Source organism: Dryas octopetala, chromosome 4, assembly GCF_963921425.1.
Source record: "Dryas octopetala chromosome 4, drDryOcto1.1, whole genome shotgun sequence".
Classification (NCBI taxonomy): Eukaryota; Viridiplantae; Streptophyta; class Magnoliopsida; order Rosales; family Rosaceae; genus Dryas; species Dryas octopetala.
In genome coordinates, this window is record NC_141369.1 from 7,743,533 (window position 1) to 7,814,488 (window position 70,956).

The 70,956-nt window shown below is 35.9% G+C and overlaps 7 protein-coding genes across 9 annotated transcripts in view; 3 read left to right on the forward strand and 4 right to left on the reverse strand.

Annotated features, from left to right (window-relative positions):
• Positions 1–3,748: 3,748 nt before the first annotated feature.
• On the reverse strand, positions 3,749–9,133 carry LOC147286451 (disease resistance protein Roq1-like). Its single transcript, XM_086240771.1, has 7 exons — positions 8,613–9,133; positions 6,915–8,010; positions 6,480–6,791; positions 5,553–6,362; positions 4,846–5,437; positions 4,292–4,351; positions 3,749–4,008 (listed from the first exon to the last, which is right to left on the reverse strand). The coding sequence occupies exons 1-7, from the start codon at positions 9,131–9,133 to the stop codon at positions 3,749–3,751; spliced, it is 3,651 nt and encodes a 1,216-aa protein (XP_086096897.1).
• An 8,206-nt stretch (positions 9,134–17,339) lies between these two features.
• Positions 17,340–20,265, forward strand: LOC147286452 (SNF7 family protein). The gene is made up of 7 exons (XM_086241752.1): positions 17,340–17,713; positions 17,833–18,009; positions 18,106–18,291; positions 18,657–18,787; positions 19,287–19,455; positions 19,559–19,688; positions 19,806–20,265. Exons 1-7 carry the CDS (start codon positions 17,459–17,461, stop codon positions 20,087–20,089), a joined length of 1,332 nt encoding a protein of 443 aa, XP_086097878.1. The 5' UTR covers positions 17,340–17,458; the 3' UTR covers positions 20,090–20,265.
• Positions 20,266–30,924: 10,659 nt separating this feature from the next.
• LOC147286453 (uncharacterized) lies at positions 30,925–32,908 on the forward strand. The gene is made up of 2 exons (XM_086242766.1): positions 30,925–32,234; positions 32,359–32,908. Exons 1-2 carry the CDS (start codon positions 31,196–31,198, stop codon positions 32,442–32,444), a joined length of 1,125 nt encoding a protein of 374 aa, XP_086098892.1. The 5' UTR covers positions 30,925–31,195; the 3' UTR covers positions 32,445–32,908.
• A 322-nt stretch (positions 32,909–33,230) lies between these two features.
• LOC147286454 (pectin acetylesterase 3-like) lies at positions 33,231–39,841 on the reverse strand. Of its 2 annotated transcripts, none has more exons than XM_086242764.1 (13): positions 39,468–39,841; positions 39,172–39,254; positions 38,231–38,360; positions 38,022–38,095; positions 37,450–37,536; positions 37,247–37,371; positions 37,094–37,154; positions 36,542–36,595; positions 36,366–36,443; positions 35,852–35,957; positions 35,518–35,663; positions 34,783–34,886; positions 33,231–33,631 (listed from the first exon to the last, which is right to left on the reverse strand). In XM_086242764.1, the coding sequence occupies exons 1-13, from the start codon at positions 39,694–39,696 to the stop codon at positions 33,502–33,504; spliced, it is 1,407 nt and encodes a 468-aa protein (XP_086098890.1). In that variant the 5' UTR covers positions 39,697–39,841; the 3' UTR covers positions 33,231–33,501. The 2 variants fall into 2 exon arrangements, with proteins under 2 accessions (XP_086098890.1, XP_086098891.1); XM_086242765.1 differs by lacking the exon at positions 33,231–33,631 and adding an exon at positions 34,330–34,435 and having other exon boundaries at positions 39,468–39,840.
• Positions 39,842–49,901: 10,060 nt separating this feature from the next.
• Positions 49,902–56,222, reverse strand: ABC1 (ABC transporter 1). The gene is made up of 8 exons (XM_086240312.1): positions 55,697–56,222; positions 55,377–55,605; positions 55,116–55,268; positions 54,774–54,932; positions 53,662–53,821; positions 53,388–53,497; positions 50,973–51,089; positions 49,902–50,597 (listed from the first exon to the last, which is right to left on the reverse strand). Exons 1-8 carry the CDS (start codon positions 56,176–56,178, stop codon positions 50,193–50,195), a joined length of 1,815 nt encoding a protein of 604 aa, XP_086096438.1. The 5' UTR covers positions 56,179–56,222; the 3' UTR covers positions 49,902–50,192.
• A 10,487-nt stretch (positions 56,223–66,709) lies between these two features.
• On the forward strand, positions 66,710–68,939 carry LOC147286456 (Haloacid dehalogenase-like hydrolase (HAD) superfamily protein). 2 transcript variants are annotated; one of them, XM_086240386.1, is made up of 8 exons: positions 66,710–66,762; positions 67,080–67,145; positions 67,326–67,391; positions 67,496–67,593; positions 67,671–67,796; positions 67,884–68,177; positions 68,322–68,387; positions 68,572–68,939. In XM_086240386.1, the coding sequence occupies exons 2-8, from the start codon at positions 67,094–67,096 to the stop codon at positions 68,725–68,727; spliced, it is 858 nt and encodes a 285-aa protein (XP_086096512.1). In that variant the 5' UTR covers positions 66,710–66,762; positions 67,080–67,093; the 3' UTR covers positions 68,728–68,939. The 2 variants fall into 2 exon arrangements, with proteins under 2 accessions (XP_086096512.1, XP_086096511.1); XM_086240385.1 differs by lacking the exon at positions 66,710–66,762 and adding an exon at positions 66,957–66,988.
• Positions 68,940–69,024: 85 nt separating this feature from the next.
• ROC4 (rotamase CYP 4) overlaps positions 69,025–70,956 on the reverse strand; it is a 2,299-nt gene continuing 367 nt past the window's right edge. The window contains exons 2-7 of the mRNA XM_086240388.1: positions 70,858–70,956; positions 70,534–70,678; positions 70,316–70,404; positions 70,159–70,213; positions 69,902–69,987; positions 69,025–69,309 (exon numbers count right to left, since the gene is read on the reverse strand). The exon at positions 70,858–70,956 is cut by the window's right edge and continues 48 nt beyond it. Coding sequence (XP_086096514.1) covers positions 69,154–69,309; positions 69,902–69,987; positions 70,159–70,213; positions 70,316–70,404; positions 70,534–70,678; positions 70,858–70,956 — 630 coding nt within the window. The 3' untranslated portion in view covers positions 69,025–69,153. The remainder of the gene's footprint in view (positions 69,310–69,901; positions 69,988–70,158; positions 70,214–70,315; positions 70,405–70,533; positions 70,679–70,857) is intronic.

Genomic DNA, 70,956 nt, shown 5'->3' on the forward strand with positions numbered 1-70,956 from the left:
ACCTTCAACAATCTTCAACAATACACACTTCAACCTTCAAAACCTTCAACAATCTTCAACAATACACACTTCAAGAACCCAAGAAATCACAATTTTTTTAAGATTTTTTTTTTTTTTCAAAAAACACACAACTATCTTCAAAGAAAGTAGCAAAAACTTCACGAGCTATTGCCAAACTTCAAGAAACTCAAATCCAACTAACCTCGAATTAATCTCAGTAACAAAACTCCAAAAATTTACTCAGTCAACAGTAAAGGAACTAGAAGAGACACAATACCAACATCCACTGCTTCGATTTGTGCTTCAATGGCAGTCTTGAGAACTGAACAGAGGAACTCATCGCGAAATCTCCAAAAACCTCCATTGTGATCGATATCACAGACTAGAAGCTTGAAGAATACAAATTCTGTACTAAAGAGAATGAATCAAGAATCAAGTCTTGCTCTGATACCATGATCACAGTATCTTCAAGAATCAAGAAAGAAAAAGAGAGAGAGAGATCTTGAAGAGGAAATTGTGTTTATCATTAAGAACTGATCGTATTACAAGAATAAGGAAGCTAAGAACATTTATACTAAAAACAACTGCAACCCACTAAAGCCATCTAGCTAACAAGCTTGCTAACAAAATTCTAACAATTCTAATAGATGCTCTAACTAAAGCCACACGTTATATAGCCACATGTCATACACTGATAGGTCGACTTCAAATAACCAATTCTCCAACCATTAAGCTACTGACAGCTGGACAGTCAACACTATCATCATTTATTACAAGAAATAATTAAATTCTAATGCCTCATGCCATCAATAAGAAATTGTAGGAGTCTTATTGAAATAACTTATCAAAATTATAATGTTCTTGTTTTTGTTTGGTCAAACAAAATTATAAGGTTCAAGTTCATTTTTGCACATGAACTATAGGGCCTATTTCAAATGGCTCCATGTACTATCAAATATTTCAAATGAACCCATAAACTAAATGAAAGTATACAAAATAGCCCATTTGTTAAATATTAAACGGATAATTTTGTCATTTCATCAATTAACAATATTTAATTATTATATAAATAACCAAATTAATATAACTAAAATAATTATAAAAAAAAAACCCACCCCAGCTCTTTCCCCCACCCTGCCACCTTGCCCCTCCCTCCCCCGCCAGTGCACCCAGCCCCTCCCTCCCCCGCCACCCAGCCCATTCCACCACCCAGCTCGTTCCCCCACGTTGCCCCTCCACCCCTGCCACCCAACCTCTCTCTCTCTCTCCCGCGACAACCCCAGCCACTTCCCCCACCCCTACGCCAGCCACAACCCCAACCTCTACCGCCACTTCCAATCCTACTACGACGCACTCGACCTCACCGCCTCAAATGATGTCGTCGCCGTCGCTCAGCTCCTCGACCTCGACTGGCGCACTCCTCTCGAGAAGCCCTTCCTCTGGCTCGGCGACCTCCACCCCTACGTCTTCACCAACCTCCTCCGCTCCTTCCTCGACCAAAACGACACATCGGACTCTGAAAACGACGACGATAGCGTCGGCATGGAATGTGCGGAAATGGTGGGGTTGCTGTCAGCAGTAGGAGGGTGGTGAAGTGGGGGGATGGTGGGGTTGGGGTGAGGGGGTGGTGCAAGGTGGGTGGGGGGAGTGGCAGGGATGGGGGTAGGTGGAGTGGTGGGGAGGGGGGAGGGGGGAGGGGGGAAGGAGGGGCTGGGTTGGCGGGGTGGATAGGGCTAGGTGGCGGGGGAAACCGAGTATGAAATCTACGATGGCTGACTGGCTGAGGAAAGCGGGTCAGACCTTGGCGTGGGCTCGACTTCAAGGAGGATTTGGGTTCGCGGGTCGGGGTTTCTGGAAGGGCTGGGTGGTGGGGGAGGGAGGGGTTGGGTGCACTGGCGGGGAAGGGAGGGGCAAGGTGCTGGGGGTGGGGGAACGAGTTGGGGTTGTCGCCATGGCCATGCCAGCGCCGACTTGGGTGGCGAGGGTGGGGGAACGGGCTGGGATTGTCACCATGGCCATGCCGGCGCCGACTTGGGTGGCGGGGGTGGGTTTTTTTTATAATTATTTTAGTTATATTAATTTGGTTATTTAAATAATAATTAAATATTATTAATTGATAAAATAACAAAATTACCCCTCTAATATTTGACAGATCGATGGATTATTTTGTATAATTTCGTTTAGTTTATGGATTCATTTGAAACATTTGATAGTACATGAAACCATTTGAAATAGACCCTATAATTCATGTTCAAAAATGAACTTGAACCAAATTATAATGTCCAGACAGGGGAAATAGCATGACAAAATTATGTAAATATTCGCAAAGAAATAAAACAGAGGAAGCCTTGTTTGTGAATGAGATATCATATCTCTAAGCTATAAAAGTAGTAAATGGCCAGTTAGGCAACATGGATAATTTTGTAACTGCATATTAAAACACTGATCTCCTATTCTTCAAAGAATTTGAATCAAGCATCAGAAAAAGGGAAGGAGTAGCTAGTTGGAATATTGAAATGAATAATTACCCATCTGTTTGATTTTGTAAGACCATCCCTGCTAGATCCGCAATTTGTGTAAGTGCTGCCCTCCATCTCTTGACCTTGTGTTTCACCGATTGATTTCTCTCATGTCTTCCAAATGCTTTTGCAACACTTCCTGTCTGCTTCCTCAGATGAAATGGATCAAGTCATAGGGTGGTTGGCTTAGTATATATTAACTTTTTAATAAGTTAATTTTAAAGTATTTTTGTGTATATACCATCATATTTGCAAATCACCAACTATAAGTTGGCATCACCAAGATCAACTTCAATTAGTATTGCACGCTTGAGGTGTGAAAGCATAAAAAAAATATAATTTTAATAAAAACGTAACAATTTGCAATAGAAATCAATACCCAATTATCGAAAAAAGAAAAGAACAGTTGTTTTTTTGGCAAATATCGAAAGAACAGTTGACTTAATATAAAAAAGAGAAAAAGGGTAACAAGATATAGCTCAATTAAGTTCAAAATAACAAGATACTGGATTCTTCAGTAATATAGAGATTACACATTTTTTGACAATCTCATACAACATTTTCAAGTACTAAAAGAAAATAAAAGGAAATAAACTAAAGTTTTTTTTTTTTTTTTTTTATTTAGGGGAAGGGGGAATTAAATTTGAGTGCAAAGAGGCAAACTCTACCGTTCTTTTAACTAGGATGCCCACTAACTGCAAAATAAAACTGAAGTTGCTGATTAGAAAATATACACTAAGTTAATAAAGCTGATCATATTCATACGTTGGATTGAGATCCAAACTAGAGCCATGTCCTAGTACTGATGAGACTCACCAGTCGCCAATAAAATAATGACAATTCACCTTTTTCTTTTATGTTTTACCAAAGTAACTTCTCAGGTTTCTTTTAACATTTGTATGCACGTTTTTGTGAAATGTTGCTGTTCAATATATTGATAAAGCGATTGAGTTATGGATCCCAAGCTTATCTATTTCAAACTGAGCAATATAAAAATCCAAATATATGAGAATTGTATATCAAACAAACAACACAGCAAAGATCCATAAAATCTAATTAGGAAACAGCCAAATAGCATGCCATACAATGAAGATCCACTCAAGATTTTAAGCCACAGTCTGACAACCACATGATAATTAACATAATATAAACATGTCTCTAAAGTCTAAACAAATATTGAAACGCATGTCTCTAGCAATGCCTACCAACAACCAAATAATCACAAACAATCATTTTAGGCTTTTAATCCACTTTATTTTCCTTGCATTAGACATGATCATAAATATCCTCCTCCAATCTGGAATAAGAAATTTCTCACAAGCTCTAAAATAGGCAGCATCATCAACATCCTCCACAGCCTCCAATATTTCCATACAATCTTCAATGGAGCCCAATTCTCTCAAAGGAGATGATACTTCCTCGTTCTTTTTGTGTTCAACTTTTGCCAATGAAGCTTCGGTCTTAACACTAGCTTTTGTCAAGGCTTCAACTGCATTACCCATCAACCACCGAAATCAACAAAACAAACTTGTGGTGCTATTTTATGAGAGTAAATTTGCTCACCACCTACTTTGGGTGGTGAGTATCACAACTACTTTATATGTGTTACATCTGTCATGTATAGTAATAATAGTTAACTATGGTGAACTTTTTAGAATTAATGTATTACAATAATATTATTATGAGAGAGAAAATAGATTTAAGAATTAAAAAAAATAGGAAACCCATCAATTATTTGAAATAAAATCAAATATTGAGACATTTGAACACACCTGTTTTCTCATCAGTTATAGTTTCAATCGTGCCGTCACCCAGTTGCCTTTCTTCTTTGTCTATAAAGCATACAAAATATATATTCCAGAAAATTAGTTCCTACACATCAGAGAAACATTCTTGAAAATAATCAAAGTAGATCGATTTAGAAATGTTTTTCATGGAGTGTCAATCCATCAATAGGCCAAATCAACAGCACGAACGTTGTGATGCTAATTAATCAACAATGTCATTTCATTATAGTTGGAATAAAATCAAATATTGGGACATTTGAACATTCATGTTATTTCATCATTTATTATTTCAATCCCATCACCCTGTTTCCCGATCTCCTTTGTCTATACAACATACAAATATCAGAAAATTAATTCCCACATACATATCAGAGAAAAATTTTCAATATCAATGTGGATTGATTTGGAAGTGTTTTTCATGGAGTGTCAATCCATCAACCACCTAAATGAACAATACAAAATTGTGATGCTAATTTATCAATTAACGATGTCATTATAGTTGGAATAAAATCAAAAGGGACACCATTTGAACAACACACCTGTTATTTCGTCAGAGTACTTCATGAGGTATTTGAACCAATCCATCTTACCAACATCCATCAGTACAGTTGACCAGCAGATATAGTATACCCGGAATATTTCTGACGACATCTCCCCATAAAAAGGAATATATGTGGTATTGTTGTGTTGGTCATCTTGCTCGTATACAAGCTGGATGCCACACTCCTTTACCTGATGCTCAGATCTCGTGAAAACTGAAACAGTCACTTCATCGCCAACTACCAGTTGATTCCTATAGTTGTTCCAATGACTTAACCATATCATGTCTTGTCCATTGCCTGGAAGGCCGAAGAACAATGGGCCATACCACCACTTCAGACACTTGCTCTTGTTACTTACTGTTGCCATTATTGGTTGAGGAAAACTATCTTTGATTTCATCGTTGCTGCTACGACAATCAATATTGGATTGGCCATAAACAGTGAAGACGTTCAAGCCTCGGATCCTTTGATTAGGAAGTGAAGTCACAGTAAAAGATATTGAGGACCCTCTACTGCTTTTATAGCTAAATTGGCTTGGAACATCATTCCCAGGAAGAAAAGTGCTGATCATACCAAGTTCATGAAGTACCTATATATATACCATTCAAATTAAAATGTTACTTATTAAGTGCATAATATATGTGTGTGACTCTGTGTGTGTGTGTGTGTGTGTGTGTGAGAGAGAGAGAGAGGAAAATTGAAACCTGGATGGGAAGCGTCCTCCTCTTCCAAAAAACTGAGGCATCGCCTGTGCCTATCATAATGGTGTCCGAGGGTTGGAAGTTTATGGAGCCAAAAAGTTGGGTAATTTCTACCTCAATACTTTCAATGGATTCTAACTTGAACCAGCCCTCAATTTCGACTAGGTTGCAGTTGTTGCTCCAAAGGATGCCTTGAAGTCCGCACCCTTTCCTTGCGTTTAAATTACCTGTTACTTTTTCCAATAATGTTGATCTGGTTAAATCCAATATCTGTGTACTTGGTATCCCAACAAGCGATTTGAGCTCCGTACAGTCTCTAACAGTGAGCGCCTTGAGGCTTGTAACACCTCTGATGAAATCTGGTAGGCAAGTAATAGCATTTGAGCTTAGATTTACTCTTTGCAATGCTGATAGGGCAAAATCCTTGGGAAAATTATCATCAGAAAGGCTGCACTTTTCAAGACTTAAAATCACCAAACAGTGTGGTAAACATGAAGCCCAATCGATTTTTGGATTTTTACTTGGCAATAATGCGACCTCCCCATTGTCCGTGAATAATTGATATATTGGAATTCCGTCTGCTTGAAACGTTTTCAAAGATTTCATATTCTTGGGAAGTTTTCTAATATTGTTGCAATCCTCAATATTTAAATGAACAAGTCTCTCTAGGCTTCCAATGGATTCATGGACATCAACCAAGTTTACGCAATCCTTAAGAATCAAACTCTCTAGATTAGGGATGTATGAAAAGTCAGGGGTTTCGGTAAGGTCATGGGAATGACTGAGATTTAGAGTCTTCAATGATGGAAGATACTAATAAAATAAAGAAAAATGAAACAAGGTAGCGAGTCAATTATAATAAAAGTGTAATGAATGAAAACCTAAAAAACATTAAAGCAAAGTATACTTGAAAGCTATTGTGTAGCATACCTTCGTCTCCCTCCAGATCTGTTTCAAGCTACTATAACACATTTCAAGAACAACTAGGCTTTCCAACGGAAAATCATTGGGTAAAGAATCAAAAGAAAATTTATTCCAGCACAACCATCTTAACTCTGCAGGAAATTTTGCATATGATCCATTGAATTGTACATGACTAAGCATGAGCAGTCTTAGCTTGTGCATCCTTGTAAACACATCTATTTCAAAAATCACTTCATGTGAATTTCTTGGACGAGTGTATGCAGGATCCATTTGGACCATTTCCATGTTCATGATAAGACCTTCAATTGTTTGCGTACCCTAATAAGAAAAAGAAATTTGGGTAAGTTAACCAACCTTACATATGAAAAAAAACAAAAACACCTAATCCACTATACATTCTCCTTATATAATTAAGAGGAGCATATTTCATATATTTCTTACCTTGTTTTTTGTCAATACTTTGAAAGAATCATTATGATGCCATAATCTGCTACGTTCCTCGGGCTCCCTTGATTCTAGGAGAACAATTCCTCTTCCCATGTCCCGAATCATGTGATGCATATGTACTTTGTTATCTTCCGTAATTGTAACCAAACATCTCTCAATGAGGTTTTGAATTCCGACAATTGTGTAGAAACCACAACTATCTAGTATTCTAACAATATCATCTTTGTCCATTCCAATAAAGAAACATGCAATATGGAGGAATAGATTTTGATCATGGCCATCTTGCAAAGAGTCATAACTTATTCTTAGTGTATTCATGAGTTCACCATTAGGAATAACCTGCAATTTGTTCAATGCACTTTCCCAAATAACTATACTTTGCCCTGATAGAGAAGAACCCAAAACTTTCAGAGCTAATGGAAGTCCTCCGCAAAGGTGTACTAAACTTTTTGAATATTCCATGTAGTCTTCATTGGGAGAGTCTTGTCCAAAAGCGTACCAACTAAACAGCTTTAGTGATTCATTGTAACCAAAAGTGTCAATAGTATGCACCTTAGTAAGTCGATGGCAAGCTTTTAACAACCTCGCATTGTTAGTTGTTATTATGACTTTACTTCTTGGATATAACTCACCTTGCATCCTGAATACTACATCTAATTGGTCCACATGATCCACATCATCGAAAACAAGAAAAACTCTTTTAGAGCTAATAGCATCTTCAATCTTCTTTATACCCCTACTAACAGTGTGTATTTTCACTTTTCTCGTGTTCAAAACATCATAAAGGAGTTGTTTTTGCATTTGAATTAAGCCATTGCTTGTCCTTGAACTTTCTCTAATGTTTTCAAGAAAACTGCTTCCTTGAAATCTTTTAAAGTTTAAATTATATAGAAACTTTGCAATGGTTGTTTTCCCAACTCCACGCATCCCATAAAGGACAATTACTTCAGTTGATCTATCTTGCAACCATGAATTAATGTTTTGAACTCGAGAATGAATATCAATCATGTGAGGAGCAACACTTAATGGCGTGCGACTTAATTTACCTTCAATCACTTTAACAATTTTCTCGATAAATTTTGACTCGTGCCTAAAAAATTGCAATAAAAGTGAATCAAATCAAAGTTGTCACCATATTTGACTTGAAATAATTAAATTATAAAGCCTCATGCCATCAAAAGAAATATATTGCATGTAGTAGTCTCATGGAAATAACATGACAAATTAAATATATTATAATGTTCAGTATTGAAAATAACTTCATAAAATTATAATATTCAAACAATCGAAATAACAAGACAAAATTATGATTTTTTTTGAAATGTAGATTTATTAATAAATTGTTCAAAAATTATGTTGAAAACACATAAAAAGGAGAAAATATTAGCACAAAATCTATAAAAATGTGTTTGTTAATGAGAAATCTATTCTATAAAAATAGTACATGACCACTCATGCAGGGACAATTCATCACTTCCGGCCTAGTAAGACATTGATCCTATCCATCCCTTACAAAAAAGAATTTTTTTATATTTTTTTATTTGTTTATTTTTTTATAAATCCCAAAGGATGATCGATAAGTATATTTCGATTTATGATAGTTATTTGAATGTTCTCTAATAAAAAGTATTTTATTTATTTTTTTGGTCAGAAAGTGGAGTACTAGTTGGAAATAATGAAATTTATAGTTACCCATCTGCTTGATTTTGTAAGACCATCCCTGCTAGATCTGCAACTTCTCCCAATGCTTTCCTCCATCCCTCCACCTTGTGTTTCACTGATGGCTTATTCTCGAGGCTAGCAAATGCGTTTGCAACGCTTCCTGTCTGGTTCCTCACCTCAGATGGATCAACGTCGTAGAAGACCGGTAAAACTACGTGGTCGGAGGTTCTCTTGCGTTCGAGGAGCATCACCAGCTCGTCAAGGCACCATCCGGAAGATGCGTAGTCTTTTGAAAAAACAATGATAGAACTTCGCGACTCCTCGATGGCTTTCCGGAATCTCGGTTTGACATCTTCTCCTCTTTCAAGTTCATCGTTGTCCCGGAACGTGCGAAGGCCTGCGTTGACAAAGGCTGTATAGAGATGGTCAGTAAAAGTCTTGCGAGTGTCTTCGCCCCTGAAGCTCAAGAACACGTGATAACTAAATGGAGGACGACGAGTTTCAAAAGAGGAGGAGGATGAGGCAGTTTGAGCTGGTCGAGCAAGAGCCATATATATCCAAATTCAACAACAAACAAACTGTGCTGGGAATTAAGATCGATGGATGATCGATGATGAAGATATCAATTCACTTCTTGCAGCTGGTGTCTGTCATGAGTTGAAAAAGTGAATGGCCTCCCTTATCCTCCACCGAGTAGGAGTTATTCGGTTGAGAGTTTGGTTCATGGTGCGTTGACGCTGTTGACGCTGTGCTTCTACCTAATCCACAAGCTCAGCATTTACAGGGAGCTTTCTTCTCCTACAGAAATAATAGAATACTGCTACACTCATTAAATAAAGCAAAGTGGCCGGACTAAGTAAAGCAAAACAAAATGGACTCAGTAGTTGAACATGATAATATGAGATCACATTAATCTAGGCAACTTGCTAGTTGTTTATAACCATGATATCACATTAATCTAAGCAACTTGCTACTTTGCTAGTTGTTTATAGCAAGATGCAAAAGCTACGTTTCAACTGACTTTTTTACTATTGTTTATAGCACCATGGTACTGGACTTAAATTTCCAACATAGAAAATATAAATAAAAGTTTTGGAAGTACTGAAAATCCCACACAAGAGTTCCAACATTGCTTCAATAGTACTGTGTATGTAATATCAATACTTTATTCATCTAATATACCGACCAGCCATTGAATGAGAACCCAGGTTATAGATTTCAGAAACGGAATACCTGGTTAGGCCGGTCACACGTGTCACTCAGCCATTGAATGATATAACCATGTAATGTCAATAATTTATTTATCTAATACTTTAATCAATCATGTTCACGATGTAATTTTGCAGCTGATAGCATTGTTTGGACCATTCTCTGGATATGGGTTATCATGTTATTGAGAGTCTGCCTACGTGTATTACAGACAGACTAGATGAAGATAGAATCGGCCTTTGAGGCCCAGTATGGTTGTGAGTTAATTTCTTTTCATACTGGGCTTAGGGCTTGTTATGAATTATAGAAAATTTAAGGGTTTATGGAGGGACCCATGATCTCAATAAACAATAAAACTAACAGATGAGATTTTGACCTCTAACGTTAAACACATTATTTACTTAATTCTCTCTTTTCTTTATTAATTTGGTTATACCTTTAAATAGGTGATAATTACAACAACAATGAGAGAAAAGTGGAAAACATGCTAACAATTAAGCCTCTAAGACTTATTTAAACAAAAAATAAACAGTTTAAATAAAAATTAAAACAAACATAACAGGCCATTAATTCTTGTGTTCTATCTGTAGCGTGAAGGATAAAATCATTTCAATACAATTTGATCAATGCGTGAAGGCATAACTCTATTGAAAAACAAACAATAAAACCAACTAAAGATTTCTCCGGTTATTCGAAGACAAAGAATATTCATGGAGGGCTCGTGGACTGTCGCTGCTTCTTTCGGAGAGAGAGTAGAGCGAGTGACCAGAGGTAGAGAAAGAAAGAAGATATATAGTGGCCATGATGAGCACCTTCCAACCTCTACGACTGCGGTTATTGCTGCTCCTCTGTTCTGCAATTGTGCCGTCACCCTGTTCTTCTTCTTTGTCTATAAAACATACAAAATATATATTCCATAAAATTAATTCATACATAAATATCATAGAAAATTTCTTGAAACCAAAGTGTATCGATATAGAAGTGTTTTTCATGGAGTGTCAATCCATCAACGGCCTAAATCAACAAAATAAACTTATGATACTAAGAATTGAAGTTCGGTGAAGTTTGAAAAAATTTGAAAAAATTTTTGGAAAAAATTAGTTGTTTTGGGTACCCTATTTTGAGTTAATTATCTTGAGTTTTAGAACTCCGATTTGAATCATCCTTATATGGTTATAAAAAAAAAGATACATAACTTTAAAACAAATATATATTTGTTAAATTTAAATAAAATTTGATAGAATAAAAAGTAGGTGAAATTTGTGAAAATAAATCTAGACCGCATTTATTGGGTGACCGGATTTTAGTCCTTGCCTTCGAACCAAGTGCTTTTTTTCTCCATTTTCAATGTTTCACTCACCTTATTCAACTAGGGGTAGGGCAAGCTTAGTGGCAAAAGAGGGGCTCTCAAACAGCCTCTGTGCAGCAAATTGAGGGTTTTGGTGTCACTGAATCATGGACATTTTTCTTATTGAATAAGTGAATAATTAATGGATCAAAATAAAATTTAAAAAAAATTATAAATTAAAATTGAACTATTTATAAAATAAATAGACTAAATTTGTAATTTTTTCTAATAAAAAATATGCTAATTATATCGAATTCATTAAGTAGCTACGAATGTGGGTTAATTTCTCCCCTTATTGGTCTTAGGCCCCAATTCCAATAATGTTTTTAAAAAAGAGAAAACAACTAGGTGTATTTGTCTTGGAAGATGGTGCATACAAACATGCTCCTTTGGTAAGACAAATGCTGTAATATGGAGTTTTTGAAGACTTTGTAGTTTTTCGGTGATAGATATCACATTTTTCATACCATATTTGCATCACTTTTCTAACAAGTGCGACATGAAAATGCACTACATTTAACATTATTGTTCGATTGTAGTTAATATTTATCTTATAGGCTAAAGTTCAAGTATTTTCCTGCTAATTTAGCTTTCTTTGTATAAAAAAATATATAAAATAGTTTTTTCTTAAAGCATATGGAACTTAATGAAAGACCATATATTGCACGTTTCTAAAATTTTGAATGAAGTTGAAAACAATTTTTCATTAAGGGGACAAAGTATAATACGGACTATTAATTGTTCAGGGGTATTGCTAAATTTTTCCCCAACTCAAATAATAATTAGGGTTAATTACAATTTAGTACCTCAACTTTACCTCCTATTTCAAGTTAGTACCTCAAGTTTAAAAAGTTTCAATTTCATACATCAACTTCCATTTTGTCACAATTTCATACCTCCGTTACTACTACCGTTAAGAAGTCCGTTATCCGCCTACGTGGCGCTGACGTGGCGCACGCTGACCCAATCACTAAGTGTTGACTTGATTTTTAATAATTTCCATGTGGCAGAATAATAATAAAAAAAGAATAAAATATTTAAAAATTAATTAAAATATAAAAAATTGAATTAAAAAAAACACAACCCTCATCCCCTCCCCCAGCCCGACCCACCCCCTTCCCCCTCCCCCTCCCCCTCCCCCTCCCTGCAACCCATCCCCTCACCACAACCCAACCCTGCCGGTAACCTCTTTCTCTCTCTCTCTCTCTCTCTCTCTCCTCATCCTCCTTGGCCGCGATGACGATATGTTGTCTCTCTCCCCCGATGCCGCTACCATGTTCGAGATCTTCCTCCCGAACCATCGCCAGTCGTTCCCTTTGTTCGGCGGCAGCGTCACCTCGAGTCAGAGACGGCGGCGTAGTGGTCCACTGCCTCTGCGAAACTCTAGAGAAACACCAGGTGGTTGTGGTCGGCTTCTCGTTTCGCCACCGTGACGATCGTCCAGCATCATCCAGCAGAAATTGAGAAAAAAAAAAAAAAAATACCCATCTCGCCCAGCAACCCAAAATAAAATGGAAAAACCCCATGATCTAGATCTTGAATAAAACGAAGAACACTGCATCGGTAACCAAGATCAACCCCAAAACCATTCTCTTATCATTTTTGCCCATTTATGTCTTTTTCTTCATTTTTTGAGGGGTTTCTTCAATTTAATGTAATTTTTTTATCTTTTATCAAAAATTGTTATTTTTGTTGGATGAATTTTGATGGGTTTGAATTGTTTGGGTGTACTGCCAATTTGGAAGCTTGGAAGCACAGAGGGGGAGGGGCTGGGTTGTGGGGAGGGGATGGGTTGCAGGGGAGGGGTTGGGTTGCGGGGAGGGGAGGGGAGGGGAGGGGATGGGTTGCAGGGAGGGGAGGGGAGGGGAGGGGATGGGTTGCAGGGAGGGGGAGGGGGAGGGGTGGGTCGGGCTGGGGGGAGGGGATGGGGGTTGTGTTTTTGACCAAAAAAAATGGGGGTTGTTTTTTAATTCAATTTTTTATATTTTAATTAATTTTTAAATATTTTATTCTTTTTTTATTATTATTCTGCCACATGGAAATTATTAAAAATCAAGTCAACACTTAGTGATTGGGTCAGCGTGCGCCACGTCAGCGCCACGTAGGCGGATAACGGACTTCCTAACTGTAGTAGTAACGGAGGTATGAAATTGTGACAAAATGGAAGTTGATGTATGAAATTGAAACTTTTTAAACTTGAGGTACTAACTTGAAATAGGAGGTAAAATTGAGGTACTAAATTGTAATTAACCCTAATAATTAACATGGTTTACTGTGCTCAGTGGTACTCTTCTTTCCACACAAGATTAGGCATTCTTTTAAAATCAAGCGACGGTGGCTTTTCAACATTTATTTAGTTTCTAATCCTTAATATATGACTTTTAAAACTGATCATGCTTTAATTAGTACTTAATTCCAACGTAGAAAATATAGATAAAAGCTTTTGAAGTACTGAGATTCCAGTTAATTGTGTTATATTTGTAGCCTGAAGGATAAAAAAAATTTCAATACTCTGATCAATGAAGGAAGGCAACTCTATCGAAAAATTAATCAACAAACAATAAAACCAGCCATAGATTTTCGGACACATACGTACAACAAATTCATGGAGGGCTGGTGGCCTGTCGCTGCTTCTTTGGCTGAAAGAGAGAAGTGCGAGAAACAAGAGGAAGAGAAAGAAGGAAGACAGTGGCCATGATGAGCACCTTCCAACCTCCACCACCGCCATTATTGCTGGCCCTCTGTTCTGCAATTGTGCCGTCACCCTGTTGCCCTTCTTCTTTATCTATAAAACATACAAAATATATATTCAAGAAAATTAATTCCTACATATATATCAGAGAAAATTTCTTGAAATTAATGAAAGTTGATCGATTTAGAAGTGTTTTTCATGGAGTGTCAATCCATCAACAGCCTGAATCAACAAAATAAACTTGTGATGCTAGATGTCTTGGTGTTTTATATTTCATTTTTTGAAGAAAAAAAAAAACAGTACGTTTAAATAAGTAGCATTTCCAAAATCAAATGGTACACTTGAACAACAAACCTGCTATTTCATCAAAGTCTCGAATGAGTCCACGCAGAATTTCCATTAATTCATTTCGATGCCGGCAGAGGAAGTATATTCCTGGAAGAATCTCAAAAGGTGACAAATCACCACCAATGACATATGGATATAAAGGATTACTTGTGGTGTCATCGCTGCTGTGTTGGGTACTCATCATATTCTCTTCTTGCTTGTACACAAGCTTGAGGCCACACTCCTTTACCTGAAGCTCAGATGTTGTGAATACTGAAACAGTCACTTCATCGCCAACTTCCAATAATTGATCCCCAAACTTCCAATGACTTAACCATATTATGTCTTTTCCATCACCCGGAACACCGTAAAATCTTGGGCCATAGATCCGCTTCAGAACACTACTACAATAATGCTAATAGACGACACCAGCTACACAACGGTTTTTTTAAAACTGTTGTGTAGTTTTAACGGATAACGGTTTTTAAAAAATTGTTATATTTATGCATGAAATCCAATAGTTTTGAGAGGGGTAGATTTTTTGGTTTTGCCTACACAATGGTTTTAAGTTGCCACCATTGTGTAAGCGAAAGAAAATGAAGAAAGAGCATATCGATGGGTGGCTTATATCTCAGAGGGTCGGGCTTGTGAGGTCGCTTGGAGGTCAGGTGGGTGCACTTGGAGTAGATGATGGCTTATCTCTCAGATCTCTTTTGGTTTTGGTAATAAACATTGCTGGATTTATGACTTAAGGGTGGGAACAATGAACATTACTGTAGAACGATTTTTTCATTTTCTTTCGCTTACACAATGGTCGCAACTTAAAACCATTGTGTAGGCAAAACCAAAAAATCTACCCCTCTCAAAACCATTGTTTAAACTAGTAGATTTTATTTAAGGATGGTCGAAAACAAGTTTCTCATGTATATATACTTGGATTTAATTTTAAAACAAGAAATCAAGCCAAAACTAGAGGTGGGAATGGGTCAGTTTTACCAGCCATTACAGGCCAACCAACCCATTATCGGCCAATCAATAATTCTACCAACAACAGACCCACCAAGTCGGACCGATAATACCAATCGACCCATCAAAGTTGGTTCGGATGTTAGTTTTGAAATTGATCAAATGTTAGTCTAATAATTCCAACCGACCCACCTATATCGGCCTTATTGGCAACTGACTCGCAACCGACCCACAATGAGTGGGTCGGTTGTTGGTTATCAAAATTGCCTTATTGGCCTTGTCGGGTCAGGTCAGTTGTTTGGCCGATATGCAACCGACTCAGTCCCACTCCTAGCCAAAACTATGACTTCAAATCCTAAAAATCATTTTGAGCCTCGATTTCTATATCAAATGAGCAAGAAATTAAAATTAAAATTTGTTTTACAAAGTCCATAGTTTTTAATCTTTCAGCAACATTTTTCCTTAAGGAAACATATTTTTCAAATTGAAAATTTTGGTTTTATTGACAAATTTAAACCGAGTACAAAGGGTGGGCAAAATCGGTTCAAACCCCACCTAACCAACCCAACCAAATTGGGTTGGATTGGTCCGATTTCTGTCACCCAAAAAATGGAGGTCGGTTTATAACCCAACTAACCCGACCGCCAATGGGTTGGTTAACGGGTTGGGCTCTCAAATAACCGATCAAACCGACTAGCCCGACCTAAAAAAAATTATATATTTAAATATAGGGTGCTGCTATTCGGACCCAACTTTTTTATTAGTAACCCCAACACTTTAATAAAAATATAATTTCCAATTCTATCTTAATATGAATTGACCTTTAAGGACTTAACCATTTACTTAAAAAAAATAAAATTAACTTGAATCTATACCCAACATTTTTCAATACCCAACATCAATTATCCACTTACATCTCCACTCAAATCTCTATCAAAACCCTAAACACATTATAACACTCTCCATATTGCTGAAAACAAGTTTAAAATTGATGAATGGACGGTTAAAATGCGGTTTGGGAGTCTTTAAATGAAGTATTATCATCATTCCTTTGAGTTTTAATAGACTAAATGCTTATTTTCAAATTAAATTTAAAATCGCAACATGTTCGATACACCAAAGCCGAACATGGTATAAGTCGTTCGACAATAACGCACCGAACATAATGTTGTCCATTCGGCCACAGACTACCGAACACCTCTAGGAAATTAAAAAAAAAAAAAAGGTGTTCAGTGGTTACCAACCGAACATCCTTCTACCCGTTTGGTTGTACACCACTGAACATCCTTCCACCCGTTTGGTTGTGTGCCGCCAAACAAAATTTGAAATTTTTTTTTCAAAACCCTCCCCTTTGTTTTCAAGTTCGACGTTAAACAACTAGGATTCAAACTATTGCAACCCAAAAATAAATTATTTGATGTAGAGGGCAATGGGTGGTGGTGATGGTGTTGGGTGCATTGTTAGGTATAAAGAGTAGGAATATATTGAGTTTGTTTGTTATGTTTTAGTAAGGGTATTTTTGAAAAAAATGTTAGGTGTACTAATAAATTTTTAAAATTGAAGGTGGATATAAAGAGTGTGTTGGGGGTACTGATAAAAAAGTTGGGTTTGAATAGCGGCACCCTTAAATATAGACTTGGCAACACATTTTTGGTTAGTTTTAGACTTATTGTGGTCCTTACTTGGTATCAAATATACGTGACATATGCATAATGAGGTGATAAATCTAAACGTTACTTGTTATTGGGCTTTAAACTTGACTTTGGGCCTAAATCTACATTTCTTTTTTGCCAAACTCAAACTATTCAAACCGACCAAATTAAACCGACTTTAATTGGTTCGGTTTTTTCACTTTAATGGGTTTGATTTGATTTGAAAATCCACCTAACCGAATGCATTTATTTGATCTAGAAATAATGTTATACTTACCACATTCTTATACCACATATTTATACTATCTTACGTGTCATTATTTTACTGGATAAAATTTTTTTTTTTTTTTCATTTTTGTTTTTATTTTTTAGTAATCAATATATGAATATCATATAAGTTGTTACATAAGGTTGTATGAAATTATAGTATAAAAATATAAGATTTCTATCACCGGTGACTGTGGTTTGAACCCAAAAACAAACTAAACCGTGCCCACTCTACCGGATACCAAATATGATAAAGAAATTGTAGTTTACCCATTCTTTTACATGAATCATTAAAGACCAAATTGAAGTGAGTTAGCAACTTAGCATTCATTCGTCTATTCTATAATTCAGTTTTGTTCTAATTTTGAATTTTGAGAAGGAAGTCGTTGAGGACTTCAGAAGCAGAAAGATCAAAATGGAAAACAATGAGAGAGTGAGGGAGTTGATAAGGAAAGAAGTGGGTGATTGGGATGATGAAGTGTTTTGCAGAGCCCGATTCAAGGCGCTGAGTGGGCAGAGATCCGATTGGGAACCCATTTACCTCTTCTGGAGACATTTGATTCTCAGGATCGCTCGCCAACTGGGTCTCTTCATCATCAACCCCTCTCAGCTGAAGAACCAGTGGTTCAATCGAGGAGGCCTCACCCCTCTATGCCTCGACCATGTCTTGGTAACTGCTCACTGCTAACTGCTAACTGCTAAGACCCACTTCTTCTTTGTCGTTTCTTTTCAATTTTCATCTTCAAGTTCAAGTCTTTTCTGCAATTTCTTGATTTATTCTTGTTTCAGTTTGTCATGTATAATGAGTGTGAGATTGTGCCGGCTATGGACCTTGTGGACCCCACTGCAGGGCGTCTCTCCCAGTTCTTCACAAGACTCACCAGCTCCATCCTCAGCCTCACATCAACCACCACTCCCCAACTTCTAATGTCCCAAGATCGTCTCATTCTCACCCCACTTCTCAAGGCATGTTCTTTTTTCATGTGGGTAGTAATTAATTTCTCATTTTCTGTCCCAGAACCCATCTTGGTAATATATATGCTCCTTTTTGGGTATGTATAGGATAAAGCTGTTGAAGTTGTCAAGCTTTTATCTGAGTGTCATTGGACTTCTTCGTGCATTGTCACCATGAAGAGGTTCCAGGACATATGTGGAGGAGGACCCTATGAAGCTTCCGCAGTCTTGTCTCACTTGTCAGCACAAGGGAAGGCACACTATCTCTCACTTTCCAAGGGAGACTTCATAGAGGTACTTGTTATGCTTCTGTCTTTTTTTTTTTTACTTCTAATTCTGCTTACCATTCTTCATAATCATACAGTTACACAATATATATTGTTTTGTTCCATTTTTAAAATGGGGGTGGCCTTGAAATATTTGGTCTTGTGTATTAAGTTCATGGGAGATATGGGAATAAACTTCAAATGAGGTAGCAAATAAACTACATGAATAATCTACTGCAATAATATTTCTAGATGACCATGTAAGTTTAGATGTTGAACTTACTTTTTTGCAGTACCCATGTGTCCCATTAATCTCAAGATGTGTTTTACTTTTTTTTTTCTTTTTTTTTTTTATTCTTTTGTTTTTCATTTTTTGATTGTTTTGTTTTTCAGGGTGTGAAAGTTTCCCTTTCAGCATCTTCTGTTCCTAGTATTTCAAGTCTAGATTGCGATGTTTTGCACTTGATTTGGACAGTAGAAAAGCTTCAACAACAACTTAATGTGATTGATCAACGTTGTGAAATGTAACTATTTCTCGCTCTAAATACTTACTGCCTTATATGCTGGAATTTCTTGGTTGAGAATCAAAGACCATAGTTTCATTGATCTCTATACTCTGTTCTCAATCAATGTTAGAGGATGACGTCTATGGTAGTTCAAAACATTGTTAAGGAAATTGGCTTATGTGAACGGTTACTGAGATGCACAACTCTGCTGTACCATGACTATAATATAGTTATCATGGAATTTAATTGTTTGTCATTACTGTAGCTTATCATTGCTTGACTTAGTTGAAATATCTGGCTTGCGCCAGCTGCTTGGAAAGTTTAGTCGACATTGTTAACCATGGACAACCAGAAGGGATTGGTTGGTCATAGATATGCTGTGTGTAGGACTATTAGAAAGCTACATTATTGTCCTATATGCTCTCCTGATTAAGAGCTGTGTTCTTATGTGGATAAGGGATGCCTAAGTCTTTAAACAAGTGTTTGTCTCATGGGGTTCAGTGTATTTCATATGCAGGTCAAGAAAATCAGCATTAGCTTGTTTGAATTCGAGAAACAAGAGAGTGGCACTGAGGCATGCAAGGGAATTAAAGTTGGCAAATGAGAGTAGAGAAAAATGTGCAACACTCTTGAATAGAGTGGAGGAAGTCCTTGACGTTATTGCAAATGCTGAATCCACAAAGAAGGTAATTTTAGGAGTGAAGAGAATCTTCAAGATTAGCTTCTAAATAAAGGAAGCAGTCTTTATCTGCCGAAATAGTAAGTCGATCTATCTTGGCTTGTTGGCAGGTTTCTGAAGCCATCCAAATTGGAGCTCAAGCAATAAAGGAAAATAGGATTAGTGTGGATGAAGTTCAACATAGCTTACAAGAAATTGAGGAGAGCATTGATATACAAAAGCAATTAGAAACTGCTCTTGGTAATTTCTTATTCTTGAGTTAAATTTAAGTTCTGTTTGATTGTGGGGATGCTGGATTTATTATGCAGGCATGCTTTTTATTATTGTATCCAATTTGGGCATCTTTGGCTTTTGCAGAATCAACTCCATCATATGGAGTTATTGAGGATGAAGATATTGAAGAGGAGTTAAATAAATTGGAGCTGGAAACTGGACGTGAAAACCTTCAAGAACCAATCATGAAAATTGAGGTTAACAGTGCAGAAGAAACAGAGGCTTCGAATTCTGCTGAATCATTGATAGACTCTTTATCAAATCTCAAGCTTGTGGAAGATCGTCCAGCAAGGATGCCAGCAGTTCAGGGTGCTGCTGTAACAGTAAGAAACAACAGAAAAGAAAATCTCGAGCTTGAAACTGCCTAACATTTCCTAGATACCAGAATCATGTTTATGATGATTTTGCTCATGTGGTGAATATAGTCAAGTCACATTACTAGTTTCTGTATAGTTTTGTACATAGGAATAACCCTTGTAAGTTGTAACCATTGTCAAAAACATCGAAGCTATGAATAACTGGGTTAATTTGTTGATTGAAAAGTTGAGTATAAAATTTAAAATTCAAAATTCAAAATTCAAACACTCGAAAAATTGAGAATTGAATTTAAAATTTTAATGTATAAAATTTAAAGAGAAAAAAAAAAAAGGAATAAGAAGAAAAAAAAAGGAGAAGAGAGAAGAGAGAATAAGAAGGAATAAGGTAATATGTTGGGCTTTGTGTCCTCTACAGTTGAACAAAACACTAAGACCTCATTAACAAGCGTGTGTTGTGGGAGAAGAGTCGTGGTAAAGTGGTGGAAGATTATTGCAGGAAGAGGCATATAAACTGAAATTTGCATATATAGATGAGTTGTGTTAGATCGTTATTTCATATGATAAGCCCAAGGAGCCTCTACGATTCTAGATAGTTAGCCCAAGTTTGATGAATCGTTTGAAAGGAAAGAGCCTATCTAGAGCCTTCTAAAAGGTCCACAAAGACCCTTCAAGTATGATGCCCTGTTTTCATGCTGTGCTCTTACTAGAATTCTCCCTCATTTCATAAGAGTAAAATCTGATTTTTTGTATTATAGAGGCTGTTTGGTTGGTAACTCGGTAACATATGGATACCACCTCCCATAGCCTTTTCTTTTAGTTGTAGAAATTTACGCTGCGTTTGGATGAAGAAATTTGAAAACCTGAGATTTAAAGTCATAGAATTTGTAATGTTTATTGTTTGAATCTAGTAAATATGATAAGACATTTAAATGCAATGTGAGTAGTGCTGGTGATGGTGGCAGCAACGATGATATAAGTGAGGATGATGGTAGTGGCAACAATGGTACAATGGTGGGGGTCGTGGTGGTAGTGGTAGCAATCACATTGATGGAGGCAACGAGGGTGGTGGTAGCATTGTTGGCAGGGGCGGATCTAGGGTGGGGTCAATGGGGTCAATTGAACCCATAAACCCAGAAATCTCCCCCTAGATGGAAAATCTTGACCCCATGGTTCATGGCTGCTGCTTGAAGTTACAGGGGCAAAAAATGGTGGACGGTGTTTGTGAAAATGTTTGAAAGAGACAAGGAGAAGAAGAAGAGAGTGGATCAAGTGTCTAGGAGGTGTGATTTGTTTTTTTTTGTTTTTTTTTTTTTTAACTTAGAGACTTACCAAAACGACGTCGTTTTGGCAGTTTATTTATAAAAAAAAAATTAAAAGACTTAACATTCAGACAACACATATGTCCACAATCCCTTTCTGCCTTTCACATTGAGAAAGAACATGGCCCTAAACCCAAACCCAATTCGACTCTAGTCTCACCCAAACTCAATTCAACTCTCATGCATATGGTGAAGCTCGTTGTCATAGAAGGTGTTGCCACCGTTGACTCTCACACACTCGACTTGAATCTTGACCCCATAAACAATGATTCTTAGATTCGCCACTAATTGTTCGGGTGTGGGAGTAGCGTCAATGGTGGTGGCAACAACAATGGTGTTAGTGAAATGGTTGTGGTGGACTACTGGGCATGATTTTTTTAAAACTTCTTTGTCTTAGAATTTTGAAAATAACACTTCTTTAGATAGAAACTCAAAATTGAAACTTATAATTTCTAAATTCCACAATTTTTTTAAACATAATTTCAAGATTTCAGTGTTAATAATACATGTTTATATATATGGTGTATTGGCCTAAGGCCATTGTCCCTCATCGGAACTTAACTAAAGGGAAGGGGAGGGCGGAGGATCCTTTCTTCCTTGTATAAGGATTAAGGGCCGATTCTCATTCTACAAAGGATCCATCTACTATGACTTTCTCTACATGTAAAATGTAATCTTTCTATATAGTGATTGTGATTTTACGGTTTTATATCTCTTGTTGACCAAATTTTGACATCAACAATATCAAACAAAGAAATGAGAAATTGACATTTTTTAAAGGGTTAATTCCAGCAGAGCAGTGGTCCCTCAACTATTCCACGAGTGAGTGACACTTTGTTACTTCAACTATTTTTTTAATTTCTAGAGTTTTCGAACTTTTCTACGAGTGATACTTTGATTCTTTTCGTCAAAACCGTCAAATATTATGTCAATATTTAAGAGTTTTTTTTTTTTTTTTTTTTTTTTCCAGCAGTGGTCCCTTAACTATTCCATGAGTGACACTTTGGTCCTTCAACTAAGTTTTTTAAATTTCTAGGTTCCTCAAACTTTTTCATTTGTCTCACTTTGATTCATTACGTCACTTTTGTTAGTGTTTCGTTTGAATTGCTGACATAGCAATTGTGGGTCCCACAATAACTGCTTACATGGATAAAAGTATAATAAAAAAATTTTAACTTTAAAAGGTAATATTAAAATCCAATGATATAACAAAAATAAAACAAAATAGATCCAACAACCCCACCCTATTCTACCACACCCTCCCCTCCCACCCCCAACAATTGGAATTCTAGAAATAAAAAACCAAAACCAACTTATGAAAGTCACAACGATATAATCAAGGGAGAGAGCGAGAGAGAGAGAGAGAGAGAGAGAGAGAGAGAGAGAGAGAGATAGAGAGGAGGAGGAGGATGGAGAGGGAGGGTTCGTCAGTGGTGGAGCCAACGTCAGAATGTGGGTGGTTGGTGGGAGGGAGATAGGTAGGATGGTTGTGTTTTTAAACAGAATACTAAAAAAAGGAACGGAAATGGACCAAAGTGAGACAAATGAAAAGATTTGAGGATCTTAAAAATTAGAAAATTAGTTGAAGGCCCAAAGTGTTACTTGTGGAATAGTTAAGGGACCATGGCTAGAACAAAACCCTTAAATATTGACAGAATATTTAACGGTTTTGATAGAATGGATCAAAGTATCACTCGTGAAAAAGTTTGATGACCCTAGAAATTAAAAAAAAAAATAGTTAGAGGACCAAAGTATCACTCATGAAATAATTGAGTGACCACTGCTGAAATTAATTTCCTCATTTGGACTTATTGTTAACGAAACGAACCTAATAGAATTGTGTGTAGATCTAGTAATGTGTCGTATTTTAGCAATGTTTGTGGATAAATCTACATGGATTCAATGGCCAATCACAGACCAACACGTGGCACACCAGGTTCCATTTTTGCTCTGACTTTTCAATGGTCAACTTGGTCAGACACAACCATCTGTGTCATCATCTCAGCTTAGCAATACCAACAACATGTACATCTGAGATCGGCTCTTACCTCCGGGTTACCCATGTCCGATCCAAACTGACATTGGGATCCACCAGAAATTTGAGAGATCATCTTTTTCAGACACCATCAGTTCGGCTCGGATCTGGAGATCATCTTTCTCCACTCACATCTCAACCATTAAACATTCTATTAGAACCTGGAACATTACTTCCAAAGTCTTCAGCTTGGATCGGCTCGATCGGCCAGACGAGATCATGATTGTACAGCTCGGATCGGCTCGGCCAGACGAGATGACGATTGTACAACTCACCTTGGCTCGGCTAGGCTCGGCTCGGCTCGGGCCAGATCATCATTTTGTTGATCAAACTAGACAAGATGATCATTGTACATCAGACATTTACAAAGTCATATATTCAGCTCGGTTCGAATGTTCTAATCCACCGCCTCAAAGATCCTACGTGACATCTTGACCAGTCAACGGTTGACATGGTCAGCCACCCCAATCGTCTTATCACTTTGGCTTGGTCAACCAATCATGATCGAACTTGCTTTGACAATCTTGTCACTACCGGATCATCTCGACCATTGGTTCGGCTCGACCCGGCCCAATGACCGATCATGATCGGACTTGCTTTGACAATCTTGTCACCACCGGATCATCTCGACCATTGGTTCGGCTCGGCCCGACCCAATGACCGATCATGATCGGACTTGCTTTAACAATCTTGTCACCATCGAATCACCTCGACCATTGGTTCGGCTCGGCCCGGCCTAATGACCGATCATGATCAGACTTGCTTTGATAATCTTGTCATCACCAAATTATCTCGACCATTTGGTTCGGCTCGGCCCAATGCCCTACTCTTCCAATTTGGCACATCTTACTGCCTCATACATAGAAGATTCACAGATGACATGTGTTTGGCTCGGCCTAGGAACTACCTCCTGTCGATCCGAACCAATCAACACCGTTTTTCTACACTTGGAGAAATCCATCATGAAGTGGACACCAGGTTCGGCTCGGCCTTTGGTGATCATCCCCTCAAATTCTAGTCACAGCCGGTTTTCACTTGAAGGAATCACTACACTATCTACCTGATTGGCTCGGCCGTCTTGTCCATGTCCGATCTGATCACACATGGATTTCACATCTACACATAAGGACATATGTGTTCAGATCGGCTCGGCCTCCCACTGCCATTCTAAGATCACATTGGGACGAACCGCTATACTCAAGTGCAACTGACATGACTTTTTGACAAATGGGACATCCCAGCTCATAACCATGATTATGAAGGCATCCCACTTGTTCTTTCATACTTGCATTCAATGCAACATTGAATGCAAATATAAGGGCAGCTGTGCATGCTACTGTTCATGACTAAATGCGTGGCCTTTTCTCAGCCGTTCATCCTCATGCAGGTAACTTAACCTTCACCACTTCCTTTGTCTATATAAACCCACTTATATGCACAAAGGAAAGGGTTCATATTTTTATTCACAAAAAAGCCTATCAAAATACACAGCCAGCTGAGAATAACACAGAAGATCTTGCATTGTTCTTCCCTATTCTTCCAAGTTCATCACTTATTCTTCCTGGTTTTTTACCCAAACACCTTCAAATACACATCACTGACTTCATCATCGGAGCGTATTTGGCTGGTACCACACCGGTCCTTCTTCTTTGATCTTGTGTTCGTGCAGGAAGATCTCAAAGTCAACGTCCACGTCATCATCCAACAAGGCTTTCAATCAACCAGATCATCCACTTTAAGTTGTTGCATCTCTCTTACGAAAATTTGCATCAACAAGCACGTTTTTGTTGTACGAAATAGTCCTAAACACAAAATTGCCTAAACCATGTTACAAAAAAAACATCGAAGAAATAAATTATAGCTTAAAGCTTAAGAGAAAAAAAAAATCAATAATGTGTTACTATTGTGTTTCGCAAATATATACACACTAACTCGACACGTTAAATATTATGTTATTATCGTGTCAACCTGTTATAGACCTAATCTAATAAGGTTCAATTCGAACACCAAATTTTTCGTGCATATTTGTATCGTGTTATAGTATCAAAGTGACTAAAAGAATTATCGAAATGAATTCAAATGGAAGAAAAAATTTAGTTGATAAATGAATTTCAATTTGTTGACTATTACTTATCAAATCTTGCTTTATAATTTAGTGTGATCTTGTAATTCAAATAATCATGTACCATCTATGATGTATCTATAATAGTAATCATTAGTAAAACAAAAATACTTGTACAAAATGGCAAAGTAACCCCATCCCCAATAGTCCAAAGACTAAAATCTTAGTAATATTTTGAAGGGCTATTTACAAAAAAATCAATAAAACATTTCAAAATTACAAATAGGTCAATGAACATTTCCTAAATCCAAAAATAGTCACCATTGACTAAAATGAATTAAATGAAATTATGCATTATACAAAAGTAGACATAACAAATATTAGAAATTACAGCACTGCCATTACCATGGAAATTTCAAAAAATTACAACAAGGTCAAAACTAACCAAAAGCTGACATGTGTCCAAATTAAAGGTAACAAACTATTGACCAAAATGTAATTGTTAAAATAAAAACAATGGGCTAGGGCAAGAGGGTTAAACGAACTCAAAGAAAAACTAGTAATGGGTTGGGGCCCGCAAGACTATTGATCAAAACATAATTTATGATACAATACTGCTAGATATACCACATTTTTATACCATAATTTCATACCACCTTATATGGCAACTTACATGGCATTCATACATTGGATACTAAAAAATAAAAATAAAAAACCCAAAAAAAAAAAAAAAACTCTGTTCAATAAAGTAATGACACGTGAGATGGTATAAGAATGTGGTATAAAAAATGTGGTAAGTATAGCATTATTCTTTATGATATTATATGATTGACTAAAATGGGATAGGAAATTTGGTATTGAGCTTTTTGTAAATTTGAAATATTTTATTAACTTATTTGTAATTATCTATACGAAGCATTCATGAACATCACAGAAAATATAATTAAAACATTTATAGCTCCCGAGTAAATAAGGAGTTGTGCAGCAGCTACAAGTTTAATAGAATATAGAGTTTGTAATTTTGTGAGTTCTAATTGTATGATTAAAAGTAGTATAGTATCATATAAACAAATAAAACACATGATAAATTTTAAAAATAATTGTGTCATCGAATAAACTCTTTTGCACATCAATTGAATAAGCAAAACATTTTTATTGAGAATTGTTATTTTTTTATTTATCAACAAATGTCATCAATAAGATTTGAATTCAATATATTCTCTCAAAAAAAAAAAAAATTAGATGTCACCACTAAACCAAATAATTATTGACAACTCTAAACTAACTTTATGCACTCTCCAATTGAAAGTGCATGAGGGAAATTAGTTTTGAAGTGATATTGATAAAAGTTTGGAGCATATTTGTGAGTAAGCACTAACACTCATCAAACGATACTATATGTAAACAAAGTTACAAACACATTATTTGATAAGTAACTAACTATTTATATTTTCAATATTGGAAAATATTTCAAGTTCCAAATCTCACTTTTTTAAATTAAAAAAAATTAATAAACATCTTTTAATAATGAATTTTAGTTAATTTTATATTCGAAAATCCTACAATGTTTTTTTTTCCCTATTAATCTATCGGCGTTTATGAGTTTTGAGCTTAAAACATATTCTGACAAAGCGAGATTGAGTGTCATTGTTGGAGCTAAAATTCTCGGAAAGAAATTAATTAGTCAACAATAAATAATTGGTCGAAGAACCTGACCTGGAGATGAAGCTCCGATGCAAAAGACACTCTGATGCCAAAGTAAGTGTTTGCTCAATTTTGTTGTAAATGAAGCTCATAATGTATGGGTACCTTTTACATTTGTCCGTAGTTGCTATTTATAGGCTTTCTCGACCTTGCTCTTCAAGCAACCTCCCACTCTCATACCCCGACCTCCACGCTCTGCATGGATGGGTAGTGCTAGAGTGGGTTGATCATGGATTAGCCTAACTCGATGTCCCTAATTTATAGGAGCATGACCTTTTCAACCACGTGATGAATTTTTATCTTTATTCCAAGCTAGCCTTTAAATATATCCGGTTTGGGTTTCAAATGACTTCTCTCACTCTAGCCCAGCACATGAATTCTTTGGCCCAATTTAAGTCAGACTTGATCTATGTGGCAAAATTTGGGATCCACAGTCATCCATTAGACTAAATGGTCATTGACTACAATGTAGTTATTGTAAGTATGTAAATACTTTTTCAGTCCTTAAATATTATCAAGTTTAATTCTCCACTACTATGGTTTAGTGGTATTTTTTTTCCTAATATTGAAAGATGTTTCAAATTCGGCTACATTCTCCTTTAGATAAAAGAAAAAATTTCCACTATTAAAATATACAATTTTTCACTGTTAAATGTACTTATATGAGATACAAATACTGTATGGCAGACCAACCCGTGAACATTGTTCTTCATGTATACCCTTCTCATAGTTGAAAACAATTGCAATCTATGAAACATCAATAATTGTGGGCCCAGATTATAGATGATCCACACGAAGTCCAAGAGGACCTCATCAGCTCCACTCTCACGTCGTGTTTGGAGTTTGGATTGTTAGCCAGAGACTTAGTACTGGGAAGCATGATCACCATCATGATCGGACACGTGTAAGAAACCTGATGGCCCCACCTAATGACCCACAACCAAACACCTGTCCTTTTCCTTTTGCCCAGAGTTGGCCTCAGAAACAGAAATCTGACCGCTCAAAGAATCAACGGTCGGTGAACGGCGGTTTCTACGAAGATCTTAATTAATTTAAGAGATTAATTAACAATTTAATGCTAAGAACGTCTTCCCAATTGCCAGGGTTGGCTAAACAAGTCATAAATTATTAATTGATGTTGAATGGGATTGGGGCCCACTTCCACTTCCAATCTTTCTCCTCCCGCCAGGTCCTGGGAGATGATACATGAGTTTTGACGTCAGCATCAGCGTTGTGTTGGAGTTGTGAATTAAGTGCCACGTTTCTTTGATGGGTGTGTGGAGCCAATGGGCCATGACGTGAGCCCATGAGGTGTTGCATGCATTACCCATTTACCCATCACTCTTATCGGATAATCTTATAAAGAGGGATTTTGTTGTTAATTCTATATTAAAAGATTATCTTATCTTTATTAAAACTCAACAAAATTAAAAATTGTCTAACTGTTTTGAAAATGAGAAAAATAAAAAAAAGATCGGAGAAAAAAGTAGTTATAATTAAAAAAATTTCGATTTAGTTATTTTTTTTCAAAAATAATTTTTACATGGTGATTTAAGTAATAAATATTTTCAATCATAATACTATTATAATCAAGAGAAAAAGTCGAATAAAAAGATAAATTAAAGAAGATGACTAACATTCATTATCTAATATTAGCCAAATAAATAGACTGTTTTTGATAAATACTACAATAATCATGATGGTAAACAAATAGTCAAAAAAATTCTGATTTCACTGATCTTTTGCAAAAAACATATTTTTGAACAACAATTTAAAACTTTGACAGTTGGAATAATTAGGCCTACATCGTGGGTTAACCACTTAACCCTAACAATAAAATCCATTTTACTTCTGCTAAAAGGAATTCCTTTTAAGAGAGAACCCCACTCCTATCAATGCTATTTATGTCTCCGATATATGGTCCTATACCTTTCATATTCATAATTTGGCTTTAACGGGAATGTAATTATAATAGCACCAAAAAAAGAAAAGAAAATAATCATTTAAAAAAAAAGGTTTGTCGGAATGAAAACGCGGACACCTGTCTCCTCCTTCCTAAACGCGTTTACATTACATCATACAATTCAAACCCACCCATCCATAAAATATGTTATCAAAAAGAAGAAAAGAAGATCAAAAGAAAATACAAGAAAACCTTCAAAATAAAGTCTTTATACTCATTCACTTTGTAAAACTATTTTGATCCCTCACTTTTTCAACAATACAATACGTTTAATTTCTTTTGTCTGAAACAATAAATACAAAATTCTTTAGATATTAAAAATATCAAATCTCGTGTGGTTTCTTACTGAAAATATATATATTAACAAGAATTTGGATAATAGTCATAGGCACCAATTTCATGCATTGCCGACAGTCGACACCACTCACAATCAACCCAAAATTTGTAAAGAGTGAATTTTAGGAAAAATTATTAGGTACAATCATATAGTATAATTAATCTAATATATAAGAGTATTGTTGAACGAAATATTTATATTTATATTTATAAAATATAATATTAATAACTTTTACCTATATTATAAATTTATAATTTATAAATTAGTTATACCAATAATAATATATTAATTATATAAAATAAATTTTTAGATGTAAAATCACTATTCTTAGCTCTACGCCTCTGCTATTGTGTTGATATGTAGAGAATTTGCCCATGTGAATAATATTGTGTTGTCAATTGTCCAATTGAAGCCTTGCATATGCTCATCGTGTGCTTTTTTTTTTTTTTTTTTTTTTTTTTTAAATCACAAATTCTAAAGTTTCCCTAGCTAGGCCTGCAGTACTTATGTATATTCCAATTAAAATTCTGTACATACTAGCTAGTGCACTAGCTAGGTCTCTATGTTTCCATATATTCCTTTGTTCATACCGTGAGTTTACATTACATTTCATATGATGATTTGACCAACAATGACGAGTCTTTATCGATATCATGCATTCACATTTAATAATGAAAAATTCATATCTACATTACCATCCATCCACATTCAACAGTAAAAAATCAAAATCCTAGCACAGAAAATGTATGATACCTTCCTCAGATAAATTTCTGTGTAATAGAAATATGATTGATTTTGTATCTCAATCTAATAATATGATGACACATATATTTTTATACTTCATTATATAAAAAAAATTCCAATTTCAAAATAAACATTATCTCTTAGGATGCTAAATCAGCTCATATCCTTATTATAAGTAAGGATTTTTCTCCCTTCCCCCATTTGAGACGAGATGCTAGCACTTACAATCTCAATATGCATTCCTTAAGTTGTAGTCTTTTCTGGATTTGTTTTTTAAGTTATCCTATTTTTGTATGGTTTAATGTAATTAGACAGGAACCAGCCAAAAAAAAGATAGGAAGCAGCCAAAAAATTAAGGTGGATTTAACTTAATTAATAATTATAACCCGTGTGCCAAACGTGTACAGCACATAATAAACATAAATATATTATGTTAGTTTATATCATCAACTGAATGTACTAAAAGTTTAAAGTTCTCTGCTTGCCTATGAACTTTCTCTCCTAGTACTAGTCCCAGTCAAAAGTCAAAACTATCCCATCTTTCACTGCCCACGAGTCACCACACCTGGACATCATAATTCTATCCTCAAACTAATTGACTGTGACTGTGACTGTGAATTGAGAAAATAGTGTAGTGAAGCTGGAGGGTACGAGGGCATTTTGGGAATTTGGTTAGCATCAATGAGATAAAGCAAAAAGCCAGCAGCGCTACAATATAAAGAGAGTAAATGGGGTAGATGGTTGTGCCCATCATATCATAAATCTGACAACCTTTTAAAGCTTTACCTTATCAACAAATGATCGATCCAGCAAACGAATGATTCACAAAACCCCAAACGCCACTTTCAACCTTTGCACTCCTGCTGTTTATAATACAATCCATTCATTCACTCTGATCGATTCATCGATACCCAATTGGCCGTTTGCTCACTCACTGCTCAGAGAGACCCAACAGAGATTATAAGACAGATAGAGATATTCATATTATCATATATGGCATCGGATGAGAGAATGAGCATTCGGTCTTGTATATCCATGCAGGAAGACGAGTATGACAATGATACTGATGATGGGTATGATCATAATGATCTGCCCCATCATCACAACTTGTCAAGGCTGTCCATGTGTACTTCCAGTTCCATCTATGGTGCTGACTCTGCTGATCATGATCATCACAGTGATGAAGATGAAGATCATGACCGTAGCTACTACTGCCAAGGCCAAGCAGCTTCCCAAAAAGAAGAGAATGGGATGAGTATGTACATGTCACTGCTGTCCATTGAAAGCTTTGATGGGGATGTAGACGAGGAGGAGGAGGAGGAAAGACCGAATCATTCACAAGCAGTACTAGCAGCTGCTGGGCTGTCCTCAGACTCTGACAGGGAACCTGGGTGTTACTCGCTTCCGGCGACACCCCCTAGACGGAGGAGTGCTCGAATGTTGCTGAATTACAACCGTGATCCTAATCCCATGGTGGCTAAAGAGTATGCCAGCGAGAATGAAGCTCATGATCAGATTAAGGCACAAAATCAAGTCGCCTTGAGCGACGACCATTATTCCAGGACTAGGAGGACAAGGAGGAGTAGGAGGAGGAGGAGCAGATCATCATGGCTATCATTGCCAATATCAGATGACAAATTAGAAGCTGCTGCTTATAAGAAGAAATTAGATGATGAGGACAAGACCAATAACATGAATAAGATGATGAGGATGGGTAGTAGTAGTAGTACTATTTTTGGTCATTGCCATAGCTTGAGCGGGGACAGTGATGATCACGATCATGATGGTACAAGTAGTACAGGAGGTGGAAGAGGAGGAGTGGTGATGATAACGAGGCCCAAAGGAGGGAGGAGGTCGCTATGCATGGACTTGGAGGAAGTGAAGGCTTGCAGAGACCTAGGGTTTGAGTTGGAGCACCAGCGCATGGTGCAGCACGACATCAACATGCCATCTCGCCTTTCCATCGACACGAATTACACTACCAGCAGTGGCGGAAATTCGCCCATTTCCAGCCGGCGCATCTCTAGCCCCGGTATGCATCTATGCATGTCTTCCATTCAATTCCATTCCATCTTATAGCGAGTTTAATTGAACTCTTACCTGCACTGCATATCTATTATCTAAACTAATTGAGTAGTAAACTATATCTAATCCAGGAGACGACCCACGAGAGGTCAAGGCTCGACTCAAGGTCTGGGCGCAGGCAGTGGCACTGGCATCTGCATCGTGGCAATGCGGCTGATCAGCTCTTCTCGCAGTCTCAGACTCTCAGTAGTTAAGTCTAGGCTTTTTCTTTATTTATTTTGCTTATGTGCCTTCTCAAACTTTTGTTTGTTTGGAATTTTGAAATTGGTGGGTAGAAAACAAAGAGGGCTAATTGGGGGTTTGGGTTAGGGGGAGTTAATTCTGATTCCGAGCGTGGCGACTGGGGGGATTGAATATAGTAGCAGCTTCTCCATTTTCGTTTCCACTAAGCACATTTTTCTTTCTCTGGCAATCTGGCAAAATCTGGCGAATGTGATCAGTGTTGGGATTTCTCATTTATGTTCCTTCACTGTATTTCCACCAGCACCTCTTCACATTCTCCATATTGTGAATATAACATTACTGATTACTGTTTCATGTTATAGTTTTGAAACACACTTCATTGTGTTCATTATGTATAGATGTTGAAGTTTTAGTTTCATGTAACCATCCATTTTGTGAGCTGTTTCCCATTGGATACTGGTTGGTTTGAGTATAATGGTACTGGGATTGGTGTTGTAGTTTTTATGTAACATATACCAAAATTTTGCAGTGCTCTACATATGTACTCTTATATTGTTGTTTCATTTGCATTGTCTAAATTTATCAAAAACTAAGCCTTTGGGCTAACTCAAGTAGTGAGGGAGGGCAGAGAAATGAGTTAGGATTATAAGAGGTTTAAGGGTCCAAACCCTTTCAAGGTAAGCCAAAAAAAAAAAAGAAACAAAGAAAAAGAAAAAAAAACTAATCGTTAACAAGATACCAAAAGCAGAGGCAAAGGAAGGGAGTGTCATAAATAACTTGGACAGATGAAACTAGAGTGCAAGAGACTAAATCAGGGACACCATTTTGAGCCCTAATTGTGCTCTTGAAAGTAAACTGCTTTGAGTATTAACAGCTGCAGTCACACGTACATGCCAGGAGGATTTATTCCAGTTAACTAGAAAATTAAACCCTTCCATGATGTAAAAAACAATTAGAAAAATAATGCAGTTAATAACAGGCAACAAACTCCAAAATTTCTGTATGAAGAGAGATAGAGATACAATCTATTCTCACTGGACAGATTGAAACCACATGATGCACCTGGAACATGTTATGGGCATCAACAAGGCACTTAGCAGATTTAGCATGGTAAAAGACAATCTTGTGGATTCAGAATATGTCATGGAAGATAAATCCTCGCTGCAGAGTAAAAGAGCCATTTCAGTCTCTCAGAATTGAAATGGAGATAAGAAATTGGGAAAGGGTGTAGAAAGCCGAGAAATAGAAAGGCATTTGCTAAATTGAATGCTGAATTTTCTCTTCGGTTGCTAACAAGTTGGTTGAAAGCTTGTAAACTGAATTAACACATGAACTTTTTTATTGATAAGTTTGAATCATCTGCTTATATTGTATTTATTTCCAAAACTACATCGTTTAAACATTCCATTTAATTATCCTTCTAGTATAAACCCTAAATACTAAATCCTAAACCCTAAAGCGACATCGTTTTGGACATAAGCACAATATCAGCACAACAATACAAGTGGAGGGTCCTATTTCTTTATTGATACCAACACTTTCTCCTAACCCAAGAATGTACATTCAAGCGCACCTAAGATATATGAGTGACACCAGAGGCTTGACTAACAGTTCCCTGGGAGCTCTTCCAGCACTCTCCTTTTACATGGACTAAGTTATTTTCAATGTTAAAGCTGAGCAAAAATATCCAAGTACTTGTGTTTCCCCTACCTAAATTTCAATAGTAACTCTTATGTTCTTAGCGTAACAATCCCAAACTTAAATAAAAAAAATTTAAATGCTCATTAATAGAATCCTCATGGTACAAAAAAGATAGCAATTAAGTTGGGATATCTCCAATTGAAACTCAGACTGAGAAAGTCTACTAAGGAAATGGGCACTTGTTCATAGCTCAGCATCTTCTGTTGGGCAATGCCTCACAACACAAGGAGCTTTTGGTCACTGGAAAGTCACCGGCTTCTGGTCCTAGTGACCATTTGAAAAGAAAGAAATAGAATCCACTAAAAGTATTAGCAAAGATAGCCAAAAAGAAAGTGCAGTAATTAGGAGCCATTAAATTTAACCCGTCCCAAGCCTGACAAAGTTTCAGGATTGAGACAACATAATCTCTTGGGTAAGAGACAAACAAGGACGACTCCAGCAATTACACAAATTTGCACAAAACAGCAAGCAGTGTGCATTTTATTCTAATGAAATGAATTGTTACAATTAAATTTGCACAAAACAGCAAGCAATGTGCATTTTATTCTAATAAGATGAATTGTTACAATTTCCAGAAATGATAAAAGAGTGCAGGTTTAGTCCTCACTCACTTGAATACAAGGTTATGGCAGGTGTTATCACAGGGGTATGCACAGTCAATCGCTTTAACTTGCCGTCGACCAAAGTACCAGTCTCCAACAGACACTGCAATTGCCTGCATAATAAAAGGTAACTAAATTGATGCATTTATAACAACACCAATTCATTATAAATGACTTTAAAAATCCAAAATATATGCATATTGAGTTTTCTGTGCTACATTTAATCAAGACACTAGAGTCGGTTGTTAGTTTTTTCAGGGATTCCTTACTTACTCTTCCTTGCTACAGCTACACTGCATGAGGAACAATTTTGTACTTTCTTAACTTGCCAATTAGTGCTGCAACCTATCCGTGTATTTTAAGCCCATGAATTTTGGTTCTTCAGGAACATATCTTTACAATATTATAGATTAGCTCTAGAATACATCAACCTTCCCACTTTATCATAATAGTTCTTGAGGTTGGATGCACAACACATTCAGTGTTATTAGTCTCCCACCTTCCAAAACCTCAATCTAAGTATGTCAGCGAACATCAAACCATACTTCCACATTTTCTCCAATGCCTAGTATTACAGACTGTCCTACGAAATAGATAGAACGCTTATGCAACTATTGCTTAAATTGAAATATTTCAGCCTCAAGGAAAAAAAAAAAAAAAAACGAAACCACCTCACATGTTAAATTCTATATTATAACCTCCACAACCATTTGAGAGAGCAATAGATGTTTAGATGGGGCATACCTTGTTTTCAAGACGAGGAGAATCATTAGCAAACCATGTATCTTGTCTCTCTGACTGGCAGTGAGCAAAGCAGGAATTTATGAATAAACCATTTTCATTGGACATTGAGAAACCTTTAACAGCATTGAGCATTTGATTCCTGAAGTCTGCTTCATAAGAGGGAAAGGAGGACAGCATTAGGAAGGAATTCTATGAGTGTATGCTCGTGTCTATTTATGTTAAGAATACATACTGGCACAATAAAACAAATGAAACACACACAAAAAAGAGGGGGGAGGGGGAGGGGGGGGGGGGGGGGGAGAAGAGAAAACAGAGCTAAACAATTGAAAATTACCTTGGAAGAACTGGATCTGGGATGAATTGCACTGTGCATGGTCTGATTTGCATTCTTTCCATAAACCATGAGGATCAGCAGATGGAGGGGCTAGACTAGATTGGACCTGAGGTAAACAAATAAAAAGACTTGACCCAAATTATTAAAAAAAATTTTAATCATCATCAGGGTCATGAAATACCACTACAAAAGTCAATATCATGATTTTTCTGCCTAAACAGAAAAGAACCAGGGAGTGATTTCGGTGCTGGCCTTACAGGTCTCATGTCAGTCATATTGTAAACTCACTGATTGTGCCTATTATGAAAAAATACAGATTTTAACTATGCCTCTTTGAAAAGTGCCTTTAAGAATAGGCATAAGCAGTGCATTGTCTTGCAATCTAGCATTTGCACTATGCAGGTGTTTGAGGTGGCATCGATAAATTTTATCAACCAATTCCCCCAGGCCCTCTAGTACAATCTTGTACAAAATGTAATTTGTCAATATAATGATAAAATAGAAAGAAGATTACCTGCCATGCATCATAGGCTGCATTTAGAAGAAACATTGGGGTCTTAACATTTGCAACCAAATTCTGAGGGAAGAAGCACTGAGAGGGAGAGAGAGAGCGAGAGGGAGTTAGATCTTTCCAATTCTTGATTACTACACATGCACTGGCATGACAACAAATAAAATATAGAGAATTACCGAAGTTGGGTCTAGGCGGTTAATACAAGTCTTTGGCAGATTTTTTTGCACTTCCTAAAATTCATAACAAATGTCCAAGATTAAACTTTAAAACAAGCAAATCAACATGACAGTTATTTAAAATCAATAATACAATAATTTCAATAATTCATTATGATGTTACTTTGAGGTGCATATCATTATTAGGTTACCAGTCAATATAGACTTTAAACGTCCCAAGCTCATGCCACAACATATTAATAAACAGAATTCAGATCAAAGCACTAAAAGCAACTGAAACAGAAGTTTTGAATAGGTAGCTGAACAATTTCACTAATTTTTAGGCAGGAGAGATTACTAATATTGTGACAATCTCACAAGCAATTTATCTGTGAGACTAATTTAGAAAGAAATTTCAATTTGTAAAAAATAGAACTCTTTATTTTCCCAAAACAAAGGGGAGAAAAAACCTTGCATACAATGCTTTGTCCTTAAAAGGTCAGAACTAAACCCAAATTTCTACTTTAAAATTGAGTCTAGTCAACGATGAAAGAGGAAAGTTATGAACAGTACCTGCAAGCTAACGACACCTGCATACAAATTCCTTAGAGTGTGCCCACCAGATACATCAATTCTACAAAATAAAAATAAAACAAAACCATCAATGAAAACATATTCTTCAACTGAAGAATGCACATTGATAGAAGTAGAAGATCAGCTCATTACGCATCAAGGAACATTCCGGCATCACTCAGACATTTCACAGTAGTAGATTTTGGAAACAAGTCCTGGAACTCATCACAGTGTAGTATGGATGCCAGACCCCCAGCAGAACATCCAGAAAGAAGAGCCTGAAACACAATTGTATGAATAATAACTAAAAATATAGAAGCTGACTCACATTAATGAGAGTAAGTTCAATGCAAAACCTGGTTAGCATTCTGCATTCCCTTGGACATTAACTCTTCCATAGCAGCTAACCATATCCTTTGCCCTCGGAAATTAAGTTGCGCAGTCTGAAAAGGAGAATCACTCTACAAATCAGAACAATCAGTAACATTGAAAACCAAAATTTCAAACAATCCTTTTAGTTCTGCACCATTGGAAATGATTATGGGTTTGGTGGGGGCCGGTGTGAATAAAACATGCAATTTGAGTGATAGGTTTGAGGGAAACCTTGAAATGACACATGAGTTTGGGGAGAATTTAAAGGAAGGTGTGGGGGTCAATGAGAAATTTGAATGATAATTCTGGTAATGGGTTTGATAAAACCCTAGGAAAAGTAAGTGTGTGAAATGTTATTGTCAATGTAAATGGAGTTGATTATTTCAAAGATGAGATTGATTTCGATGTTGGGTTTAATTTGAATTTAGGCCAAATGATACTTTTGGTCCTTGTACTTTCATGAAATTTCTACTTTGGTCATGTTCATTTAATTTTGACAATTTCAAGTGGAAAAAATTTAGGTAACTTATTGTAAACCAAAGATGCTCTGACCAACCTCATCCTGACTATCTCCACTAAAAGATGCCCCGTCACAGTAACGTAGCTTGACCCTGTTCCAGTTGAAGAAATCTGCAAGCACAAGAGGCCCATCCAGAACATATTTCAATGTAAACATGTGCACAAATATACTTGTCAATCAAACAAGAGGAGCAGGAAATCTATTATATGAATGGAGTGCAGAAAGTACGCAGGGAAAAAACATACCAGGGTTTTCTTCAGCTTTATTGCTCAATATTCCTGTGAATTGTAATTTCTTTTCCATGAACTTGGATGAACCACGGCGAGTAGTTTTGCGGAAAACACAATTTCTGATTGTATTACACCACCCACCTCCCTGAAAAAAAAACCAAAAAAATAAAAAAAGTAAGAAACTAACCAGTTTCATATTTGATAAAGGAAAGCAAGAAAACCTTTAGAAATGAGTGTATTCCATATGGAATTCAGGGGATTTTGAAAGAATTCAGCTTGACTTCTACATCTAGGTGTATTCAATGAAGAGTTTTAATATTAAATTCTTGTGGTATTAATTGAATCAGGATTTCTAAAAAGTATATGCAAATCTTGTGGTATTTAAAAAGTCATTTACTTTCAAGGAATTTATTAAATGGTGGAGTTTTGCGGACTTTGGGGTGTAAGGTATAAACACCAAAGTCAGATGTTTCTCTAGCCTCTCCCTAAGGATTTTGGAGTTTTCTTACCATGGTTAAAATTAATTTAAAGTCATGTCCCACCACAGTTATCCTAAAATCCTAATATATGAAATCGATCAGTATGCGTAACAAGTTACAATTTCTAATGTTAAACCTCAACCGCAAAAGATTAATATACCTGTTACTTGAAAGACTTCTTCAAAATGAGTAGTAGTATTACTAAGAAATGTCTACCAAACCTTTACTCTTCTTCCGTGAATCATGTCATGATGTTGTTACTTCAACGAATTATTAATTTTACAATCGTGTTAAATCCAACCATTGATTGTATTGTCCCTCACTTGTCCCTCATGTTAAATCCCTCATATGAGTCGGACTGTACATTAAAATGAAAGAGTTTGCTATGATTGCTCATTTTAAATCTGGGAATCTGGGAATTCTGCAAAATGGGTCTAATTAGAAACGAATGCCAATACTTGATATTGCCTCACTCACCTCCAACTGAATGAGCCAGCTGTTTGCACCTGATCCAAAGCCGCGATGTAGATGGTAACCAGGCAGTGTTCCATCCAAACAGACTGTGGCATAACAACAACAAGAGAATATTTTACTCTGAGAACTTGGTAGCCACATTCTATGAATACCCACATGTATAACAGCTATATATGCCATCAATTCACATATATCAGCTAAATAAGAAAAGGGTAATATAATACTAATTCATTATGAAAAAAAAAAAAAAACATATGGGCACATGACATATGAATGGAAAAAGAGAGAGAGAGACGGACCAGCTCCTTTAGAAGCAGCTGAGTTGATAAGAGTGAGGCCAACCATGAGAGGCTGAGCCTGATTGGGTGAGGTTGCTGAGACCATAGCATCGTTTACCAATAACCCAGAGAACAATACTTCATTCTCACTATCGGATCCACCCAAAGCACTCGCATAGGCAGCCGACACCACCAAAGCAAAACACACGTTTAGTTTCAGCCATTGTTGTTGTTGCTGCTGCTGCTTCATTCTCAACACCCCTCTCTCAAACTCTCTCAATTCTCAAACTCGAACTCGATCGTATTATTTAGAATATCAAATACATTATATGTGAACTCGATAAAGTCGAAAATGGAAAGAAGAAAGTTACAAAAGAAAAGGAAAGAGGAAAAACTTGTCTTTTCTTGATTGGCATAGTAACCATTTCCCGTTTCGAGACAAAGGTTCAAAAAGCAGCCGTTGAAACGGGACAGTGGTCAGTGGGACTGAGAGGTCCCGTTGTCGTTGCCTTTCAAATTCTCGATCCCACTGCCAGCTGTTTCATTTATTCCTCATGTTTTCAGTGGCCAAGTAGGGGAAATAATAAAAATGTGATTACGAATACGACATAATTTCTAATTAATTAATTAATTATAGTTGGCCAAATAACAATGTTGGTCCTTATAAATGTTAAAAACCCACTTTATTTATATATATTTTAGAATTCTACTAAGGTTCTTTAATTTTACAATTTATTGATAAAGCCTTAAGACTTTTAAAATTATAACTAAAGTTTAATAATAGTAATCATTTCATGTTACATAATATTAGTCCATTAGTTTTTATATTTTTTCAAACATATCAAACGGCCATTTTTCGATTATTCTTCTTTAATTGCTGGTTTGTCGACTTTATATTAAGTTTTAGGCATAAATTCAATTTAGACACATAATTATATATGTTATTTCAACAGAATTCACGAACTTTCAAATATTTCAAATATACACCTGATTTATTATGTAAATTGAAAAATGAAATTTTGTACATCAATTTATTGAGAGATCAGTTAAATGTCAGCTTGGCTTTTGCTAACGGGGATTAATTGGCGACGTGGCACCAACTCAGCATACATTTCCCGCCAAATGAGCAAAACATGTCCACTTGACACGGGCCCACACACCTATCACCTCTTTCTCGCTCGTCGAACGCTCTCCTGACTATTTAGTCTCCAAAAAACATCACGTTTTCCCCCAAATTCGAATATAAATCTCTCACTTGTGTTCAACGAGCGAGAAAGAGATGATGAGTTTGTGGACCCGTGTCAGGGGTTAGGTGGACCTATGTCGCTTATTTGGCGGGAAATGAGCGATACGAGTCCACCTAACCCCTGACATGGGCACACAAACTCTCTCTCTCTATTATTATTAAATTGTGGGCCCGTGTCGCTCATTTGGCGGGAAATGTTTACTGAGATAGCGCCACGTCGCCAAGTAATCCCGGTCAGCAAAAGTCAAACTGTCATTTAACTGATCTCTCAACGAATCAATGGACATAAATTTATTTTTCAATTTAGATAATAGATCGGGTGTATATTTGAAATATTTTAAAGTTCATGGACCGTTGAAATAAGTTATATAGTTATGTGTTTAAATTGAATTTATGCCTGAATTTTAACTCCCCAAAATCCTTACAAACTAACTAGATACTAAACAACTCTAGGACATGGCCAAGATTTCATTCAGAAGCAACTGCTCACAGCCCCAAAAAGGCTCCTCAAACACTGTAAGACCTAACTCAAAAGAGTGACCAAGCTTAGCAAGGCCAAAAACCCACTTTATATTGACAAAAGAATTCATGATTTAAATTTTTCGTTTTTTCCAATCCAATTTCACGTTGAACCTTCCAACATTCATGTCGTTGTTAATTATTACCGACATAATGTAATTTACTACAAGAACAATCATATTTTCGTGCTATCCTCAAGACTAATATACTAACATATATAAGACTAGCATTTGGTCAACTAATTTGATAAAAATATTAATTAATTAGAGAAATTCGATTAACAAAATTGAAATTATAAAAAAGAAAGCTGAAACTTACCATAATTATAAGCGTACAAATTTTTGATTCGTACCATTTGACCTTTCAATTATTAGACGAAGGGAGACAAATAGGGTGGCCCATCAGCTAGTTTATTTTGCAAAATCCCATGTTGGAGTGTCCTTTTGGACTTATGTAATGCCTTCATGGCTTCTTGAAGCAGTGTACACTGATTCTTAATCTAATAAAATCTCAGCTTCTTCTCAAAAACAAATTATTACTATCATTTAATTCTAATCTATATAAGGACATATGAATTCTTTAGGATTCTTATAATTAATACACAAATCTAATATAATTATCATTATTATATCATATCAGTCGTGATTTGTGTGTTAATTAAATCAAATTTGTGTATTAATTCTATGAATTACAAAAAGTTGTACATGTCTTATATGTAATTTAGGTGAATTAGTAACATCACGTCAGCATAATACATGTGTTACGATTTCACACAAATATATATATAGGCTTAATTATTGATTTACCACCCAAAATTGTAATTCATTCCAACTTTGTCACTTGAAAGTTTTTTTGTCCCAGATTACTACCTGTAACTTATATCCATGTCCCATTTTACCTTGTTCCGTCAACAATTCAGTTAAAAATAATGATCTGGCAGTTAATGTTGACGTGGCACGTTGGATGTGCCACGTGTCACATCTTTGCTTTTATTTTCGGATTTTTTTATTTTTTATTTTTATAAACTTTAAAAATTAATTAAAAATAGTTCCGAACTCAGAAAAATACACGAAAAATTCCTACGGACTCGTCTTGACTAGCAATAATTTGCTATCAGGTTAAATTACCAATTTGCTCTCTAAAAATTTCCAAAAAAATTAGAAAGTCCCAATTTATTTCTAAAAAATTAAAATAAATTTCCCTCTTTTAAATAAATTCTAGAATTTTCATAAACTCTTGGACAAATTCTCAAAAATATTTTGGAAATTACCAAAAGCCTATTTTAGAGAATTCTTTTGAGACTTTACAGAAATTCTAGAATTTTGCTAGAATTTATTTTATAGGGAAATTTATTTTAATGGTAAATCATCACTTTCAGCCAATCTCGAGTAGATTACTCATTATTTTATAGACATAATGGTACATCATCAGTTTTCCTCTTGGTCTATGTTGATGATATAATCATCACAGGGACCGACAATGCAACAATCTTTGTCATCATGATCAAGCATTTTCTTCATCAACGATTTCATCTCAAGGATTTAGGTCAACTAAAATACTTTCTTGGTATAGAGGTTTCCCGTTCCGGAAAAGGAATCTTCCTAAATCAACGGAAGTATACTCTTGACATTCTCAAGGATACAGGTTTAACTGGTGCACGACCAACTTCGTTTCCCATGGACCAAATCCTTAAGCTCACCAATAAAGATGAAGGATTGTTGTCTAATCTTGCTTCTTATAGGTTTTTGATAGGTCGATTAATTCATCTCAAAGTCACCTGACCTGATATTGTCTATTGTGTAAACATCTTAAGTCAATTTATGCACATGTCGCATAAGCCACATATGGATGCAGCCACTCGTGTTGTTCGGTATTTGAAAGGCACATATGGTCAAGGAATTCTACTACCAACACATAACATTTTGTCTCTTCGAGCATACTGTGATTCAGATTGGGCGAGCTGCCTAATGACACGCCGCTCAACTACAGGTTATTGTAATTTCCTTGGCACAAGCCAAATCTTTTGGAAAACAAAAAAGCAAACGACGGTGTCTTGATCTTCCGCCGAAGCATAGTATAGAGCCATGGTAGTGGCTACTTGTGAACTCCAATGGCTCTGCTACCTATTGCTTGATCTTGGCGTAACACATGCTAATGCTAGTATACTTTACTGTGACAATCAAGCAGTCATGCATATTGTAGCCAACCGTGTCTTTCATAAAAAAACCAAACACATTGAAATAGACTGCCATGTTGTTCGGGAAAAGGTTCAGAATGGTTCTCTACAAGCTGCCTTTGTTTCATCCTTCAACCAGGTTGCAGACATTTTAACAAAATCTTTAGGAAACGAGCAGTTCATGCATTTAAAGAACAAGTAGCGCATTCTTGACATCCATGCTCCAACTTGAAGGGGAGTATTGGAAACCAAAATTATAGCCATGATTCATGCCTTCTAGATTGACAACAAACTAATTATTTGAATTGCCTTTGACATATGATCTAGACTTTCTTTCTTTATGTAAATTCCTTAGACTTAGGATCTAGTCCTTTATGGTTTCTATATAGCGGGACTTAGAGTTTAGTCAATTTTATGAGTCTTTCTTAGACTAAGACCAGTAGTGATTTAGGATTTTTAATCAAGTCCTTTTATTTTTCTTCTTTGACGGTTTTATGTTAGCTTTTAAATCCCGAAGTTAAAACCTAACATGCAGTCTCTTCAAAGTCCACTATACACCCTACGAGGGGAAATACCTTTCAAATTGGGGGAAATACTCTTCAAATAGAGGGAGGACTTTATTATGAATTAAAAAGATTTTCTTATAAATTAAAAGGACTTTATTATAAATTAAAAAAAATCTTATAAATTAAAGGACTTAATTATGAATTAAAAGGATTTTTTTTTATATAAATTTTAAAACACCTCCGGTCTCCATCTAAAAACTGTTTTTCTAAATGACCCAAGCCTAATTATCTTTTGTATATAATTGTATACTCCTAGTACAGAGAGATTATACAACACAAAATTATTTTACCACATTTTATCATAATCACAACCATGTTCATGTGTATCACCACAAAGATATAATGAAGAATGTAAATAGCTTAAGTATATAAGAATAACCATATTTTGACCTTTACTACTCATAATACAGTAATTAGAGTTCTTCATTTAGTTGTATAGGTAAATGACTTATAACTTACTGTAAGTATATATAACTAGATATTTATTGGAGCCCAACTAATTAACTAACACTTTTTATCCAGAAACTAAATAATTCCTTATCTAATATATATATATATATATATACAGGCTCGTTTAGGTACGACCACCGCCGAGCACTCGGTACTGGTTTGTCGGTGTTTATGTTATGGTTTAGCTCCGGCATTTTGGGCGAAGCACTAAGCCCATTCTATACCCTAGAAGGGGATGAGGTGAAAAGATGAGGGTTTATCCTCAAAACTCGACAGAGGAAGTAGCGCCGAGCGTTGCAAGTGTTAAAAAAACATTGTTGAGTGCTCGACGAAGTCATCGAGCGCTCGATGACAGATGCACATTTTCGTTGGTACGCACCTGATCAAATATATATATATATACATATATACATATACATATACATATACACAGGCTCCTTCTGTTGAGGTATACCTCAACTTATTTATGTTGAGGTATACCCTGTTGGGGCCCACACGAGTCGTTTTGTGTCGATCCGAACCGTTCAATTTTTACATCTCCATAGATAGATCATCATTGCAAAAAATTAGCCAAATCGAAAATCATTTGCCCATCTAACTTTGATCAAATAAATGGACGAACCAAATATTTTCGATGAAACCGTCCATTTGTTTTATCAAAGTTAGATACGCAAATGATTTCCGATTTTGCTAATTTTTTGCAAGGATGATCTATCAATGAAGATGATCCTTGCGAACGGTTTAGATCGACACAAAACGATTCGTGTGGGCTCTAACAAGGTCATACCTCAACATAAATAAGTTGAGGTATACCTCAACAGAAGGAGCCTGTACATATACATATGTATGTATATATATGTAATTGCCAACTTCTATATACTACTAGCTCCACCGAACAAACACCATGGAATTAAAATTCTACTACTTCATTTTATTACAAAATTGTTTAGAAATAATAGCAGTATATATATACAGTAATGATCACTCACTTACCTAACCACCTAGCAACAAATTTCAATGATCAGAACCGTTCATATTTTATGGCATCATTCAAAGATCACCCTTACAAAAAATCAGTCAAGTCGGAAATTGTTTAGCCAGTATATTACTATCAACATCATTTACCCTTTTATCTGACAGATTGTATTTGTCTACACAATTTGGATGACCAAACAATTATGGATTTGACTGATTTTTTACAAGAACAACCCTTAAAAAGGGACCTAAGAAATGAATGGTCTCGATCATTAATTTCACGCTATGTGGTTGCTGGGTGGTTAGGTGAGCGTGAAATTCTCCGCTCTATGGTGAGCGAATGATGATTTCTGTATATATATAACTATACTTTTGTCATAATTATAAAAATTCATGCAAATTCACACACATATAAGTGTAGAGATAATTGCACGTTTGACTCACTTATTATTTCATAAGTCCCGTCTTGGTCAATTATTGGGTACAACCAATATATATACAGACTAATCATTGGGTACGACCTACCTTAATGTCATTGAAGAAGTTCAGACTTTTGAACGCTTTAAGTCTATCTCCTACGTGTTTGGAACTATTAACAAGTAAAACACTAGTTTTAGAAATAATTTAATAAGTGCAAAACTATACTTATTCACTATTTGAAGAGAGTGTAAGTCACACTCTTTTTTTTTTTATGGGTTTTGGATGGTTTCAAAAATTATACCATTGGAAATGGATAAAAAATTAGAGTTAAGAGAAGTAAAATTGAGCGACTAGAGTCTCTGGAAAACAACACACACGCCAGCGGTGCGATTAGGGCTTGGCTGGAAGAAGTCATTTTCAACCTCTAACACTCTGTTTTTGGGCCAATTTCTAGTACTATTTTACCCTATCAATTTTCATCAAATCTTACAAACTTTACTTGTTTTAAACTTATATTTTGAACACACATTTAGAAATAGACTTTTTGTTTATCATGTTCATCTTCTCTCATCGATATTTGATAAATTTGATGGTCGACAGTTTGTCAAATTTTGGTCAACATTGATATTCTTGTCGACATTGTGGTCGAATTTTGGTCGACAAAAATGGTGCTGCAACAAGTTCATCTTATTCATCATGTTCATCATATTCAAAGATTTTTTACATGTTCATCTTTGAACACACTTTAGATATGAGCTTTTTGTTCATCATGTTCATTTCTCCCACTCTTTTACATATTTTAAAAGTCGATTTTTTTGGTCGTTGTTTTGGTCGATATTTGTCAACCATTTTATCGACTTAAAAGGGTATTTTGGTCTAAAACGTAGCGAAAGGGTTAGAATTGTTAGCTTTTTGAAAAATGGGTTAAAAGAGTTGGAGTGAAATTAAAGTGAGTTATTTAATAAATTTACCCTTTATCAAAGTTATACGTAATATGAGATGATGGTGATAATGACAACATAATAATTTACAATCATTATTATTATAGAAAATATTCATACATCCTAATTATTATTAAAATACTCAAAATTTGATACAGTGGATTACTTTAATAGCAAATTACAAATAAATCAATAAAAAATTTGAAAAATTTCATAATAACCAAAATACAATTTGGGTTCTTATAATGGTCACATGCACATATTTGCTAATTACATAATAGTCAATGAGTCCAACCCAATTTGGGTTACCCTATATTATTCCTAGTGTTAAATTACTATCATGTCCTTCAAAAATATTTTGACTCAATTTAAAAAATGGTGACTGTCACACAATCACCCAGTATAGAAACGGTAACTATGTAATAGTTTCCAATTAAAAAATTGTAACTATATGATAGTTACCAATTAAAAAATGTAATTGTGTGACAATTACCAATTAAAAAACAAAAAAAGGGTAATTGTCACATAGTTACCATTTTTAAAAAATATGTAGTTGTTATTGACTTATATTTAATTTTTTTAAAAAAATAGTGATGTCAGCAACATGTTAGCATAGTGGCAAGATCTGTAAATTCTATTTTGTTTTTGTCCAATTGTTAATTTACATAGTTTTTCTTAATTTCATTTTGGTCAATATTTATTATTATTTTTTTATAATTGACCCTATTAATGCAATTCTTTCAATTCTCACAGTTTAATATCTAATCCATGCAATTGACACAACAATTTTTTATTATTTTTTTATAATTGACCCTATTAATGCAATTCTTTCAATTCTCACAGTTTAATATCTAATCCATGCAATTGACACAACAATGATGCAAATATCAATCAATTCTCGGAAAAGTAAGGGTCCATTTGGTATCCTACTCAAATTTATTTATCTTTTTCAAAAATTAAGATTTTTTTTAATGTGAGTTTTAAAAATTAATTTTTAAAATTTGAAAACTTGTTTGGTATGAAATTTGAAAATAATTTTTAAATTTTAAAAATGATAACAGCTAAGGGAAAAAAAAATGAGAAAAACGATAAAACTATCGTTTTTAAAAAGATGCCTGATTTTTAATTTTTTTTTTCTAAATACTATTTTTGAAACTTGACTAAAACATGTTGTTTTGTTTTTGAAAAAAAAAAATTTTTGAATAGAATACCAAATAAGCCCTAAGAACCCGTTTGGTTCACGTAATTGATTTCTTAGAAAATCAATTCTTTTGCATTTTTCAGAAAGAAGGGAATGTGAAATTCTCTTTCCTGTGTTTGGTAAGCTTGAGAAAGTAATAAATGATGTGCTTGGTCAGTTTTTCAATTATACCCTAATCTATTATTTATTTTAAAATTATAACAAAATTAATTTTGTCAAAAAAAAAAAACAATAAACCCAAGAGTAGGGGTGGGCACGGTGTGGTTCGGCTCACTTCACCCCGAGAACCATGCACCGAGCCATAAATGTTTTCTCGGTGTGGTTCGGTGTTGTAAACCGAACAAATTAGAGAAAAACCAAACCAAACCAGACCATTGTAAAAACGGTTTGGTTCGGTGCATACACGGTTTTAAAATAAATATAACTTGCTTATTTTGTTGGTTGGGTAGTAGGGGTTTCATTTGGAGTTTTGGCAAATTGGGGTTATAACTTATAAGTTATATCTAATATAAGATTATAATTTGTAACTATATATATTATATAATCTATTTGTTGGTCTATTTGTTTGGTTTTTTTAATTTATTTTATTTGAGGTTTCGTTTGAGGTTTGGGGAGATTGAGATTTCGTTTGGAGTTTGGGCAAATTTGGGTTATAAGTTATAACTATATATAAGATTATATATAAGTATATAACTACTATAGAGTAATGAGTATAGTATATATATAATTATATACTACTATAGTATATACTAGTATACTATTATAATTATATATCAGGCTCCTTCTGTTGAGGTATATCTCAACTTATTTATGTTGAGGTATATCTCAACTTATTTATGTTGAGGTATACCATGTTGGGGCCCACACGAGTCGTTTTGTGTCGATCCGAACCGTTCAATTTTTACATCTCCATAAATAGATCATCCTTGCAAAAAATTAACCAAATCGGAAATCATTTGCCTATCTAACTTTGATCAAATAAATGGACGAACCAAATATTTTCGATGAAACCGTCCATTTGTTTTATCAAAATTAGATAGGCAAATGATTTCCGATTTGGCTAATTTTTTGCAAAGATGATCTATCAATGAAGATGATCCTTGCGAACGGTTCGGATCGACACAAAAGGACTCGTGTAGGCTCCAACAAAGTCATACCTCTACATAAATAAGTTGAGGTATACCTCAACAGAAGGAGCCTGAATTATATATTACTTATATAGTTATATATAACTATTGTAGTATATATACAACTATATACTAAGTTACTAACTATATAGTTATATATAACTAACTATACTAAGTTACTAACTATATAGTTATATACTAAGTTTATATATAACTCTATATGCATAAAACATTATTATATAGACTATAGACTATAGAGTATATAGAAATAGAATACACTAATTTTATTATATAAGATATAACTAACATTATATACTAAAACATTATTATATATATAATATTAAACTCATAGGGTTATATAAAATATATTTTAGGGTTTAAAATAAAAATGTATAAAATGTGTATAAAAATGTATAAAATGTGAACAAAAATGTATAAAATGTGCATAAAAATATATAATTATATTTTAAAAAAATTACTCGGTTTGGTTCGGGTTAAATGAGCATAAAACCGAAACCAGAACCGTCCATATACGGTTTGGTTCGATTTTCTCTTACGCTGTTGACTTTTCGGTCAACTCGGTTTTTTTTCGGTTTTTTTACAATGGGTTTGGTTCGGTTTTTCGGTGCGTCGGTTATTATGCCCACCCCTACCCAAGAGGAGGGAAATCAATTTCATTGCTTCAGTAAAAGTTTCATTTTTCTCCCAATAACGGCATTAGATTCCTTTGGGGCAGGAATTAATTTCTCTTCCTTATACTTACCAAACATGAAAATGAAATTGATTTCTCATTCCCAGACCTCCAAAACCTAAACCAAATGGGCCTAAGGGATTGCCTTGCCAAATGCGATCCACTTCCAGTCCATACAAAGCCTTTGTAGAATGTATAAGTGAATAAATTTCAGCTCTTATACATTATACAATGCCCTCTCCTTCAGAATCACCGTGAAAGAATGTTCTATGGTTGTTAAATATACAAATAAATTATATCTCACCTGGGGAACTAACCCCCCGAAATCTACCTCCAACTTTGAGCTTGAGCTACAAAATCATTTGTATCATGCTTGGTTGTCCCAGAACCATTACATGTTAAAAGATTATTTGAGAATTAAATATAACAGTAATTTATAAACCCCAATGACCCAATCCACTTGACAAGGTCTCCCTGCCTTCTTCGCCAAACCGATAATGCTCATATACTTCAAGCAATAGTTCCCTACACGGTACAACTGCCCCAAGCTTGATGCAAGCCAAAAAGGCACCTGAAAGCTTGCGATGAAGACTGTAGGCCTCATCAGGTGGTGGGGTGACCCTGTGTCTCAGCATCGTTGCCCCAAGGTTTGAAATGCTTTGAGTGATATTGGATGCACGGAAGTCATATCCACCAGGCTTTGAAAATGGCAATCCCACAACAAAACCGGCTTGGACATGAGCCTCTAACATTATTTCTGACTCCAATCCTGAAAGAAATCCAAGTCTCTTAGACATTTCAACGACTGCATCTCTGTCACCATTTGCACAAGCAAGAACCTGATCAAATATGCACGTGAAAGTTGTCAGCTATGTGCAGCTCATTTTAAGAAGTTTTAAAGTTCAAACAAGCAACTAATGATGAACCACAATTACAATTACGAAGCCATAATCTAACTATTAAGAGTCAATTGTTAGCCCAAAAAAAAAAAGAACTATTAACAGTTGGCTTCAGGACTGAAATATGAAAAAATAAGGTCGAAGACATTAGCACTCTCTGAATTGATGCCTAATTCCTGTGCCAAGTTGGGGACAGAACAGAGGCAGCATTGAGCTCAACTGACAACATCCATACGCTATGTAGGAAGTAGGAACTTTTAAGGAAAAGATAAAAACAGACAAAAGTTAGTTAAATATAAAGCAAGGAGATTTTACCATTCTTAAATAGTCATCGACGAAACTCTTGGGGTAATCCCTAGCTGCTCCAAAGTCGATCAGATTGATTGATTTCTTAGCCTCGTCATACAAGAAATTACTCCAATTTGGATCGGTCTGCATTGCAGCAAGCACAATAGACGAAAGAAGAGATGAGAGCCTAAAACTAGGAAGAAGCATATGACCTAGTAACCCTCAGACATTTCAAGTGCACAGTGAATGAAAACATAAAGCAAAAATCATAGAAGAAAGTCCTAATGATGAATAACACCAGGTTAGATGTCCAGCAGAATGAACACCCTTAAATATTGATATGTTAAACAAACTGAACAATGTAAGTCTTTCATATATATGAACTGCACTACACCATAAGTCTTGCGAACTTGAGCCCGACTGTAATGATGACTATTTGATTCATAAAACGGTGTCCACTTCAGGGTATTTTAGCTAATGTTATATTAACTTTACATCTGCAGCTGAAGATTTAGAATCAATATGTACGATGCAACAACTATAACTTATCTAGAAAGGATATATCCTCATTGGAAGCCCAAGTCTGTTAATAAGGCCTTGTTGGTCCAAAGAGAAAATGTCCACAGCAATAAAAAGAGTCTGCCCATTTGTGTCCTTTTTAAATATCACTCCATTTTTCAAATGTCATTTAGAATTAGTCAAAGAATCAACGTTAAGAGTTATAGATGTAGTGGGGTGCAAACACTCATTAACTTTTAAGTTTTCTAAGAGTACGAGCCTTTCGTATTTTTCCACTATTCATGAGTCTCTTAGTTTTTCTAATTCTTTGGGGTTTCTATTGGAAGCATATCAATAATGCTATTTCTTATATGAAAAATCATATTTTTAATGAATGAAAATTAAGTAATGTTGAAAGACTTGTTGCCTTAAAAGCATAGGTAGTTTTTGTTTCGCAGAATGGGATTCTAAGAGACCCAGACCCACTCATTGGAATGAAGCTTTTAGAAACCCATGCAATGCAGCATCCCCATTTCAGTGTTTGGAAACAGAGAATGGAAATGATGATAATGATTTTTGTAAAAGTAAATATGAGGGCATAGTTGTAATTATAATTTAATATTAAATTAAAACAATTGAATGGGAACGGGAAACCTACCTCTTCCTATGGGAATACAGAACCATTTTGGGTTTTGGATATGTAAAGGTCATGCCATTCCCAAGTGCAGTTACCAAACATGATAAGTGAATCCTATACCCATTCCCAAATGTCAAAACTACAAACAAGCACTACCTTAGCATATTCATATCTCAATCTGTACTTGCTCCTTTCTCTCTGACCTACTTATTTTTTATGTCTCTAATTTCTCTGCAATTACAGCAACCCTAAATCATCAGCATCATCCTCTTCTTTTCTCACAAGTTCTTCATGTTACTAAAATTTCTGCCATCTACAGCTTGCCATAATCATAGGCATCATCACTAATCTTCGGTTATCCTACATCAATTTGATATTGAGAACTAGAGCCAAGCGAGTTAGGTGCTGAGCCAAGAATGGAATGATCACCTTCATTTTGTTTAAGGAGGGATAAAGGTGATACTTCCATTCTTGGTCCAGCTCCTAACTCGACCGGATCAAGTTCTCTGGTACCATATTGATGTAAGAAAACAAAAGGTGCGTGCTGCTTATGATAATGGGCTGTAGATGGCAGAAATAAATCCAGAAAAAGAAAAATGATTTAGCGTTGCTGCAATTGTGGAGAAATTAGATATACAGAGGAAACAATAACAAGTGAGAAATTAGATTTATCGTTGAAGGGTATGTTGAAAGATATATCCACAACATACCCTTTCAACATACCATGGAACCAAGCCTTCAAGGCAGCAAACCCTTCAACGATACTTTAATTGGCTTCGAATAGAAACCACCCCCCCAACCCCTCAACTTCTAAAAAAAAAAAAAAATCATTAAATAATTGAAAATTTGACTCTTTAACTAACTCTTAAATGACATTTAAGAAATGGACTGACATTATTACCATGGACCATTCTCTTTGGACCAAAAAGGCCTCATTGACAAACTTTAGCTAACAGGCTTAGTTTTGGGATTCCAAAGAGAATATTTGTTTCTAATCAAACTATTGCTGCTGCATTAATGAGTCAACCCTTGCAAATAAATTTATCTGTTGGGATTGCTTCTAGGTGTCATGCTTTATGTTGATTCTGTCATAGCAGCTATTACAATGAAAAACCGCAGCAATAGATGGAAAATACTAAGATATCAATTTCATTGTTAAGAGTGCAAGCTACTCTTAAGATTCACCAAAGTGAATTCTTATAAAAGAAATTTAAGAAAAGAAAAGCTTAAAAAAAATATAAAAGGGACCAAAAAATTAACAATGTGTGTGTGTGTGAGCACACGTGTGGAGAGAACAGGGGACATGCCTGCATGAAACGAAAAACATATAACTCCTTCAAAGTGAGTTCTAGCAACTTTCTCCCAACGTAGTTACGAGTTTCCTGGTTTAATAATGCCACTTTATCAATAGGTATTCCTGTAGCAAGAGAGAAATATTATGTTGAAAGATATATCCACAAAAGTTTGCTCCATTGATGATACAACTAGCGTTGCTGGTATGCATCACAATGAAAAATTATTCTAATTACAAAAAATCATAATTTAAATGGTAGACTAACATAAATGACATAGTTTACTTGCCGGAAACAAGCTCTGTAGTTAAGACTCTTTTGCTTGAGATATCATCCACAACCAATGGAACATAAAATCCTTGTGCATCAGATAGCAAATCACGAAACCGTTTTTGATTTTCTGCCTCCAACTCATAGTTGCATTCACGGGATAATTCTTCTTTGGCTACCTATAAAAGATTCCAGGAAGGACATAAACGTGCATTTTCAAGTTCAACAGTTTAAGACATTTCATCATCTCCTGAGTTCCATTCATTATCCTCCTATAACTCAATTTCTATCCCAAAACATACAATATGGAATTAGGTTCCCACTTCATGGGACATAAGGAAGCGGAAAAATAGGGATTAGATAGATATCCATAATAACAGCTAGAGCAGAATAGTGACAAATTTGTACTAGTAAAAATAGACTCAGCTACAATGTTCCTATGAAAATTGTGAGTCACTGATGCAATGGCAACAGCTTGATTACAAACAAAGATATCCTCTTTGGAGGCCCAAAACTAAGCCCGTTGGCCCAAGTCTATCAATACGGCATTTTTGGTCCAAAGAGAAATGTCAGAGACAATCTAAAGAGGTTAGTTCATTTATTTCATTCAGAAGCTTATCCATTTTTAAATGTAGTTTAAGAGTTATGCAAAGAAGCAATCTAAGAGTTGAAGCCAAGAGTCACTAAGGATAATGTATTTGAATTTTTGAAAGACTCGATGCCTATGTTTACTAAAAGTCTTCTACTCTTTAATGTCTCTTATGTATCTAGGAGTTCTTTGGAGATCGATCTTAAGCTTATAAGTAGGGTAATATCTTGTAAAGATACATGTTGAAAGGCTTTGATACCTTGATATCTGCTTCTATATTTTCTCCACCTTTTTTTTTCTCATATATATATATATATATATTACAATTATAGCAACCCTAAATGTCCTTCTTTTATCTAAAGTTCTTCTGTTACTAAAACATATATCTACAGCCCAAAATCATAAGCGGCACTATCTTGTATTGTCCTACGCAACACATAGTTTCCACACTCAGAAGAATTGGGTTTGGAAGGCCATCCAACTACTTGAACTGATATGACAACCATGTAAGTACATGAATACATAAAAAGAAAGAAAAATACCTTCATAGCTCTGTCAAGATAAAGTCCTTCTGGAATTAGATTTGTATAATCAAGAAGAAGTTTGACATTCTCAATGTCACTTTCAATGCTATTTGCAACACCAGGGTATTGAATTTTCATAGCGACATGCATACCGTCCTTTGTGACTGCTCGGTGCACCTAAAATTGTTGTAGAATGGTAAAAAGACAAACCGTTTGGAGAATGTAAGAATACATTTGACAATTTGTGTTACAGAAATCCATTAACGAATGCAGAAGTACATGTTGGGTTATGTTGTTAGCCACAGAGAAGGCGTATAAAACCAAGTACATGTGTGTGATAGTAATGTCTACTGTCCTCACCTGGCCTATACTTGCAGCAGCCAAAGGTTCATAATCAAAACTAATTAACTTTGAAGACCAGTCAGGCCCTAACTCAGCATCCAAAACTTGATTGAGCTGGGACCTTGGCATCACATCTGCACCTTGACGGACAATATCGAGAGCGGCCAAGATCTAGAACAAAATGAAAGGCAATTGAAAACATGTAATGTAATGTAATGCATTGGACACAGATAGATGATTGAAGAAGCAAAAAAAGAGAGAATTGGAGAAGTAGAATACCGGAGCAGGGACTAGGGACTCGTCCTGTATACTGAGCATCTGACCCAACTTGAGTGCAGCTCCACGCATTCTACAGAGTGCAAGAGCCAAACGTTCTGCATTTTGTGGGGACAAAAATGGGGAAAGTGCAGATTGCTTGTCTGGGGAGGAGCTTTGCGTACCATAAATGAGTCTCTTGGTAGACTCCTGAAGGGTTCCCCAAGCAAGCCCAGCTCCAAGACCAGCAAACCTTTTTGTTTTTAAAAGCAAAAAACAGAAAAAAACAAAATTAGGAAAAAGGAAAAAACAATCAATCAATGGAGAGGAGAAGAGAGACCCACCCGAGTGCTCTGGAGAAGGGGGTTGAAGGAACTCGTCTCTCTCTGGGTTTCCGCCTCGGCAATGGCTGAGGCTGCGGTTGCTGCGGAGGCGGTTGTTGAAGGACCTCCGCCACCTCCACCACCTCCACCGCCACCTCCACCGTGGATGATGCGGCAGGGGTGGCCGGAGGTTGTTCTTGTTGAGGCTGCTGCTGATCGTGGTTGAAGTATACGACCGAGTCGGCTTTGTTATTGTTGTTGTTGGTGTTGTTAGGATGATCGGCATTAGCATTGGCAGGTGTAGGTGCATTGGTGAATTGGGAAAGGGAGCCTTTGGTGAGGCCGGAGAGGTCGGTGGCCGACACCAAGGCTTTCTTGGCTAGGGCTTCCAAATCCCCATTCTTCACGCTTTCGATTGTCGGAGATCGCTTCGCAAACTCCTTCGCGATTAGCGACACCCCTTTCAGCAGCCTCCCCACATCCCTCCCATTCCTCCATACCATTTCTGATTTCTCTCTCTTTTTTTCTTTTTCCTTATTATTACAAAAAAAAAAAAAAAAAAAAAAAATTATATATCTTTTTATTTTCTGATTTTGCTGCTCCTACATCCTACCTCATAATAAAACAACATAATAGTAATCTAATGCTTTTGGAAACTGCAAACTGGAAGTCTAAAACTCCTAAGCCGCCGCGAGACAGAGAGTCGTGTCCGACGGACCCCACTTGTTCACTTGTATCCGTGACTAGTCTTAAAATAGTTCTAATTTTGGCCCAACTACGCCCACAGTCCTTTTCTTCCGGCCCAAGTTATTTAGGCTCACAAAATGTGGCTGCTAACTCACCTCCTTTCAGGTTACGTGGCCAAATCACATCCTGTATGTCTTTTTTTAAGGGGAATTTTGTTGAGCAATAATCATGCATTTACTTTTCTGACCTTGGCAAAACTCTTTATTCTGTACAACTTCCTATTAAGTAAATTCTCTATGTCACGTCCAAGGGTTTAAATTTCGAAGTTTTCGGCGAAATTTCGCCGAAAATTTCGTTTTTTCGGGGGTCCGAAATTTTAACACCAATTCGACCGAATTTCGGTAAATTTCGGCGAAATATTCGAAATTTCGCCGAAATTTCGAATACCCTTAAATGCAAAATTTTCTGAATTTGAGAGAAATTTCCACGAAATTTCCCAGCTAACCCAGGCTACCCAGCACAGCAGCTAACCCGTAACGTAACCCAGAGCCAGAGGACACAAGTCACACAACCATCATATTCTCACAATCTCACCTTCTCGATCTGCAGCGCCATCGATTTGGGAGTGTCGATCTGCAACGCCGTCGCCGCCGCTCGCCTCTCGATCTGCACACCCTTCTCGGACTGGACTGAAGGCCGAAGTCATCGATCTCTCTCTCTCTCTCTCTTCTCTCTCTGACTGCTCGCCTCTCGCCGCCGGCCGTTTGTGTTCTCGGGCTGCTCTGTCTCCGGCCACCTTCGGCCTGGCCACCTCGAAGCCACGCCGAGTCTCCGACCTCTCTCTCTCTCTTAAATCTGAACCCCGAAATCAGTGGGTATTTGCCGGGCAGATGGGTTGTTCTCAGAAGATGGTGCATTAATTCTCCAGAGCAGATGATCACAAAATAGTTTTGGAGAAAGTTGATGTTGTCTTGGCTGAAGATAAAGTGGAACCTCATACAGATCTGATTTCTTGAAAAGAAAAGCATTGCTCAAAGGATCAGCTAGTTGAGATTACTGGACAACCTTTTGTTACTTTCTCTGAGTTGCAAAAGGCCTTAACTGGGTTAGTAAAGCTTGGGAAAGGTCCTTTGGCACATCAGTTACTGCTGAAATTTTATGGGTCCTGTCTTCAAAAGAGCATTGAGGCTCTTTTTCCTTCTTGTTCGTTCTGCCCAAAGACATATCCAGCGACATTATCTAAGCATGTATTTTCTTCAATCTCACTGACAAGTATTTGGGTTGATGTGTTAGTGTGTTACTGAACTTACTGTAAGTCTGTAAGTAATATACTAATATTTAAGTTACAATTTTACAAAGTTACTTAAGTAGTTAAGTTTGGGCCGTTTGGCCGATCAGAATTATTTTTGGGTTGATTTATTTTTGGGATCAGATTCATCAGAATTATTTTTGGGGTGAATTAACGGGCTTAAGTTAAAAATAAACATTTAATAAACATTAATTAGTAAAGGGATCAGAATTATTAAAGGGATCAGAATTATGTTTGGGTTGATTTATTTAAGTAGTTAAGTACTTAAGTTTGGCCGATCAGAATTATTTAAGTAGTTAAACCTATTAATATTTAAGGATCAGAATTAATTGTATGATTTTGGGTTGATTTATATAAGATAAATTATATTAATATTTGGTTGATTTATATAGATTTAGAATTAATTGTATGATTTTGGGTTGATTTTGTTTTGTATAATTTGTATGATTACATATGGTTGGCATGTTGGCAATTACATGCAAAATTATGCTGGAGAAGTATCTTGGGATGATTATTCTTCACATTACACCTACTCTGGACATGATGATACTGAAGACAGTGGAAATTTTGAACCTCCTAGAAACTCTATGTGGTATTGATTACTTTTGTAATTCATGTAGCAATATTATAGTAAAAATAAAATTGAGGTGTTATTGAAGTAATTATTAATTAGTGAAGCATTTTTTTAACAGTATTTGCCTCCAGCGCGCATTATATTCATCACATATCACATGAAACCTACCATATAATTTGGTTTTTTTCAATGTTTTTTATCAATGTAGTAGATAATATGTTAAATAAACATATTGTGAAGTTTCATTCAAAATTTCCGTATTTTGATAATAATTTCCATCGTTTCTGTCGAATTTTTGTCGAAATTTAAAAATCTTCGAAATTTCCGTCGAAATTTCCATCGAAATTTCCATCGAACTTTCCTCGAAACCCGAAATTTTATTCCTTGGTCACGTCCATGTACTGCTTATCCTAAGCTGTTTTTTAATCCAGAGCATCTTCAGAAGCTCTACTTTCGTGTTCTAGGATTTTCTAGATAAGTTCATCTTAATGTAGCCCATTTCATGGGAAAGATTAGAATTTTATAGAAATAAAACACATACAAGGGATGTATGATTTTAAAGTCAGATATAGATGACTCTACTCTATTCAATCTAATATTTGACAAAATCAGATAAAGTTCTGCCAGAAAAGATATAGACTCAGTGCAAGCCACAAGATCAAAACATCATCACCAATTCACCACCTCATGTATTGTCAAAAAGAGTCTTTGAGTGCATTAGCATGTACCGTTTTTCAAATTATTTTCAACTTAATTATTCTTCTTCTTTCTAACCATTCTAATATACATATATTTAATATCTTTATTCCGGTATGATTACTATAAATGTGGGACAGGTTCTAATGTGAATGAACAGTAAATAAGTATAAATGGGAGCGCAAACATGGTGCCGACACAGTGTCAACACATCATCAACTGGATGTAGTACATCTAAATTTTGTGTGCTGCAGCGAGTTCATGATGTGCCGACATTGTGTCGGCACTATGTCCGCACCCGCATTTATGCTTATTCTTACCCAAGTGTGATAAGATACAAAGTTAATACTCTTTTTTTGGGTAACCGAAGATATCCTGAGTCATATTTTACGCATCATACTAATCTTGGCCAGTCATTCAAATAAAGATACATAAAAACACACCAATCAAATGAACATTGACATTGTCAAAGCTCACAACACCCAATTGCTAATAAACCCCCACCAAGAATTACACACAAACCCACACAAACAGTACTACTCATAGAGGTAAATAGAGGTAAACATTGATCTGCATAATTGTGAACGCCATTGTGTAGCTCGTGCCCTTCGATCAAGTCGTTGTCGATCACCGTCACCGAGCCGAACATGAGCTTCTGGAGGGTGGCTCCGTTGCTGCTGCCGTTGACGATGTTGTTGTTGCCGCTGTTTTGGATGACAGTGTAAAGGGTTGTTTAAGGTTGTGTTTGTTGGGTGTGTTAAGTAGAATTGTTGGGTGTGATGTTTGATTTAATTATTGGGTTTTAATAAGAGTAGTTTAGGAAAATATGTTGGGTGTAGACTGTGTACTGTAGTGGTGTACTAATAAGTTTTAATAATTTTCAAAATAAATGTGAGTGTAAAAAATATGTTGAGGCTATGATAAAAAAATTGAGTCCGAATAGCGGCACCTAAGGAGTAAAATTTCGGTTTCGAGGAAATTTTTTATGGAAATTTCGACGAAAATTTTCGTGGAAATTTTGATTAAAATTTCGATTTTGATAAAATTAGAAAAAAACGACGGAAATTGCTATTAAAATACGGAAATTTTGAATGAAACTTGATCATATGCTTATTTAACATATTATCTACTACATTGATAAAAAAATTGAAGAAACTAAATTATATATTAGGTTTTATGTGATATAAGGTGAATATAATGCGCGCTAGTGGTAAATACTGTTAAAAAAATTGGTCACTAATTAATAATTATATAAATAACACCTCAAATTTATTTATATTACAATCTTAAATCATGAATTAAATAAGTATTTAATACTACATAGAGTTTCTAGTAGGTTCAAAATTTTCGCTGTCTTCAGTATTATCATGTCCAGAGTAGGTGAACTGCGAAGAATAATCACCTCAAGATACATCTCCAACATAACTTTGCATATAATTCCCAACATGTCAACCGTATGGATCAGGAGGTGGTATTTGTGGTGGGATTTGCCCATAGCCATACTTATTTGAAGAGCTACTGCCAGACTCACCTAAGTAAAAGGGATATGGTGGGTAGACTATTGGAGGGTTTTGCCCATAATTATAATTATCATCTCCTACCCCCATAGAACCAAAAGTGGTGGATAACGAATTATCTTCTTCTGGTATTATACCCACATTACCTCTTTTTCTGCAATTGTAATCATTTCCAATGGCACCAATTCCCCGTCCTGCACGCCTACTCCCATGATCCTCATCTTGTGTTGCATGGGTGTAGTTTTCTTCGCCAGTAAATCGAATGATATCGTATTGATCATCTCCAGTGTTATCTTCATTTCTACCACCACCCTCACCACCACCTCTACTTCCACTGTTGGTAGGTGTGTCTGATCCTGTGTCAGAGTTGACTGATCGAGAAGGATTAGTGGGAACATTTTCGTTGCAATTTATTGGACCTCGCATAAGTTCCTCAAAACTCTCAGTAGGGCCCACCTCCTCATTAAGAACTCTTTCCACATTGATACATTCTTGGCGTGCTTGAGGTGCAACATCAGGATCTGGATTGCCTGAGTCATCATCTAGATAAATGGGTCTGATCCACTGATAAAGCTGGTTTTCCTCTGCATCATCATCCCCCATACAATTTTCAAACATATCCAGCGGATCATAGTTGTCGACACGATCTTCCTCAGCTTGTTTTTCTCGAATTGCAAGCTTCATATTATAGTAGCAATAGACCATCTTTTCTAACCTACTATATGAAAGCCTGTTTCTTTGCTTGGTGTGTATGAGAGCGAAAGTGCTCCAGTTTCTTTCACAAGCGGATGATGACGCCGTTTGTGAAAGAACTTTGATGGCTAATTTTTTTACAGTACGCGCATCAGTCCCATACATGATCCACCATTCACCTGAATTGTACAAAATTATGAGTGTAAGTTCAACCATTCAATTGATCCAACTAATAAAAGTACGGTGTATACTCACTAGAAGACATTTTTGATCTAGCGGCAATTGCAGCTCGGTCTCCAAACATTCTCTTCGCATCTTTGAAATAAGTTAGCTAGATACAAAACATACAATATCCATCAAAATATAAAACTTAAGACAATCAAATTCTTTAAAGTGTTATGGCAAGTTATTTTCACCTCATTTCCAAATTGGACAACTTCCGTTGAATAAGGATCCAATGTTTTATATACATTGTGCACAGCCCGAATAAGTTCACCATCATTTGCCACGCCTTCTTTATATTGGTAGCGAGGATTCAAATAGTGGGCTGCATCAAGTAAATATTAAAATACATATTTAATAACAATAATTTAAAGTTAGATAACTTAGATCAATGAAAAAACATGCGGAACTAAATTTAATTTAAACATATTTAGGTTACCTGATGCATGCAAATCGTGTTGTAATGTTTTAAACCATCGATCATCGATGATTTTTACCACCCATCGTGCACCGTGTTTAAGTAATAATTCTTCCTTTACACGATGCATCAACTCATAAACGGATCCCATAGTAGGATACACCTCTATATCGACAACACGTAAAACTAGGTATAGAGGTTCTAACAAACCGCAAATCTTAAGCATCTGTTACTAAAATGAGTGATCAAGTACTATGGATTCCACTTGTTGTCCTGCTTCTCCTCGCCGGAAGTTGCTATTGCCTCAATCAGTAGAAGTGAACAATTGCTTCAACCTAATCATCTTTCGATACAAACTATCCAATGCAAGATAGTGGGTAGCAAATCGGGTAGGACCATGACGAATAATATCTCTACCACAAATCTCACGCATCTTTGCCAACAACCAGTTATGGTTGTAAATAAAATTTGTGATCTTTTGAGCCTTTTTTATCACCTTAGCAACCGACTGGTTCTTCCCAATCTCTTCGAACATGAGATCAATGCAATGTGCCGCACACGACGTCCAGTACACATAATATTTTTTTCATTAACTTCTTCCCTACGGCGACATATGTGGAACCATTGTCAGTGACAACTTGAACAACATTGTCCGGTCCAACCTCCTCCATTACATCCTTCAGTAGCCCATATCTATATCTTGCATCTTTTATGTGATTTGAAGAATCAACGGACTTAAGGAATATAGTCTTACCTCTTGAGTATGCCATGAAGTTTATAATAGACAACTTGGTTGGACCTGTCCAACCATCGGACATGATTGTGCAACCATAAGTTGCCCAATCCTTCTTCAAGTTATTGATATGCTCTTGCATTTTATTAAGGCTTATTTACACCATTGCCCCCTATAAGATACACTTTTTTTCACTTTACCCCCTGAAACTTAAATCCTCTCAGTTTGCCACCTGAACTTCACAAAGTTATTGCAAAAGACCCTATGCCGTTAACTCTGTCAATTTTTCCATTAAAATAGCTGACGTGACACCTATATGGCATGAGTGAGACCCTTTTTTAGTTATGTAAAATCCATGTGGACAAAAAAAATAATTTTTAAACTAAAAATAATAAGATCTATGTCAATCTTTTATAATTTTGCTTGTCTACATGGATCTTACATAACTAAAAAAGGGTCTCACTCATGCCATATAGGTGCCATGTCAGCTATTTTAACGGAAAAATTGACAGAGTTAACGGCATAGGGTCTTTTGCAACAACCTTGTGAAGTTCAAGTGGCAAACTGAGAGGATTTAAGTTTCAGGGGGCAAAGTGAAAAAAAGTGTATCTTACAGGGGGTAATAGTGTGAATAAGCCTTTTATTAAATTACTTTTCCAAATATACGTTTCGTATTTGATAGGGTGATGGAGGTTACACTCCTTCGATCTCTTGCCTGCTGACATCCTATCACCAAGTTTTTGAAATGATGAGATGCTGCTTTTGAAGGAGGAACATTTTCGTAGATGAAGAACTTGGCTATCAAGCCTTGCATCTTCTCTTTGATTGACCCTCCAAAAAAGAGATTTTTAGCACTCTTTTGGCGTGCTTTAGATGACTTGTAGAGGCTTGGTGCTACTGGGGGTGTTGGTTGTGATTCCCTCATGCTTGATCCTCTTCTCAACTATGAACCACTACTAGACTCAGAATCTTGTCCCCTATTTGGACCTTTATGTAGGTGTTCGCTATCCTATGTGCTGCTTTGGATTGTCGAATTGCAGCTCGAAAATTTCTTCGCTCTTCAGGCCCTATATCATCATTATAATCATCATCGTTGTCGTTGTCACTGTCACTCAAGTTAATATGACCTTCTCCACGAAGTTCATCTTGAATCTCTTCTATTTGTTGTGTTTTCTTGTTCCTTTGTTGTTATTTATATCCTAAGGTGTTTGCAATGTGTTGTTTCACCTCTGGTGGGACACTAGTGCAACGTTTCATATTGCTTCTAGGATCCATACCTGCAAGGTGGTATTTCAGTCTTGTCACTCCATCACCCTTCATTACAAGGCCACAATATTTGCATATAGAACCTTGTTTACTAGCCAGATTTGGAAGTGCATGCTCCTAAGCTGAATCACGTGCTCTTCCTCCACTGTCCATATTAGTACCTAATAACAAAAGACATACACAATCACAAAGTCACAATCATCATAATAACAATCAAATATGCAAAATAACAATCAAATATGCAAAATCACAATCAAATATGCAAAATCACAATCAAATATACAGAAATACACAATGACAATCAAATATGAAAAATCACAATCAAATATACACAATCACAATCAAATATGCAAAATCAACCCAAATTTAAACCCAAAATCATATTAAACATTTAAACCTTCCCCAAATATACACAAATACACAATCACAATAAGTATTTGGGTACCCATTTCCAAATATACACAATCACAGTCAATAACTATTTTCAAATTTAAACCCAAATTTATTTGGGGTACCTAGAATAATATGAGCATAATTAGTAGCAAAATTAGAAGTAAACTAGTTAATTTCATAACTTCATAAACTTTTACAAATAAGCAAATAAAAAAAATGAAAAATAGAGAGTGAGACTGTGAGAGAGGCGCCTCAGATCTTGGTGGATAAAAATGATCAGATGGGAGATGTTTCAGATCCCATCAATATTAGCAAATACTGATCTTGCATCAAGAGCCTCAAATTTAGTATAAATAAATAAATAATCGATTAATAAGAATAATATCTATATCAAATTATCAATATAGAATTAAGTTAATTAACTAATCAATATCAAATAAAAGCCAAGTTGCTGGCTTGCTGCAGCATGGCATACCAAGAAGTGAAAGAACACAGACTTTTACCATTGACTAGTCTATATCAATTAATATTATTATATTACCATATATTAATATATATGTATATGGAGCCATCAGCGGAGGGAGTTGAGGTACTGAGGCTCTGAACCATATATAGACTTTCCAATATAATGATTATAATCTACTCATTTCTTGCGGAGATTCAGAGATTCAAATCGCAATATTAGGCATCAATATTCAATCAAGCTCATGCACTAACAATTTACAAACCTTGCAGGGGTCTCGCCGGGGAAGAAAGTTACAAACTGTGCAGGGAGTCACATCGGAGAAGGAGGCAAGGGGCTGCCGCAGGCGGAGAAGACAAAGTGAAGAGAGAGATAGAAGAGAGAGAAATCTTTTGCGCAGGGGAGAAGACAAAGAGAAGAGAGAGAGATTTGAGTCTATGGATGAAAATGAGGCTGAGAGTGATTGAGTGAGGAGTCAGTCAGTGAGGTATCACTGTATCAATAGTCACAGTGAAATTTCACAGAAACAAACTTGCAGGGAGGTCGAAATTTCGGCCGAAATATTAGCGAAATTTTGCAGAAATATTATCAAAAATTAAGGGATATGTGATAAAATTTTGGGATCCCAAAAAAACGAAAATTTTGCAGAAATTTTCGAAATTTCACTCCTTGGCGGCACCCATTAATATTAGGATAATATAATATTATAATATTAAGATAATATTAAGAATTAAATATCATTAATTTTCAGATAATATTATACATTTTTTAAATTAAAAATATCTGGATAATATTTTTGGACCTCAGTCAAAAATAAAAAGTATTAAGGTATTAGTCTAAGAGATGAAAGAAAATTGGATTGGTTTGTGAAGCACAAAAAAAAAAAAAAAAAAAAAAAAACTAGGCTAGACTAGGCTGGCTAGCTAGCTATAATCCCCCTCTTCCTTTCCTTGTAATCAAAAAAATTCAAATTCAAAGCTTTTGGGTTAGTCTAAGTGGTGAGAGTGGGTGAGGTAAAGATTATAATTAAAATTAGGTTAGGTTCAGTTCGATTCCCTCCAATATAAAAAAAAAAAAAAAAAAAATCCATATTCATTATTAAACCATATATGCATCTTATTCGTGCAGAAAGAATTTGTTCTGACATCAGCTTCCAACAACAATATAATAGAGGAAAAAGTAGAAAACTTGTACAAGTTGGGCGGCAGAGCCGTTTCAATTTCTTTTTCTTTTTTTTGTTTTTCCTTTTATTTCATCTGGTATAGACTTTCTTAATTTCTTGTCAAATTGCCAACCTTCAACTGAATAATAATTCTTCCTTTGGCCTCAATTTCATCCCAGCTGGTATGATTGTATTCCTAATGGACCACGTCGAAAGCCACCAACTAGCTAGCCTAACCCTATTTGGTTGCAATCAAAGCTGAGCAGACAATGCACAGAATAAGGCAAATGGATATTGTGCATGCAGGATCGATGAAATGGTTCGAGTACATGTAGATTGTAGTGTGGCTATTGTATATGCTTTTATTCCACTGATCGATCTTAGAAGAAGGGATAATCCTCATCTTCACAACCCCACTTACAGGTACCCTCGCTCTCATTTGATATCATATGCTTAAACATTGATTCCCAATTCAATTCCTGACCAATATGAACTAACATATGAATAAGAGAGGTACTCGGTACTCCCAACATGCATGCATATTGCGTTAATTGTTACCACTTTGTTCGATCATTTCCATATATAATAAGATTCAAAACCCAACTCAACTCCTAGTCGTCCATACCATTAGGCATATGAGAGATTGAAAATGACAGGTACCTTATTAAAGCTAGCAAGATGGATACATAGATGGCTTCAACTATTCCCAAGAATCGATCAGAGAATATAATATAAAATAATATGCTCATCAGCACCTCATGATCAGATCACATATTGCGATCGAGCATTGATCACCTCGCACATTCCTCAAATTGGCCGCTCTCCATTCAACCAACACTTATATATATAGGCACTCCCCTAAGCAACTCTTTCATGTGCATATACATCACAGATTAATTCAGAGCTGTTATACTTATATATTGTCATTCTACTCACACATATATATATTTTAAGGTAGTATTCTTTATCATTAATTAATTATTATACATGTTGCAGTAGTACTGATCGATATGATCAAATTAATTTAATTGCTGATATTTGTGGTTAATTATATATACTGATGGACTTGCATTGCTTTCATCATATTGAACATGATCAAATTAATTAAATTGATTTTTTTTTTTTTTTTTTGCAAGGTTGATCGACAAATCTATGTTTAATTGAACTATAGAAGCTTTAAGTAATCCTTGCTGATGGGTTTATATATGTACTGTCTTTTTTTTAATTTGCTTAATTAATTTCATCAAAGAAGCATATGTCTTTGGTTTCAGGCATATTCTTGAAGATGAATGCTGTTGGGATGTCTGGTGGAGTCAAATACGACACCTTGCTTTTTGGTATATACCATCATAATTAATGCCTCGACTTAAAAAAGGCATATGGGAATAATGTTGATTATATATATGATATATATTCCAGTCTCACTTTGTAAATAATTACCTTTAAGTGAGCCAATTAGCTAGTGTAATGTTTTGGTTAACCAGATTTGCCTGGATCTAAACATGTCTTACGTACAGATTTGGATGATACTCTATACCCCATGAGCTCAGGTCTCAACTTGGCATGCCGCAAGAACATTGAAGGTAAGACTGTAAACAACATTAATCAGGATGACCAAAATTCTACTAGTATTTAATTAACTGTAACTATATATATTAATGAGGATGATCAATTTTGATTAATGTAGAGTTCATGCTTCAAAACTTGCAAATCGAAGAAAGTGAGGTACCAAGGATGTGCCTGGAACTATACAGGGAATATGGGACAACCATGGCCGGTCTAAAGGTATGTAAAAAACAGATCAGATCAGCTCCTTCCCTGGACTTCATTTTCTTCTATTAATTAGTCTGCTTCCTGACCAGGCTCTTGGTTACGAATTTGACAATGACGAGTTTCATGAGTATGTCCACGGAAGACTACCCTACGATGCATTGAAGCCTGATTTAATCTTAAGGAACCTTCTGTTATCGATGCCACAGAGAAAAATGGTATGCCAGTGCTGCTTCAAAATTTGTTCACATCACACCAGATCAATGTCTAAGAACTAATTAGATGTTTTGTACTGGTGTTTTCAGATCTTCACCAACGCTGACAAAGTGCATGCAGCTCAAGTTCTCAACAGGTTGGGGCTGGAAGATTGTTTTGAAGGCATCATATGCTTTGAAACTCTTAACCCTCCTCATCTTCAACTAGTTGATCACATGACTACACCAGATGACTATATGACTCTCATACAGACTGCACCCGAGGCTAATGCCTCTGTTTCCACTGGAATTAGTCTCACTCCCAAGTCACCAATCCTTTGCAAACCCTCTGTCGAAGCAATTGAAGCTGCTATCCGTATTGCAAATGTTGACCCAAAGAAAACTGTAAGATTGGATCCTTAGCTAAACTTGGAAGGATTCTCATTTTGATTTCTTCTCTTGACCGGTCAAGCATGATTTTTTCTGTTTGTTAGCTTCAAACATTATGGAATTTTCGTAATGGAGATTTTTTTTCCCTTCCATTCTCAGATTTTCTTTGATGACAGTGCTCGAAACATAGCAAGTGGGAAGGCAGCAGGGCTTCATACAGTTATTGTAAGCGCTGTGCAGCTAACCAAAGTTAATAGAAATAATTGAACCTTCTCAGAGGAAGGAAACTTGTAGCATATCATAATAACTCAAAATTATAAGCACGAGTTTCTTATTCTCTTCACTACCATCAAGAAACAAACACCTTACTTTTAGTCAAATCTAATATGAGTGGGAATACTTATGACAGGTTGGGAGCTCAGAACTAGTACCTGGCGCAGAGCATGTGTTGAGTAGCATCCACAATATCAAAGAAGCACTACCTGAGATATGGGAAGGGGAAGAAGGGCAACAACTGGAGCAATTTATCCAGTCCACTGCAGTTGAAACAGTGGTCCTTGCATAGGTTTTCTCCCGTATCACAACTTCAGTCACCTCGTCATGCGAATTTCCGAAAATGAAGGCTGGCAGTACTTTGGTGAAATAAAGTGAATTAAGGATACACATGAACTATGATCAACTTGTTATACATTTGTAAGACAATAGAATTCAACGAATACCGCATATAATTGACTCCATGTAGTTCTGTTTGAATAAATACAGTAATAGTTGTGCCTCTGCATTCATCCCAACAGAATATATGCACCTTCATCTCTAGCTTATATATTGCCAATTGAATTTGTCTCAGCCAAAATGAACAATGTTTCAGATGCAAGACTAGTAAAATTTTATTGCACATCCCAAAATGTCACAAAAGTAATATACAACTCTGGAATGGACAAACTGGAAAACTGTATTCCAAAGTTGTACTTAGGATGAGTTCACAGACAAATCAGCCATCCATGAGCAACTCTCCACAGTTAACAATTCTGCATGGCAAACGAGGGACATCTGTCCTGCTTGTCTCTTGAGATTCAAGTTTCCGCAAAACATCCATTCCCTCAATAACGTGTCCAAACACAACATGGCGATTGTCTAACCATGGAGTCTACATAATGCACATCAAAAACATTAATTAACAAGGTTATAAGACAGGAGATAACTAACATGCCCAAACAGGATACCTTGTATGCATTTTTTCAATCAACTATACACAAAAAGGACAGTGATAAAATAGTAACAACAAACTAACCAATCATTTAAGTGTCTATTTTGACTGGAAGGTGCTGACACATAAACCAAAACTAGATTCATAAATGGAAGTAAACCTCAAAAACCATTTGTCTCCATTCTTCCTTTTACTCTCCATATGTTCTCTCTATCTATCTATCTATTCCTTCAACTAATGATTGATCTCATTGATTATGTGCAGGCTAGTTTAAAGATTTATTTGCAATGGTGTGGTTGGTTAGATGAAGACAATAAAAAACCTTCTCTACAAGACTGCAACCAAACAAAGCAGATGCACCTTTTCAATTATTAAGTTGCAAAAGTCATTTCTGTGCACAAAGTATAGAAAATACAGAATATGTATGTGGTTTGATTCATTTGAAGGAAAGCATATGGAGAATTCAAATATCAAAAAGCATTTAATTAAATATTTGATGTACAGATGGAAAGAGTTGCAGCAGCCATCTTACCTTCACCGTGCAGATGAAAAACTGGCTGCCATTAGTACCAGGGCCCGCATTAGCCATGCTCAATACACCAGGCCCAACATGCTTCACTGCAAATAAGTGTTTTTTTAATGTCAGTACTATAAGTATAAGGGCATTCAGTTCACAATCACATGCCTCCCAAATTAAAGGATGTCAACTAAAACTAAAAGATCCCATTTAAATTTGAAATTAATAATAAGCTCTATTCTATCCTCTCATCATCTAAAAAGGACATATACAGGCAAAGCTCTCATCTTCAAATTTGGAACCATAGATACTGATTCCCCCAGTTCCCTGCAACCAGTAAAACCATTAAGTTGGGGTTAATTTGGTAAGTTGAACATTCAATCTATTTGAATTCACACAAGGATATACACAAAATGCAAGCAAACTCACATCTCCTTCAGTGAAGTCCCCTCCTTGGATCATAAAATCTTTAATGATGCGGTGGAAAGAGCTTCCTTTATAACCATATCCTTTCTCTCCTGCAAGAACAATAACGAATCAATTTTAATCTAAAGCAAAAAACTAGAAGAAAAACAGCAATTGGCCCTGGAAGAGAAACAAAAGAAAAGGAAAAAAAATAGAGGGAAAAGGCGAGAAGAAAGGTTTGCCTGTGCACAAGGCGCGGAAATTTTCTACAGTTTTAGGAACAACATCACCAAAGAGGCCTATTACAAGCCGGCCTACAGCTTCACCGCCAATTTCTACATCGAAGAAGCACTTGGTTGTTACTTTTGCTTGCAACTGCTCTACATCCTAAAATCACACAACCAACCACGAGAGAAAATTAACTAACTCACAGCAGCAAAAACTATTATTCTATTATGATTTCTCAAGTAAAATGTCTCCATTTATTGAAAGACTCTAATCCATTCCAATGTTCCATTTGCATATCCATTAATTGTTGGAGTGGAGAGAGAAGGAGAAGCACTCACATTTGCCATAGAGTTGGTGCACACCATTCTTTGATGTTTGACAGAAAATCTGGATGCATAGGAAGGCCTGCATACAATTGGTTGCTGCAACCTCCTAGC

Bases quoted from the DNA above. Each gene is read 5' to 3' on its own strand.
- LOC147286451 (XM_086240771.1), bottom strand. From the start codon at position 9,133: ATGGCTCTTGCTCGACCAGCTCAAACTGCCTCATCCTCCTCCTCTTTT. The intron at 8,011-8,612 runs GTAACTATAAAT...GCAATTTTTTAG, and splicing joins TTACAAAATCAAGCAGATGG to GCACGAGTCAAAATTTATCG. The intron at 5,438-5,552 runs GTTTCAATTTTC...GTATATATATAG, and splicing joins GGAGGACGCTTCCCATCCAG to GTACTTCATGAACTTGGTAT.
- LOC147286452 (XM_086241752.1), top strand. From the start codon at position 17,459: ATGGAAAACAATGAGAGAGTGAGGGAGTTGATAAGGAAAGAAGTGGGT. The intron at 18,292-18,656 runs GTACTTGTTATG...TTTGTTTTTCAG, and splicing joins CCAAGGGAGACTTCATAGAG to GGTGTGAAAGTTTCCCTTTC. The intron at 19,456-19,558 runs GTAATTTTAGGA...GCTTGTTGGCAG, and splicing joins ATGCTGAATCCACAAAGAAG to GTTTCTGAAGCCATCCAAAT.
- LOC147286453 (XM_086242766.1), top strand. From the start codon at position 31,196: ATGGCATCGGATGAGAGAATGAGCATTCGGTCTTGTATATCCATGCAG. The intron at 32,235-32,358 runs GTATGCATCTAT...TATCTAATCCAG, and splicing joins CCGGCGCATCTCTAGCCCCG to GAGACGACCCACGAGAGGTC.
- LOC147286454 (XM_086242764.1), bottom strand. From the start codon at position 39,696: ATGAAGCAGCAGCAGCAACAACAACAATGGCTGAAACTAAACGTGTGT. The intron at 39,255-39,467 runs GTCCGTCTCTCT...GTTATGCCACAG, and splicing joins AGCTGCTTCTAAAGGAGCTG to TCTGTTTGGATGGAACACTG. The intron at 33,632-34,782 runs GTGAGTGAGGAC...TTTACTCTGCAG, and splicing joins TGCCATAACCTTGTATTCAA to CGAGGATTTATCTTCCATGA.
- ABC1 (XM_086240312.1), bottom strand. From the start codon at position 56,178: ATGGTATGGAGGAATGGGAGGGATGTGGGGAGGCTGCTGAAAGGGGTG. The intron at 53,822-54,773 runs GTATTTTTCTTT...AATCTTTTATAG, and splicing joins ATCTTGACAGAGCTATGAAG to GTAGCCAAAGAAGAATTATC. The intron at 51,090-53,387 runs GCATGTCCCCTG...GCTGCAATGCAG, and splicing joins ATGTTTTTCGTTTCATGCAG to ACCGATCCAAATTGGAGTAA.
- LOC147286456 (XM_086240386.1), top strand. From the start codon at position 67,094: ATGAATGCTGTTGGGATGTCTGGTGGAGTCAAATACGACACCTTGCTT. The intron at 67,594-67,670 runs GTATGTAAAAAA...CTTCCTGACCAG, and splicing joins CAACCATGGCCGGTCTAAAG to GCTCTTGGTTACGAATTTGA. The intron at 68,388-68,571 runs GTAAGCGCTGTG...TACTTATGACAG, and splicing joins CAGGGCTTCATACAGTTATT to GTTGGGAGCTCAGAACTAGT.